Below are 72089 nucleotides of genomic sequence, written 5' to 3' on the forward strand. Positions count from 1 at the left end.
ATATTTTAGTTCTTGGTCTTTGCATGTTCAGATTCCAGGAACTATACTAGCACCCCTCCAAACACACATCCTGTTCTTAAGACTTCAGACTCAGGCTGGGAGTCACACCATGGGTTCCCCTGGATGTCAGGCCATCAGACTTGGGCTGAATGACATCACTAGATTTCCTTGTCCTCCAGCTTACAGACAGCATGTCATGGGTCATCATCTTCATAAATGGATGAACTGATTTATGTAATTAATCTTCTCAAATATATTAACTATGTTTTTTTTCTACAGAACCCTATCAAACCCACATAAAATCATGTCTTCTACACAAACCCTTTCTCTTTTACATTGTTACGTTTTTCTTTATAGTTCTCGTCACTATCTAGCAGATTTTAGGTTGTCTTTTTTATTGCCATTCTTTAGCACAACATAAGCTCCATGAGGACAAGGATCTAATCTGAATTTTCCTTCTATATTTACAGCACCTAGAAGTAGGTGCTGAAAAATATTTAATATAGTACCCAGGAAAGGTATTGTATTCATATCTTACTTGAAGTAATCATAAAATATTTAATACTTAAGGAAAAACCAAAGTGTAATTATGAACTCTTAAAATTGATCCTAAAAATATTATGATTTGCATGTTCCCAGAGGAGGCATTCAGTCAGTGTCAGTATTATTGGACTAAGTGTACAGCTGCTCAAGAACATTCTATTGATTGGAAATAGGAAAGAGTAATGTACAAATGAATGTTTAGAATTACTCAGACACCGGGCAATTTTCTTTCTTTAGCATTTTGATCGAATTTAAAGAATCTCAGTGGTTAATAATCATTTAGATGTATGAATACTTATGCATTCATTATAAAATATCTTTTCTGTTTATATAGAAACACATGTATATTAATAAGATACTGAAATATTATCCTGACAACAGTCCAATTCTGATATATGGGTAAGTTACTCTCTAAGCCCAAGTTAACCACTTATTCAAGTAGGTTGGGAAGTGCATACTTAATTCATCTTAAATAGAATTTAAAAAATGATCTAGAATAATCAGTATGTTTCTGAGAACCTTACTGATGTGCAGAAAGAATATCTTCATAAGAAACAAATATGGCATATATTAAAGAAAAAATCATTCTGGTACTTGTTAAAAGGATATGGAAGATTTTAATCAGCACTATTACCATAGGTATCAAGACCATTGCAGTAGGGGAGAGAGATGACCTCTGAGTACAAAACAGACCTTTAAGGATTTATAGCCAAAGAGCAGAGTGAGGGAATCAGTGGATAGAAAATTACTGGCTGGGCACAGTGGCTCACGCCCGTAATCCCAGCACTTTGGGAGCCAAAGCGGGCAGATCGCTTGAGACCAGGAGTTCAAGACACCTGGCCAACGTTGCAAAACCCCGTCTCTACTAAAAATACAAAAATTAGCTGGGTGTGGTTGTGTATACCTGTAATCCCAGCTACTCAGGAGGCTGGGAATCATTTGAATTCAGGAAGCTCAGGTTGCAGTGAACCGAGATCACACTGCTGCACTCCAGCCTGGGTAAGAGAGTGAAAATCTGTCTCAAAAAAAAAGAAAAAGAAAGAAAAGAAAATTACTAGGAGGTGATAGTTAGCATCCAAGTTAGTGGGATTCTTGCTAAAATGACTTAAGATTCTTGCCGAACATAGTCTAAGTACATATGCACCAAAGGCTGAGGATGAGAAATTTGATGAGTTATCGAGTGTGATCAGATATCAAGGGTGGGGAGATTCTTACTAAAGTGACTTAGCAGGATTCTAGCTAAAACTGCACTGAGCAGGCCTAAGATAAAACCTAAGAATGAGGCCTAGTCTGAAAGAAGGCTCAGAGGAGCCTGGCTAAGCTCTAGTCAAGGAGATAATCTTTGTTACATAAAAGGTCATATCAAGAGCCCATCTGAAGTTCATTTGTCTCCAAATATCATAAATAAGACTCGGCCATTATTTAATTCAACATTATGCATCCAATGACCTTGCTGTAGGCACTGTGCTCAATATAGAAGAAATAAATTCAAATATAATACAATTTTGACCTGGGAACTCCCACTCTAGTGGAGAGACCAAAGGCTAAATTAATCATCACAGTGTAATACAGAACGTGCTTTAATAGAGGGTGAAGAACATATTGTGAAACACAGGGAGGAAAAGGAATTGACATTGAACAGAGGGAAAAGAACAGGGGTCATACAAGTCTTCACAGCAGTTGATCCTTTTGGTTTGGGTCTTGATGGAAGGGTAGGAGTTTACTGATCAGAAAAATAAAATTGAGGAGTATCTTTCAAGGAAAAAGCAACAGCACTTACATAGGTTCAGAAATACAAATGTGATAGCTCATTGAGAGATGCCAGAAGAAAGTGGACCCAGTGCGGGGGGCCTGAAGAGGAATGAAAATGAGTTAGGCAGGTAGTCACCTGGAGCCAGATGGTGACAGACACTGCACTCTAATTGCATCCCTGGGCTTGACCTATAGGAGAAGCAGAGGAGTGGAAGTCAGATTTATAGTTTAGAAGGATTTCTCTGACACAAGTGGAAGAAGAAGTAGAAACAGACCGGATATAAAAGATCACTTTGGTAGTTTCTAGAGTCTAAGAGAAAAAAATAATGAGGGATCCAAGGAAGGCTAATGAAGTTGGAAAGGAAACAGTAAATTTAGAGGGGACAGATTTTCATTAGAAAGCCAATGTTAATTACCAGGGAACAGCAGAACTCCCAGACTTCTGAGTGCTTATGAAGACAGTGGTAGTATTAATACATATAAAGAGTATAGAAAAATGAAATGAAATAAAAACACGTTGCCTGTGGGATATAGAGAGAGATTTGTTTTGAATATGTTGAATTTAAGGTGCTCAAGTGACCTCCAAGTCTAGATGTCTGGAATGCTGATCTGTGTGTGGGTTTGTGATGCAGGTGGAGGTAGAAGTTGAGACAGAAACTTGCAAATCACTGTAATAGAAACAGGAGTTTGAAACACTGGAGATGGAAAACATACACAGGAAGAACACTGTGAGGAGACAATAAAAAATGGAACCCAGGTGCACTCATGCTGAAGAAAAATCATTGTGTGTTCAATTAAAAAGAAAAGGCTTATGACAGATAACCCCAACTGTTCCTAAGGAGGATGAATTATGTTAATGAGAAAAGCCTTGTTTTGAGAACACATTGATAGGTTTAGATAAGCAAATATGAGATATGCAAATCTGCTAAATTACTTCACAAATGAGAACAAGAGAATTGAAGTTCCTTAGAGAAAAATAGAGACAAAAGAACGGAAAAGGAAGGCTAGATGCTGAGGGAAATCAGAGAGCGAGACTCTGGCAGGAACTTTGGGAAAAAAAAACTTCAAAAAAAGATTTGGAGTTCTATGTTGTGATTTAAACTCTTTCCAGATGAAAACTTCAGTAAGTCCACAGTTCACTGATATCTTTACACCTGGGGATTCATTGGCCTGGGATTGTGTGGAGGGGTCAGTTCGCCAAGAGTTATTGATTTCCACTTTTGACTACTTAATGCAATTAAAAGACAATGTTTATAAGATAAGATAGAGGAGGCCATGAGAGACTAGGTAGCAACAATTGACATACAAAAAAGAAATTGTGAGGAGGACTTTCTTCTTCCCCCAGGGGCAAGAAGGTCCCTATTGACCTATGTGCTACATGGTACAGATATACATAAACGATGCATACCAGTAAAATACATATAATAAATTTAGCTAGCTAGCTAGCTATGTGATTTTAGGCAAGCTTCCAGTATTTACCCATATATTGACTCACTTACATATGCCTCTGTATTCTTGTATCAAATTCAAACTCAAAATGATAGCCTCATTGACAAGCACAGCATGCACCATCATATTTGTCTATATATTTAAGCTCCTTCCTATTAATACATTCCCTACCATGTGTATATGCAAAGTGTTTCTTCACTGTACATTCCCAAAAATACAGGAATGGTTTATGTACTTTTTTTTTTAAGCTACATATTGGCTGGGTGCAGTGGTTCACATCTGTAATCCCAGCACTTTGGGAGACCAAGGCAGGTGAATTACCTGAGGTCAGGAGTTCAAGACCAGCCTGACCAACATGGTGAAACTGCGTATCTACTAAAAATACAAAAATTACCCGGGCATGTGACACACACCAGTAATCCCAGCTACTTGGGAGGTGGAGGCAGGAGAATTGCTTGAGCCCAGGAGACAGAGGTTGCAGTGAGCCGAGATTGTGCCACGGCACTCCAGCCTGTCAGACAGAGCAGGACTCTGTCAAAAATAAATAAATAAATAAATAAGCCACATACTAACTTCTGATTTTAAAAAAAGATAATTTTTAATTTTATGAGTTTTTTGTGATAGGCAAATCATGCAAAGCAGATATAAGAAGCTTAAAAATATTTCCATAATGCAAAATCATAAATCAGAAGGCCTTTTTATAAAAATCAATACAGCCAAGCAAACCTTATGTGCATTCTGCAGGCAGCTGCTGTCAAGTTTCCATGTTGCCCTACAGGTCTCAGAGGACGACCTTATTCTTGCTGCAGATACTGCAGAGATGTGGGTGTGGTTTCCAATACAGAAGCTGACTGTCTATGAATATTCATAGACACACTGTAGCTAAAACCTAACGGTTTTCTGGGAACAGTTAAAATAGCAACAGTAAATTTTGATCTAATCAGATAAAATAGATAAGGAAGGATGCTGAGTTATTTGAAAATGAATATATACAGCACACCACTCCCAAAGCCTTCAGCACAGAGCCAGATTCCTTCAACTCAGCCCCCTCTGAGTTATAGGGCATGTTACTTGAAATGAATTGGTAAGGAACAAGAAGCACAATTCACAGAAGCTACAAAACAATAGGATCCAATGATTTCTTAAGACAGTGTCTATAATTTGATATTTCTGAATCCCCAGGAAAAGTTCCAAAACTCAGATAGCCTCAAACTTTCCTTATACAGCATTGATTTTTTGCAAAAGTACGCACTTAAACATCATCATTTTCCCAATCATGAGCTGATCTTTGCACAAAATGTGAAAAATACAAAGTAGTGTAAAGAAAGCCAAAATACATTTAATTCCTCATCCAAAAATTATAAATGCTATAGAGACAACTAAAATCTCTTTACGCAAATTTATCTATGTATCCATCTATCTACCATCCATCTAGCCTATCTATACATATATACACATACATATCTATCACATAAATTTCTTTATGCAAATTTATCTATATATGCATCTATCTACTACCCATCTAACCTATCTATACACATATACACATACATCCAATATTTTTAAATGAGTATTTTATGTATTTAAAGACATTAGTAGTTTATCTATATACTGTCTGATATCTCTCTTTGCAGGTTATATCAAAGTCACTTTGCTAAATTTTTGCAAAAGATCTAAAATCCCACATTATAAATATGCTATCATGCATATAAATAAACTTTAATTGTTAGATATTTAGAAGTTTTTATTTTTTGCTATCATAAATAAGAATATAATAAATATTATTGTACATAAGTCTTTATGGGCATTTCTGATGATTTTCTATGAATAAATTTCTTGATTAGAATTAGCCAGGCAAACTTCCACAGAATTTTTGAAAATGTATACAAATTTTTGCTTAAAAATGAACATTTCTTACTTCCCCCTGTAGTCTTCACAACTAAGACAGTAACTATAATCACAATAGCAAAAATCTTACTCTGCATTATTTGATTACTAACAAAGTGGAACATTCCTATATGATTATTTATTTCTTTTTCTTTTCTATTATTTGGTAATGGTCACATTATATTCTTGATTATAGTCTTTAATAGCGTGAAAGTTAGCTTATATGGTATTTAGTTATTTCCCTCTTTGTTTCTATCATTATCAAATATAGTTTTAGCAAAATGTAAATTTTTATTAAATGAATTGAAAGGCTTTTGATCTTAGTATCTTTTAACCTGGCATAATTTGTTACGGACAGTAAATATTGGAAATACTAAATAAAAATAGACCTGGAATTACCAGTTGGGGCAACAGTATTTTTTAGATGTCATTTTTTGAGCAAAAAAAAAAAAAAAAAAAAAAAAAAAAAAAAATCCCATTTTTGCATACCCATGGTCAATTCCTATCTTCTGTTTCTTCTTAAATCAAATGAAGTCATGACATTTTCTGAGAAATTACTCTGTCAAGGTTTCAAATTAAATAAAATTTATTGTCATAAAATTCGACATGCTATTTATTGAAAAAATATTTTTATTAGTCATATATCCTTTTTATTTATAAGGTTGTGGAGTTTTTTTCTCTATCTTTTCTTAAAATAGATAATATAAGTTCAGTTAATTAGTACTTTATTTTCTAAGGAGTTATCATTTTAAATTATAAGTCATCTTTGTATTCCCACTTAATGTGTTTGCTCTGGAACCCTCTAGCTATAATTAATGTTATGTATACTTTGATTTAGTATTTTATAAATTTTTGGTCCAAAATACTCTCTCCAACAAATTACTGATAACAATTCCATTTCACCTTATTTTGGAAGAGTATTATTGAACAAGAGAATTGTTCTTTACTTTTTGTCCAGTCTGTAATCAGGCTATTTGTCTTGGTTAAATGTTTTATAATAACTCATGTTTGGGCTTTCATTCCATTTTGTTATACCTGTTTTTCTATCTTGTTCTTTGAGCTAAGATTTCTTATTGGATTTTGCTTTTCTCCAATAATTTGGAGAACTTACAACCATTTTGCATTTTGTGTAGGGTTAACCCAAACTTTCAAAACTACATTGGAAATTTATATTTCTAATAATTAGTGTTGGAAATGGGAAAATATTAACTGACTTCTATTTTGAAACATAAGCTTTTTTAAAACATCCTATACTGCTATGCTTTGGGTGCTGTTCTCCCAGATACACTATGATTTTTTTTAAATTAGTTGCTTGTTTGACTTTCTCTTTGTCACTAGGTTTTAGTTTCCTGAACTTACCTGATTATAGAAATCACACTGGGCTTTGGCTGCAATTATGAATTTTTTGGTTCCATCCAAACCCACTCTCTAAAAGTGGGACTGGGAATTAGTATTTTCCGCATGTACTTGAGGTGTGCCTTTGAGCTTGTTTCTTTTTAAGGGGTGTAAGTTTACATTCAACCTTTTTGGAGTTTTCATTCAACTTTTTTTAACCAGGGGATCTCTTTGATCCGCAAACTAGAGTATCATTCAAGAGTCTTTTCTATGTTATCTCTGTATGTATTACTGTTCCATTTGCGGTGTTTTTTTTTTCTTTTAAGAATGCCAATTGTGTGTAGATTATCTCCAGTTTTTATATGAAAACTTTCACTTCTTAGCCATTTAAATGTTTTTACTTTTAATGATGAGAGTTTTTGTCTATCATGGTCCCATTTAGTAATTTGGATTTCTGTCATTATATATTCTTCTGAATATGATGCAGATTTTAATTCTTAGCTCCTTCTGTTCTTGGTTTATTTACAACTTTTTAAAAGAATTTTATGTCAATTTTACTGAGAAATATTTTTATTTTATTTTGCTTCATTATATGTCCTGTTTACTATGGTTATTCAATCTCCAAAATGTGTTCTTTTCTTAAAGGCACAGAATTATTGCGGAATCATTCAACTCTGAGGTTTTGTTTGTTTTGATTTGACTGGGCTTTGTTTGTTTACTCCCAAGTGAGAGTAAGTAAAAGTCTATCCAAATGTTTTTCTCTACAACAAGGTGGGTGAGAACTCCTGGATTTTTCTCTTAGTATGCCTGAGTGCTGATTAACTCTTTTTATTTTTAATTTAGAGCTTCCTAATGCAGTGTTTCTCTTACTAACATGCTTATAAATCACTAGGAATCTTCTGAAAAAGGTGGATTCTGACTGAGTGGCAGTGAGTGGAGCCTGAGGTTCTTCATTTCCAATCAGCTCTCAGATATTGCTGACGCTGTAGCCCTAAGACGCACACTTCCAGTTATAAGGTTCTAGTAAACTATCTCTTAGTGCTTTGAACTATAGATGTGAAATGGAATCAACCGATATGGTTTCAGTCTGCTATAAAGCCTTCCACTAACTGTAACACTTGCTTCTTCAAATCTGGGGGAAGGTAAGGGATACAGCTTGTGTCCAAGAGTTTTTTTAATTTTTAATTTCCATAGGTTTTGGGGGAAAAGGTGGTGTTTGGTTACATGAGTGAGTTCTTTAGTGATTATTTGTGAGATTTTAGTGCACCCATCACCCAAGCAGTGCACACTGAACCCAGTTTGTAGTCTTTTATCTCTCATCCCCTTCCCACCCTTTCCTCCCGAATCCTGAAAATCCATAGTATCCTTCTACTGCTTTTGCATCCTCACAGCTTAGCTCCCACTTAGGAGTAAGAATATATGCTGTTTGTTTTCCATTCCTGAGTTACTTCACTTAGAAAAATAGTCTTAAATTTCATCCAGGTTGCTGTGAATGCCACTAATTTATTCCTTTTTACAGCTGAGTAGTATTCCACTGTATATATATATATATATATATATACACACACCACAATTTCTTTATCCATTCATTGATTGATGGGCATTTGGGCTGGTTCCATATTTTTGAAATAGTAAATTTTGCTGCAATAAATATGTGTGTGCAAGTATCTTTTTCACATAATGACTACTTTTCCTCTCTGCCACCCTCCTCCCCACTTGTAGATGCTACATAAGCACGGTGGCGTCAAGGTGACTTTGAGCCTACAAGTGTGTACACTGTCAAGTTTATGATCCGCCTCAGCCAAAGCCTTTTATTGCTCCAAATAAGTACTGAGAGTGAAGTCTATGATGCTCTCCTCTGTATATTTCCTTCAAGAGAATACTTTCAAGAGTGAATAGTGCAAGTTAGCCCTGTCTTCCTTTAAACCCGAGCCCTTTTGTACTCTATCCTACAGATTTCTTAAGTTTTCTGGACTATGGATGACTCCTATCACTGATCAAAGCATTGATGATGATTTTGCCTCATTATATTTTTTGATCATTTCATTAAGATACTGTAAAGAGGGTGGAAAAAATGGGGAGAGAGCCATTTAGAGAAATAGATGAAGTTTTCTGCTTGTGTTACCATCTCATTCAGAAGTCTTACACACTCCTGTTTTGTTTGTGTTTTGTTTTCCACATAAAAATAACCCTATTTACTTTGTGGTTATATAAGTAATACTCCTGGATTGTATGTTTTTCAGACAGTACAAAAATTCATCACAATAAAAAGGAACTAAAGTTGTCCTTGCTTTGGTCTATATCTGTGTGGCCCCAAAACTCATATTGAAACCATCTCCAAGACAACAGTATTAAGAGATGGGACCTTCAGGAGCAATTAGTTAATGAGAGAGAAGCTCTCATAGATGGGGACTAGGCCCTCGTAAAAAGCCTTGAGGGAATGGGTTTCCCTTTTCCACTTTTCTGCCATGTGAAGACCCATGCATCCTGTTTCGCACTTCCACCTTCAGCCTGCATGTGGAACACTCAGCTAAATATATTTATATGCCTTATTTCATTTTAACTTCACCATAGCCCTATGTGGTACGAACTTCATTATTCCAGCTTTGCAAAGGAGGGAACTGAGGTGCAAAAAGCACAGTGGATTGGTCAAGGTCATTGAGTGTGGTAACTGGGCAAAGCCAAGGAATGAAAAGCCATATATTCAAAGTCAGACGAAATTTCCTCTTGAAAGCCATAAGGAGATGCAGAAGGATTTTAACCAAGACAGTGACATGATCTAATCTGAATTTTATAAAGCTAGACCTGGAACTGGGGACAGGGGAAGAAACGTGGAACAATGGGCAGAGGAAAGCAGAACAGATTCATTTAGAAAGCTTTAGCTGAGATCTAAGGGTGAATAATGAATCAGAACATATGCATCTGGTGAGAAGGGAATTAATTTGAGAGTGAAAAGCAAACTATAGTGGACCATCAAAGGGCAATTCAAGGGTTAAAGTACTGAACCAAAACAGATATTAAAGATGCTTTATTATTATATATTCAACCTTAAGGATGATGGATCTGCACAATTGCAAAGAATTTACATTATGATAAATATTGACTTGGCAATGTGGAAAATCTGATTAGTGATTAATAGCCCAAGTTGTTTTAAACTCATGGATCATTGTCATTAAGAAAGGAGAAAATTGCCTCTCTTACTGCCTTACACTTTAATTCCAACTAGGAAGAATCATTTAGCAGCCTTTGTTATGCAGATTACAAACATCTTTTGAAAAATGGGACAGCATCAACACAATATCATTCTGACACTGCATGACACTGCATTCAGCTCCTACCAAATAGGACAGACAGAGTCCTACGGTCCCAAACCAGGACCCAGAGTTTCCAGCAATGAAGGCCCAGTTCCTGTCCTCACTTCTTGGCTCATGCCTTCAAGGGGGGGTGGGTTGAAGAAAAAAAGGTTATAAATAAAAATCACTTGGTTATCAGCTCCAGAATAGATTTCCCTCAATTTCTTTCTCATATGTCCACAAAAACTGGTCAAGGACAATTCACTAACATCATGGTTTTCCTCCTAAAAGGACAATAAAACAGTAGCTACATTTAGGTTTCCAGGGAAAATAGGACCAGAGAAGGGTGAGAAAAATAGCTCAGTTTGCCTGCATCTAGTGTGCTTATCCCAACACACACAAAAGGAGCAACACTGCACGGGTTCAGGAACATGAAATAGAATGATTCAGTATTTTGCACAAAGGCCACCTGGAAATTGAGTTTCTGCTAAGTCCTGTTCTTTTTAATTATAACCTGTAAAAAAAAATTATTGCATGTGTTAAATTTTTATAAATCATGTCGAAGATAAGGCTTCATGTGTGGGAGCCTGGTTAACATTTTAAGAAATACAAAATAAGGCTATTCCTAGGTAGGAAAAGTGATCAGAATTGATATTGATTGCCTTGGCACATTTCCTAAGTCTAAAAAAAAAAGCAAGAAGTTATGAATTTATAATATATATAAAAAGGATATCCTGTAGAGTTTTTAATTTTATATATTTTATCCGTTTTTAGAGTTGGGATCTCACTATGTTGCCCAGGCTGGCCTTATCCTGGGCTCCACTGATACTCCCATCACAACCTCTCAAGTACCTGGGACTACAGATGTGCACTACTTCACTCAGCTCGCGTGTTTTTCTTTCTTTTTTACACAGCACACACACCTAAATGTGCACAGATTGTAAGTGGACAAGTAATGCATTTTTAGTGTTCACATCCATGTAACCAATGACCAGTTTCAAGAGTCAGAACTTGGCTAACAGAATAGAAGCTTGCATTTACCCACTTCCAGTCAATAATTTTCTATTAAAAATGGCATTAGGAACTAAACAATTTTCTCCTTCCCTCAAATTTAGATGTTGAAACCCCAACCCACAATTTGGTGGTATTTGGATACAAGATGAGGCCCTTATAATGGAATTAGTACTCTTATAAGATGAAACAAAGGAGTACTTGGTGTCTCTCCCTGCACACACAGAGCAAGAACAGGTTATGAGAGTACACAGCAAGATGGCAGCCACCTGCAAGCAAAGAGGCCTCAGAATGAAATCTGCCTTGCTGGCACCTCACTTGGACTTCTCAGCCTCCAGAACTGTGAAAAATAAAGTACTGCTGCTGAAGCCACTCACCCTGGATAGCTCAATCCAACAAAGACCAATGGTAACTACTTCTCTGACTTCTAACACTACAGATTGCTTTTTCCTTGGTTTAGAATTTTATATAAGTTGACTTATGCTGTATGCATTCATTAGGTTTGATTTATCTAAACATAATGAAAAATTCATTCATATTTACCAGAATAAGGAAACGCTTTTTCTTTTTCCTTGTTCCTTGAGAATTTATTTTCCTTCTTTGTTGTTGTTATTGTTGTCTCTTTGGCTTATGGTTGTTGTTGTTTTACTGTGAATAGTATTAACATTACTCAAATGTTTATCTCCAGATGGAGAAATATAATTCGATTGCCACTCCCCACTACCATTTTTCTGCTAATATGAAGGATAACACTGGTTGAGTTTCAAACGTTAGCTTACTCCTACATTCCTGGAATAAGACTAATTTATTCAAGATGTATTCTTTTTTAAAATATATTTTGCTGGATTCACTGAGCTAAAATTTTATTAGAATTACTGCATCTATGTACCTGAGAAATATTGGTTTATAATGTCCTTATCAAGCTTGGGGCTGAAGGTTATATTGGTCTCATAAAAAAAGTCAAGGAGTATTTCCTATGTTTCTATATTTTGAAAGAAGTTTTTAACATTGGTGTTATTTTTTTCCTTAAGTATTAAAAGAATGCTGGCAAAGTTATATGAGTATGTTTTGGTTTATGTTGTTATTTTGTGTGTATGGAAGGTATTTAGCAACAGATTCAATTTCCTTACTAAATATTAGGCTAGAGATTTTTTTCCTATTCCTTTCAGTTTATGTAAGTTTTTTCTTAAGCAATTTATCTATTTCATCCAAATTGTCAAATTTATTGGCAAAAAGTTGTTTCTAATATCCTGTTACCACTTGAAATGTATATAGGAGATGTGGTAATACTCATTCTTGCTGTTGTTAACTCGCAATTCCTCTCTCTTCTTTCTTTTTTCTTTTCTTCCTTCCATATTTTCTTCCATTTTTCCTTTCTACCCTTTCTTCCCTTTTGTTAATCACCCTTTTTAGGTATTTATCAATGTTATATTTTAAAAGAGCCAATTTGTATCTTTATTGCCTTTTACTGTTGTGCTCTATTTAATCTTATTTATTTATGCTTTTAACTTTATTATTTTTCTTCTACTTTATTTAGTTTAGCTTTGCAAGCACTTTGCTTTCTTTCCTTACTAATATAGATACGTAAAGCTAAAAATTTGCCTCTGAGCCTTAGTTGAGTTCCACAATTTGCTTTTTAAAAAAGGCTATATCTTTACTGGACTTCAATTCAAAATAAACTTTTTTTTAATTCAAAATATTCTATAATTTTGGTTGTAAGTTTTTGATCTGCAACTTACTTAGAAATGCACTGTTAAATTTCTAAGTTTGGAGATTTTATTATATTTATTTTTCTTTTTTTGGACAGTTTCCCTCTATTGCACAAGCTGGAGTACAATGGCACAATCTTGGCTCACTGAAACCTCTGCCTCCTGGGCTCAAGAAATTCTCACACTTCAGCCTCCTGAGTAGCTGGGATTACAAATATTCACTGCCATGCCCAGCTAATTTTTGTATTTTTCATATAGATGGGGTTTCACCATGTTGGCCATGCTGGTCTCAAACCCCTGGCCTCAGGCAATCCACCCACCTCAACCTTCTAAAGTGCTGGGATTACAGGTATGAGCCACTGCGCCTGGCCCAATTGGTATTTTATTTTTTAGATACACCCTGTCTCTAGGCTGGAATGTAGTGGTATAGTCATGGCTCACTGCAGCTTCAATCTCCTGTGCTCAAGCGATCCTCCCACCTCAGCCTCACAATGTTAAAGGATTTTAACTTATTTTTAATTTTTTATTTCTAGCTTGATTACCCTGGAGATCAGACATCATACTGTGAATATTAATCCTTTGATATTTGTTAAAGCTTTCTTTATGGTTCAGCACATTATGTTTTTAGTGAATGTTTTATGTGTACTTGAAAGTAATATGAATTTTGAATCAGTAGCATTTCTATACACCAGTAACACCCAAGCTGAGAGTAAAACCAAGAACAGAACCCATTCATAATAGCCACAAAGTGAATAAAATACCTAGGAACACAGCTAACCAGAAAGGTGAAATATCTCCACAATGAGAATTACCAAACATTGCTGAAATAAATCAGAGGTGACACAAACAAACCGGAAAAGCTTTTCACACTCATGGATAGGAAGAATCAATATTGTTTTAATACCTATACTATTCAAAGCAACTTAAAGACCCAGTGCTGTTCCTATCAAACTACCATTATTTTCTACAGAATGAGAAAAAAATATTCTAAAATATATATAGAACCAAATAAAGAACCTGAATAGCCAAAGCAATCCTAAGCAAAAAGAACAAACCTGGTGTCATTACACTATCCGACTTCAATGAGGTTGTAGTTGCCAAAACAGCATAATACAGGTACAAAAACAGACACATAGACCAATTGATACAGACAGAGAACTCAGAAATAAAGCGCTACACCTACAACCATCTGATCTTCAACAAAGCCGACAATGAGGAAAAGACCCCTATTCAATACATGGTGCTGTGACAGCTGGCTAGCCATATGCAGAAGATTGAAAATGAGCCCCTTCTTTCATCATATTAAAAAAAATCAACTCAAGATGTATTAATGATTTAAATGTAAGACCTAAAACTATAAAAACACTAGAAGAAAACCTGGGTCATACCATTCTGGACATAGGCCTTGGCAGATAGTTCATGAAGTCTCCAAACACAACAGAACAAAAATAGACAATCACGTAGCAATAAAACAAAACAAAAGTTATCACAATAACAAAATTAGAAAGGTGGGACCTAGGTAAACTAAGAGCTTCTGCACAGCAAAAGAAACTGTCAAAAGAGTAAACAAACAGCATACAGAGAGGGAGAAGATATTTGCAAAGTATGCATCTAACAAAGGTCTAATATCCAGAATTCATAAGGAACTTAAACAAATTAAACAAGAAAAAGCAAATAACCCTTTTAAAAATTGGAAAAAGCATAAATGATGCTTTACAAAAGAAGACATATGCATGGCCAACAAGCATATGAAAAAATGCTCAACGTCGCTAATCATTAGAGAAATGCAAATCAAAGTTACAATGAGACACCATCTCACACCAGTCAGAATGGCTATCATTAAAAAGTTAGAAAACAAGATGTTGACAAAGTTATGGAGAAAAGGAAACATTTACATATTGCTAATGCAATGTGAATTGTGAATGCAAATTAGTTCAGCCACTGTGGAAAGCAGTTTGGAAATTTCTCAAAGAACTTAAAATAGAGCTACCATTTGACCCAGCAATCCTATTACTGGGTATATACTCAAAGAAATAATGTCATTCTACTAAAAATATACATGCATGCATATGTTCATCACAGCACTATTCATAGTAGCAAATACATGGAATCAATCTAGATGTTTACCTACAGTGGATTGGGTAAAAAAATGTAGTGCGTATACACAACAGAATACTATGCGGCCACAGAAAAGAATGAAATCATGCCCTTTGCAGCAACATGGATGCAGCTGGAGGTTATTATCCAATTGAATTAATGAAGGAAAAAAAAATACCACATGTTTTCACTTGTAAGTGAGAGCTAAACATTGAGTATACACATATACAAAGAGGTAAACAGTAGATACCAGGGCCTACTTGAGGGTCGAGGGTAGAAGGAGGGTAAGGGTTGAAAAACTGCCTATTGGGTACTATGCTTACTACCTGGATGACAAAATCATTTGTAAGCTAAACCCTAGTGACATGTAATTTACTCATGTAACAAACCTGCATAGGTACCTCTGAACCTAAAATAAAATTGGAAAAAGAAAAACGAAAAGAAAAGAATGTGAATTCTACTGTGAGTTTTTTGTTGTTGTTTTTTTTTTTTCAAGACGGAGTCTTGCTCTTTCGCCCAGGCTAGAGTTCAGTGTCTACTGTGATTTTTATGGAGTGTTCATCGTGTTAAATGCCTAGTGTTCCATTATTGGAATGCAAAGCATGTGGAAGTTATTCATATCTTAATGCTCAAGGTCATTGCCAAGGTCTAATTGCAAAAATTTAAAAAAATTGCAACGTCAGGCATAAATGGGTTAATCAGAGCAAATTTATTGAATGTGTTGTTCATTTCTTCTATATTTTCATTGGGTTTTGTCAACTTGTTCTATAAGCTATAGAGAGATGTTTGTCGAAATCTGTCTATCAGTTTGGTTTGTCTATTTCTCCTTTAAATTATGTTAATTTTTTGCTTTACAAATCATAAAGATGCACCATTGGAGGCATACAAATTTAAAATATTGATATTGTTTTGACAGATTTACCCAGTTATTATTATGAAATATATCCCTTTATTTTTAGCAAGATTTCTTACCTTAAAGTTTATTTTGTTTAATACTAGCAAAGTTACTACAGCTTTCTTTTATTGCATATTTGCATGTAATATAGTTGCTTGTTTTAATACATTTATCTTTATGTTTAATATGTTTAAATATAAGTACTTAACCCATTAATACTTAATTATTTATTTCTGCTTCTAGCTACCACTTTACTACTTGGTCTCTATTTGACCCAGTTGCTTTATTTTTACTTTTCTCATTTTATATTTTATATTATTTAAATGTTATTTTCATTATTCCATTTTGCTCTTATTAACTTCTTAGTTATTTTCTGTTTCATTCTTTTTTAGTCATTGCTACATATACCATAGCAGGCACTGTAGCTACTACATATATTATAGCAGGCATTTTTGAGTGAGTATAATTTAGTATAAATATTACTTTTACCATCTGCTAATAATTCTGGAACTTACAATACTTTAACTTAAATTACTGTTTACACATTTCATGTTATATTTGCCACACATTTTAATTCTATATACTTTTTAAAATTCACAGACATTAGGAGTATTCTTTTCCACAATTTCCTCAAGTTTATTCACATATACACTCTTCCAGCCTTCTCATTCTTTCCTGCTTTTCCCTATTTCCACTGAAATCATTAATTCTCCTTATCTTGTATTTTGTTTAATGTAGGTCTGCTGGTGACAAATTTACTTGGTTTTATTCTGAATATGTCTTTACTTTCACATTCATCTCAAAGGATATATTTGCTGGGTGTAAAATTCTAGGTTGGCAGTTATTTGTGTTTCTGCACTTTTAAGATGTCATTGCATTTTTCTTCTTTTATAGAAAAATCAACTGTCAGTTGATCCTTTAAAGTTAATGTGCTGTTTTTTCTATAACTACTTTTAAAATTTTCTCTTTCTCTTTGTTTTTTAACAATTTGACTATCATGTGCCTATTGTTTAATGCATATTTGCCAACCTGGCTTTCCCTGAGTTATCTGAAGCCATAGACTGATGTTTTCATAAATTTTGAAAAATTTTCAACTACTGTCTCCTTAAAAACTGCTTGTTTTTCATTTTCTCTTCTTTCCCACCCAAACAACAAGTACACATTACACTTTTTGAGCATGACTCATATGTCTCTTATACTGTGCTTTATTTTTTCAACTCATATTCCTCTCTTTGGGGTATTTTCTATCCACTGTTCCTCCTGTTCATCATTCTGTCTTCTGGTACATTTCATTTGCTGTTAAAACTTATCCATTCAGAAATTGTATATTTCAGTTTAAAAATATCCACTTGACTTTCTATACAGATTGCAATTCCAAGTTGATACTCTACTCTCTTTCCATTTTTCTTTTTTCCTCTATTTTTTTTGAACATCCTGATGAGTTAAAGAACTAGTCTGCTAACTTTGATACACGGAATCCTTGTTGGATTATTTCTATGGTCAATTTTGTCTTAAAGTTTGGTCCTAAGACCCTATCTCCTCACATATCTAGCCATTTTCTTAATGACACTTAATGGGTTAAAAATTATAGATACTTTAAAGCATCTTATCTTCCACAAGAGAGCATTCCCCTTTCTTTTGTTAAATAGTTAAAAGGAGACTGATTACTTTAAACTAATCACAGAATACTCCTAACACTGTATTGCAGTTTGTTAAGATGCAGCCAACTTCTTTTTTATAGCTGTTGCTAGGGTATAACCCTTCAAGAATTTCAATTGAAATCATTGTGAGTTTTTACCTCTCCAGCAATGGGAAGCTGCAGGAATTTCTGCTCCGATTTTCACAGGGTTTTCAGCTTAGTGCTTTAGTCTCCCATCCCACACATCAGAATTTGACAATGGTCTTGAGAAGGAGACCAGCTGTGTTTAAAGGTCCTCAACTTTCCAATTTTATCACTCAAGTTCTGAGCAAATGTCAAACATCCCTCTGGCTTCTTTGTCTACAGAAATGGTCCGCTTCTAGAGGTCAAGCTTGGATTTTAAGATTGTAGCTATATCCAGATATTCAAGTATCTCTATGAACAAAGAAACTGGAGTTCTGTATCCATGTCACCATCACGGAGGTGGGGTATTTTAGCTCTTATCTCTTGTTTTCAGTGCATATGTGCTGTCCCTACTACGTATTTGTTTGCTGAGTAACAAGACTGAAAAATTCTACTCAGCGTTTCTGAGATCTGGGCTTAATTCTTTAGCCTCCTCTCCTATGCATATTTGGAGTGCAGCAAATGTATTAAAAGGGAAACAATCAATCTGTTTGAGGATTTTCACATCTCTAAATCTCTCACCAAAACCCTTCATGACTGCTAAGATTACCTCTGGTTCACAGCCTGGGCTGCACTTAGATTCTCAGTTTCAAATTCAGGGACAGAATCAGATACTGTCCACAAAGAGCTGAAAGTCCTAATTTCACCTTCTAAAAGTGTTTCTCTCCCTAGAACATTACTCTGTTGTCCTCATAGTTCTGTGGTTCTCTGACATTATTAAATCTATAAAAATTGTATCTGACTTGTCTCAGTGGGAACATTGGTCTGCTATGTTTGTCTCAGTGGGAACATTGGTCTGCTATGAAATTCTCCATCCCATCCATAAGAAGTTCCAACTTGGCTTTTTAGATACATAAAATAAATGTCATTATTCATATTTTTGTTCTACATGGAGTTTGCTTTCAGATTTTCTGAACTCATATCCAATGGCTCTTACTCACAGCCTCTTTGCACATAGATGAAGACTGACAAAATAATCTTATTTCAAAGAAACCATAAACTGTAATTCATGTCATCTTTTTCAAAAGTTTCTGGATGTTTTTAGTCTACAACCAAAAGTGAAAAAAAAAAAACCACCAAAACTAGTTAACTAGTTTTTCTATAAATGTTAGCTTTTAGACAACAGGATATTTATGATTAAATTTATGACTTCTGACTAGGAATTTCTTTACTCAAACACTTTATGAAAATGTTTTCTAATTATCTGTCTAAAGATTGATAAAATCAATCTATACGACTCCTGGCTTCTCTGTCCCTATCACCCTTCACTAACAGTGGTTTCAGGTTGACTTCACTCTTGCCCCACACTGTATCCAAACATCCCTTTCTTCTCCAGTGTTGTTAATAGGGAGTTTGGATAGTTTTGTCTTCTATAATGTAATTTGTTTGGAAACATGTTTGTAGCGGGGTCTGAGGATTTTAAACTATACAGGCATTTGATATCAGCATTTGCATGTTACCATGAGCTCAAGAAGTTTTGACACCTCTCTCCTTCTGCAGAACAATGATATTAATGTTAATATAACATTTTGTGCTTATAAAATGGCTTTATATAATCTCATATTTGCATCCCAATAAGTATATAACAAAACTGTTATTACTGTCTCCATTTGAGAAATGAAAAACTGATCCCTGAGGGATTAATTGATTTCCCCAAAGTAAGATAACTAGAAATGAACTGAACTGGAGCTCAACTCCAGGTCTTCCTATTATGAATTCCATGCTCTTTTCATTTACTTCAATGGTTTAATCTGGATAACTAGCGTATCCGATAGTGTTTTTTCATCAGCTAGCAACACTTGCTTAATTTTTTAATTATTATATAAATCTTCTTCAGAACTTACATACTATCTATTTCTGTCTTGGGTATAATGTTCCCTAGATTATCACAGACAAGTGAGAGCACAAAGAATCATGTGCAAATGCTTCAATGTATTAAACCCATCATGTTTTTTCCCAACTATTCTTGAAAAAGTCATTGCAAATTTTGAAGACATCAAATTTCTCTCTACATGGTTATCATAAATTCTCAGCTAAATTTTGTTATGTCTAATGGGTCAACATTTATAAGATTTTGTTTTATCTGCTTCCATATCCTTCTGTTTTATTTACTAACAGTTTTCTAATCTGAAAAAAAGATACATGAAACAATATAATTAGCATTTTTGTATTAAGGGTTCTATTTCAAATCGGAATAATTCCTTAATCATAACTGTTAAATTTTAATAGAAATGTGTAATTTTCAATGATGAGGCCAATATTATGGTTTATTTTATTCTCATACTTTATGAAAGATCCTGAGGCACAGTCAGACAATGTTGTCTTGCCCTCGGTCATAGTGCAGAACCAGAATTTAACTTAGTTTCTAATCCACTGATTTTCCCATTACCCCATGCTGCCTGATCACTGGTCTCCTCCCTTCCTCTCTCTATTTTTTTCCTCTCACTGACTACATTCCAGAAATCTTATTACTTCTTGTAAATTCTACAACACATAGGCAGGAGTTACCTTCCCTGGAGTTTATGCTGTTGATTAGAATTCCTGAACTCCATAACCAAATGACAAATGACTTAGACTTTAGGGAGCTCTCTCTTTGTGTCAATTACTGAACAACCCCTTTCTGAATCTTAGATTCATTTTTTATCCTTGACACAGAAGTAGGACCTGACCTACTTTCTAAATTTATAATACATTGCATTTTACTCCCACTTCTAATCACCTAGTTTATTTCACTGCTTTGAAGAAAAAATAAAATGACATGAAGATATTTCTGGGTGAATTTTTAAGTTAAGTTCTTAGAAAGCCTATCGGTTCAATATAAGGTATATGGAACTATTGAAGAGATAGAGGGGAAAAAGTAAAATTTATTATAACCTGTCAATTAATTGAAAAGTAAAATCTGTTAAAATAGCCCCTGGGGTAAAGCTCATTCAAGCCAACCCCTCAAAAGCTAGTTTGGGGAATAACTGTGTAGTACATAATCTCCATCTCCCTAGTAAGGGTATTGTAGGAAGGAAATTAGGATTAAAATATAATAAAACTAAAAGTTTATTCCAGGAGAATTTAAAAACGAAGAAAAAGGAGAGGGAAAAAAATCACAAAGACAATAATACAGGAAAATTTCTAGAGTTGAAGAAATAAGTTTCCAGATTCAAAATGTCTGTTGAGTTATAATACTGTATATAAAGAAAATATTGAAAACTTCTAAGAGACAAATATCATATGGTGAATATCTGGGATCTGAATGTTTTTAGATTCCTAGTCAATAATGGTTTCACACAGATAAATGACATCTCTGATTTATAAATTTTAAAAATGACTCTAGATGAAGTGTAAATAATAGATTGGAATGAAAGCAGTGAGACAAATTAGGAAGCTGTTACACCCATCCACCCCAGTGGGATGATGACAGTGGGGATGGAGAGCTGTCCAGATGTGTGAGCTAGTATCAAAAGGGGGTAAAACTGAGAAACCCCAGGGGACAGAGACCTACAGTTCCCCAAATCCCATAGTCTCTGTGACTCTAAGAAGTACACAAATGGTATCTGCAGGTAAGCATAGTCTGAAGATTTGGAATTCTTTCCCAGACACCAAGCAACCTTTACGTTTCTATCCTACATTTCATATATACACACTTTTATCTGATTATATGGAAAATCTCCAAGTGGCTTCAGGCGGCTTTCTACTATTTCCTTTTCTCTCCCCACATTACCTAATAAAACAAAAGAAGAGAAATTACAAATACAGTAATCTAAAAAAAGGTCATAGTTCCTATCCTCAAATAATGTAAATTCTAAGTGACCCAGAAAGGTAACTAATATTATAAGGATATATATGGGTAAATACATTAAGTGGAAAACAGTCATAAGGTCACAATATTCCTTTGGCATTTAGAGGGAGAGGTTTGTTGTTTGAGGGGTCATGGAGGATACTCAGGTAGAACCTAGAAGTTTGGGTGTCTGATGGTGGAGCAGAAATGACAGCCATCACGGAGAACACAGCATAAATAATAAATGAGACTTCCCACCATGTTTGGGAGGTAGAGAGTAGAAGCAGCTGGTTGGAGAGATCTTTATGACCATATACAATGCATAAGAAGAGCATTTTTTTTTTTTTTTTGCCTAATCGTACACTCCACTGACAATTTGAGCACACATTCATATAAGAGCTCAGAGCACTCACCCCTATAGCTAGCCCTGGGCTTGAATACAACAATATGACCAATATACATATAATTTGGTCCCACCCACTTTTGAACATTCATTATATTTTATATTCTCCTTGTGTGGTAGCTGTGGGATTGATGCACTCAGATCTCACTTCAAGAGAATCTGCTATGGAAAGCACAGGTGACTGGTAACCTCCAGCTGCCACACTTTGAGATACATCTTCATATTCACACCGGGGCATACTTCCCCTGTTTCACTTCCAGCTGATAAGTGAGCCTAGCAGAGATATTAGCACTGGGCCAATCCACTGACATGGCTGTTTTCTTTCCTGAACTGGACAGAGATCTGAGCTTCTCTCTATCTAATCCTTCTCTTCCTCTTTCTTTACACAGATATCTGACAAGCACCACAGTTTGAAAGCCTTCCCTTTCTTAGGCATTTCCTGTGAATCTCTTATATAACTAATTCTATCTTGGGGTCTGCTTCTTGGAGCATCAAATTGACACACCTGGACATGCACCCTTAAGAATAAAAATCAATAATTGTTGCTATCAGAGACATTGGAGGGTAGAAATCTTTCTGACACAAATATAACCATTAATTCCTTTCGTTCCATTAGTTTTCACTCTGCGATTAAAAGTAACTTTTAAAGATGATCTAATTCTATTCTACATTTTGACATGTGATTACTGAAGTAGATAAATGTCAAAAATGGCCTGTTTCTTCACCCCTCCCTGTATCCACATCTTTCCAATGTAACCTTGAAGCTTCTCTCATCAAGCGAATACTAATTATTGCCTCACCCTTTGCATTTAGTCTGGCCTTGTGACTTGCTTTGGTCAATAGAAATGGGTAGAACGCCGAACCAAGCTCAGCACTCCAGAGACCTTGCACACTTCCACTGTTTCTCTTGGACCTCTGCCTCTAAGAGAACATGATTAAGATTGCTGGGTGGAGGGTCAGAGACTGCATCAAACAGAGCTGAGTCAGTTCAGTCACCCCAGCCAAGGCACCAGGCCTGTGGAAAAGCCCAGCTGAGATGACCACAGCTGCCCAGGAACCGATCACAGCTATATAAGGGGGGCCCTAGTGAGTCTAGAAAAACTGCCAAGCTGACCTGTAGACTCCTGAGCAATAAAAAACATTTGCTTTCTTAAAGCCAGTGAGTTTGGCAATGGCTTGTCATGTAACATCATTGTGTTAAATATAGCTAATACACATGTTTTCTAAGATTATCTTTTTTACCGAAGCACCCAGATTCTGCTAGGACTACACCGGGGAAGGACATAAATAATTGATCAGAATTTTTTGTCTTTATTTTCTTATCTATGATTAAATAAATGAGATCATGTGGTTATTTCAGTGGACCTCAATAAATACTCAGGGGCAGAGATGTCACTGTGCTGTATCCCTCCTCTCTCCCTCACCATCCATTGTTTTTCAGTTTCTTCCAATTCTGTGACATGCCCAGTTATTAGGACTGATTTTTCCTAATTCTACTATATCTAGTTCACCTATACAGTTAATACAATTGAAGAATCTGAGTCATGAATTTGGGATATAGTTTATGACATGTTTTCCTCAAGATCAGAGACTGTTTTTGAAGGGCGGGGATTTTTTTATTAGAGAATTTGGTTATTTTCATGGAATTCTTTATTGCAACTTTCAAATTGATTATATGTTGTAGCTAAAGCTGGGTAGGGATGGAGATCAATTAGGAAAGCACAGAGCTGCCAACACCTGGAAACCTAACTACCATGACATCAACAAACGAGAGCTTTTTGTTTCTTCTCACCCAGCAGAAAGTCTCAAGTAATTGGAACTGTCCTTGCAGCTTAACAACAGAAGTCACAGGGTCCCTGGCATTCTCACGAATGCAAGATGGCAAATCCCAGCTTCAGGTATTTCATCAAAGCAAAAAGAAGAGAGGAAGAGATAGTGCCAAAGCTATCTGTTCTTCTTACCAGGAATGAGAAGCCCCCAGAAGATTTTGTTTTGTATCATTGCCTAAAATTGTACCACGTGGCCACCACTGCTGCAGGGAAGGTAGCAAACTATGCAGTGAGCTTTCCCGTTCTCAGTGTGAAGGCAGCAAGGGCTAGAAGTACTTGGGATTGGGTATTGGGTTAGGGAACAACAGTACCTGCCACAGTATGTACACTAAAGCAAAGAGTAAAACTGGGGAAACAGGCAGTGCATGTTTAATCAGTACAGAATTTATTTGTAGGCAGACAACATGTATTTGGAATTTCTTAAAATACAGTAAATATTCTGAGACTTTAAACCTTAAATTAATTGTTGTAATTTGGGGAAATTATATTGTGAATGAGTAACTTTATCTAAGAATATTGAGTCAAACCAGAGCACCAGAACTTGTATACTTGAAAAATTCCACACGTCTTTCTGTATATTCAAGAAGAGCTTGCATCCTATCCCCCAACTCTAGTTCATCCAGTCATCCTCTTCCTCACCTCTTATATCTATCAATTCCCAAGTGCAAGCAACTCAGCCTCCCAAATAGGAGTCAATCACTCTTCCTCTGCATTACTGTTGATTATATCAGAGGGCAGCTCATTACCCACCTGCATTACTACAATAGAGGACTTACTGCTTCCTTCTGTTAGCATTTTTCCACACATCACCACCCAACAATCCTGCCAGAGTGATACGACTAAATTCCAACTGAGCTTTTTAACTAGCTAACTTGAAATTTATTTCTCTTGAAATAAAAGCAAGTATGCTTTTGGCAAGACTTAAAATGTCCTTTACTATTTAGTCTTCACCATTCTTTTCTAACTCCTTGTCCTTTCCAAAGGACCCTTTGCCCTGAAATTCCTAGAGCTCCCTTAGATACTGCAGACATACAAAATGACCTCTTCTCCCCACGTTTTTCTCACCTGTTCTTGCACTAGGAATAGCTCGAGGGTCCATTATTCACAAGGGCTGCTCCTTATAGTGCCCTTCAACTCTCATCTCAATGATAACCTGCTCATGTGCCCCTCTTGCGAGCTTCTAAAGGGACTGTGTACTTGTCACACTTCCTTATCATCATCTCACTATTACTTATCACTGCAATTGTGTGTTCATATGTGAAAAAATAAAATCTAAAAGCTGTTGGAACCCCTAAAACACTTTCAGTCTTCAGAGACATGTGACCGTGATCTGAGATATACAGCATGTAGTCGTAACCTCTGCTCCTTATAGATTTACTTGTTCTTAGTGTTCTTGTTTGGTAAGTGACTAGGAGAGATCAAAAGCCACACATCCCTCCCCTTCTAATTACTTACCTTTGTTATAGATTAACTGCTGCCCTTACTGTCCTGTACCTAACTCAGACCAGGTGACACAAAAGACTCTATGACTGTTATGTCTTCAGTGTGGAATGTTAAACATACCTCTCCCAGGAGAAAAATCATACCTCTCACCTTGACCAATCAGATCATTATAACTACACAGTAAATCTATATAGAAAGATGTTGAAATTCTACTAAGATTCCCTAAACCCTGTCTGTACAGACAACCCCATACTTCTACACTTCAGAACAGTGATGCCCAGTCTTTGGAGTCTGTGCTTCCTGAGCAGGTGTCTTCAAGCTTTTTGCATGAATAAACTGTACATTTAATCACGTATTCTGAATCTCCTTATTTAAGGTTGATGTGCGGACATGTGTGTGTGTGTGTGTGTGTGTGTGTGTGTGTGTGTGTGTGTGTGTGTTTTCAGACTTTTAAAATTCATGACCATCTAAGGTATCCAGGCAGAGTACTGAAATGCTACGTGGCACCTACATGCTACCACTACCCTTCCCTTTACCCTGCCACAAAAGTCAAGGGCACAGAAAGAACTACACAATCAAGGCTGTGAGTTCAGGACTCTGTCTTTCTGCCTTTACTTTCTTCACTTTCTTCACTGGCAACACTTAACACTCTTCCTGATACACCGTGGGTGGATTTGTTGAATTGGTGAAAGGAGAAAAGGTGATAAAGGTTAACATCTAACAAAATGTTTCTCTCTCTAGGAAAAAGTAGAAACTACATTCCCTGAGCCTCATTTCAAAAATTACAGCATTGGTTGAACTTCAAAATGGCCATTTCCAAGAGAGAGGCAACTTTTTACATCTCAATATCTTAATGTGGGCTCTGAGTCTCTCAGGAGGACTGATGGGCCAGTGAGTGAGAAAGAGGGGGCTCGTTAGGTTCTGGACAACAAGAAATGACAGCCACTGGCTTCTTTCACTTTTCCCCAGATTTTTCCTAAATCCTTTCAAGTGATTCTCTGCACTTTTTTCTAAATTGAGTTAAATTTTTACCTTCTTTAAGATTATTAAAATAGCAAATCCAATTGTCTTCAATAATGAAAAAGTTAACTTCAGCCTCAACCCACATGATGAAAAACACCACATCAGTGGCCTTTGGATTAATGAAGTTTTACTGAAGTCATATTCCTAATTGTAACTTTGGCATTGCTGACACTGACAGAGTAAATTGAGAAAAGCAATCTGGCCTTGGATTCTCATGCATCAAATTTCTTGAAGTCTAAATATAGATTCCTGGGATCTCCTGCAGTTTGGGAGTAGCACTGTGCCAACCCAGATGAAAAATTTTTCCTCAGGGAGCTCCTGAAAAAGGGTCTAAAGGAATCCAATGCTGTTTCAGAGACCTCTAGTATACATTAAAAACCAAAGCAGCAACACTTAATGTTTATATATAGACCAAGCATTGGTGCTTCAGAAAGTTTTCCAGAAAAGAACAATGTAAATTAGTTTTCTTGCTGAATGAAGTCACAGGAGAGTACTTTACATCAATTACAAAAGCAATAAGTGAACAACAACAAATGTGTATTTGATATCTTTCCTAAAAATGATTTTATATTTTGTTTTAGGGAGACGGAATAATTGTGGCTTGCCTATTAGGCAAAAAAAAAACAAAACAAATAAAACCAAAAACACCACTGTATAAATAGTGTTGTTCATCATTCAAGCATTAGAATGACCTAAATCACTCACAAGTCACTTGGGCCCTGACCTGAGTCATTCCTTAGGACATAGTTGAACTCTCCCAGATGGGGCCTCCCTTCAAATTTCCCAGGTATGTTAGAAACTGAGGCCACATCACTAATACCAGATACTCAATCTAGAGCAATTATTTCAGGATTCTTGAGTTAGAAAATAGTGCCTGTTCATCCTGCTACCTGACTTTAAACTACACAGTAACCAAAACAGCACAGTACCGTACCAAAACATATATATGTATAGACCAACGGAACAAAACAGAGGCCTCAGAAATAACACCACACATTTACAACCATCTGATCTTTGACAAACCTGAAAAAAACAAGCAATGGGCAAAGGATTTGCTATTTAATAAATGATGTTGGGAAAACTGGCTAGCCATATGTAGAAACATGAAACTGGACCCCTTCCTTATACCTTATACAAAAATTAACTCAAAATGGATTAAAGACTTAAATGTAAGACCGAAAACCATAAAAACCCTGTAGGAAAACCTAGGCAATACCATTCAGGACATAGGCATGGGCAAGGACTTCATGACTAAAACACCAAAAGCAATGGCAACAAAAGTTAAAATTGACAAATGGAATCTAATTAAACTAAAGATCTTCTGCAAAGCAAAAGAAACTATCATCAGAGTGAATAGGCAACCTACAAAATGGGAGAAAATTGTTCCAATTTATCCATTTGACAAAGGGCTAATATCCAGAATCTACAAGGAACTTAAATATACAAGAAAAGAAACAACCCCATCAAAAAGTAGGTAAAGGATACAAACAGACACTTTTCAAAAGAAGACATTTACGCAGCCAACCAACATATGAAAAAAAGCTAATCACCACTGGTCATTAGAGAAATGCAAATCAAAACCACAAAGAGATACCATGTCACACCAGTTAGTTAGCTTGGTGATCATTAAAAAGTCAGGAAACAACAGATGCTGGAGAGGATGTGGAGAAATAGAAACACTTTTACACAGTTGGAGGCAGTGTAAATTAGTTCAACCATCATGGAAGACAGTGTGGCGATACCTCAAGGATCTAGAACCAGAAATACCATTTGATGCAGCTTTCTTATTACTGGGTACATACCCAAAGGATTATAAATCATTCTACTATAAAGACACATGCACACGTGCATTTACTGCAGCACTATTCACAATAGCAAAGACTTGGAACCAACCCAAATGCCTATCAGCAATAAACTAGATAAAGAAAATGTGGCACAAATACACCATGGATACTATGCAGCCACAAAAAAGAATGAGTTCATGTCCTTTTCAGGGAAATGGATGAAGCTGGAAAGCACCATTCTCAGCAAACTAACACGGGAACAGAAAACCAAACACTGCATATTTTCACTCATAAATGAGAGTTGAACAGTGAGACTGTACGGACACAGGAAGGGGAGCATCACACACCAGGGCCTGTCAGGGGGTGGGGGGCAAGAGAGGGATAGCATTAGGAGAAATACCTAATGCTATCGATGGGTGCAAAAAAAAACAAATAAAACAAAACAAATAAAACCAAAAACACCACTGTATAAATAGTGTTGTTCATCATTCAAGCATTAGAATGACCTAAATCACTCACAAGTCACTTGGGCCCTGACCCGACTCATTCCTTAGGACATACTTGAACTCTCCCAGATGGGGCCTCCCTTCAAATTTCCCAGGTATGTTAGAAACTGAGGCCACATCACTGGCTACATGCTGGTGGATGGGTGCAAAAAAACCACCATGGCATATGTATACCTATGTAACAAACTTACACATTCTGCACATGTATCACAGAACTTAAAGTGTGTGTGTGTGTGTGTGTGTGTGTATACATATAAAATTGTACCTGTTTTGGTGGCTGAGGAAACAGGAGGTGGTGCTCCATTCAGGCACTGCCACCGGACAAATTTTACAGCCTTGCAAGCATCACTTAACTCATGAGAGCCTCAAATTCCCCATCTGTGAAGTAAGAAATTTGAAATAGAAAACATTACCTTGTATTTGTATAATATGAAATAACTCGCAAAGCACTGCAGCTGTTTTCTCATGTAATCTAAAACAAAATGGGTGAAAGGCCTGGCTGGGTTAAAATCAGTATCTTTATGTTAGTGAATTGTTGAGGATTCCTAAGGGAAACTAACTTTTCTACATTTACATCAAATCACTGGCTTTAGCATATAACAGCAGTCAGACAGATGAAAGAAGAGTGCCAGGAGCTAAGGACATAAACAGCCTATGGAAGCTAGAAAAGTCAACAAAATGGAATCTTTCCTAGAGCTTCCAGAAAAGAAAGCAGCCTGACCAACAGCTGGATTCTTAGTCTCATGGCACTTGTATCAGACTTCTGGCATACAGAACTATAACATAATAAATTTGATTTTGCTTTGGCTACTAATTTTTTTGTACAGGTTGAAAGTCCCTAACATGAAAATCCAACATCCAAAATGCTTCAAAATTTAAAACTTGTTAATTGCCAACATGATACCACAAGTGGAAAATTCCACAACTGAACAACTGACACCTTTGCTTTCTGATGGTCAATATACACAGTTATTTTGTGTACGAAATTAAAAATATTGAAATTATCTTTAGGGCATGTGGATAAGATGTCCATAAAACAACATAAATGTTTTTAGACCTGGGTTCTAACCCCAAGATATCTCAATACCCAAATATTCCAAAATCTAAAAAAAAACCTGTAATCTAAAATACGTCTAGTCTCAAGCATTTTGGACAAGTGATACCCAACCTACACAAATTCTGTAATTTGTTGCTGGCAATAGAAAAATATCATATGATACAATCACTTCGGAAGACACTTTGATGTTTTCTTAGAAAGTTATGTATAACATGATTCTTCCATGCTACTCCATTTATCACATCCCATTAACCCAAGAGAAATGAAAACACATATGTGTATAAAGACTTGTACATTAATGTTTATGGCAAGTTTTTTGTTTATTCGTTTGCTTGTTTTTAGAGACTGAGTCTTACTTTGTCACCCAGGTTGGAGTGCAGTGGTGTGTTTATAGCAATTTGATTTGAAATGGCTAAAAACTGGAAATGACCAAGGTGCCTATCAACAGATGAATAGATAAAAAATATCTAATAACCCATAAAATAAGGTACTAGTTAATAATTTAAAAGAATATGCCACTGATCTATGTAACACTGGGGATGAATCTCAGATTATACTGAGTAAAAAAAAAAAAAAAGCCAGAGAGAAAGAATACACACTCTATGATGTCATTCATACATTTTCTAGAAAATACAAACTCATCTATAGGAACAGATCGGTGGTGGTGACAGGGAAGTGACTGTGAGTCAAGCAGGAGTGAGGAAACATAAGCATGAGGAAAATTCTGCAGGTGACAGATGTTCATTCTATTGATTGTAATAATTGCTTCACTGGTATAGAAATGTCAAAATTTATTATGTGAACACATTAATCTGTGTCAATTACATCTCAAAAAAGTTGTTAAAAATAATGTAAAATATCAGGGTTCCCAGGTTTATATAATATGTTAAAAGCAGAGATAAATAGCACTTTTCACAAATTTCTCATATTCCTAAAGGCTAGTATGACCTAGCTACAAATATCAGCATAGTAACAATCAAAAATAAAATTAGTTTTGTTCAAGGGTCCACGATTCTGGGAAAATACAAAGTTATTTGGCATGATGGATTTCCAGGCTGGAGGCTGTGTTCACTGGCCACTTCTTAACCTCATAAGCAACTAATTATTGGCACAAAGGGATGGATCAATGAAAGGTCTGCAAGTATCTCCTGGAGGCAAGGGGTACATGGAAGACAAAGAACACAGTCTCTGCAGGAACCTTGATGCCAAATGAATACTGGGGACCATTTAAGGTGCCAAAATGGGAAGACAGCCATCATTGGGAAGCCAAGTATGTGGCAAGAAGCCCCCACTCTTCAAGGAAGGTAGCGTGCATGAAGGAAGAGTTGTCACCACTGAGTTGTTATTTAGGGAAAAATACAATCTTTCAGGTTGGGCACCATGGTGTGTGCCTGTAGTCCCAGCTACTCAAGAGGCTGAGGCAGGAGGATAGCTTAAATCCAGGAAGTCAGCCGGGAGCAGCGGTTCACACCTGTAATCCCAGAACTTTGGGAGGCCGAGGTGGGCAGATCACCTGAGGTCAGGAGTTCAAGACCAGCCTGGATAACTGGGTGAAACCCAATTTCTACTAAAAATACAAAAAATTAGCTGGGTGCAGTGACACACACCTGTAATCCCAGCTACTTGGGAAGCTGAGGCAGGAGAAATGCTTGAACCCGGGAGGCGGAGGTTGCAGTGAGCAGAGATTGCACCATCAGACTCCAGCTTGGGCAACGAGAACAAAACTCCGTCTCAAAAAAAAAAAAAAAAAAAAAATACACGAGATCAAGGCTGTAGTGAGCTACGTTGGTGCCACTGCATTCCATCCTGGGAGATAGACAGAGACCCTATCACTTAACTAGCCCTTTGACATGCCCCTAGTAAAAACACAGGAAAGAGAGAGTGAGGGGAGAAAGAGAGAGACAGCAGTTCTCACACCTTTCAATTATAAATTGTTTTCTATACACTCAACTAAGGGTGGTGTCCTGGATGGATGATGTCTTCCTCATATATTGAACTCCTAGTCCCCCAGTACTTCAGAACATGACTACATTTAAAGATAATATCTTTAAAAAGGAATTAAGTTAAAACACATTAGGGTGGGCCCTAATCCAATACAACTGGTGTCCTTATGAGAAGAGAAAATGTGGACACAGACATGGACAGAAGAAAGACCATGAGAAGACATAGGGAGAAGACGCTGCTGCAAGCCAAGGACAAAAGCCTCAGAAGGAATCCACCCTGCTGGCCCATTGGTCTCAGATTTCCAGCTTCCATAACTGTAAGCAAACAAATTTTTATTGTAGAAGCCACCCAGGGTGTGATACTTTGTTATGGCTGCCTGAGCAAATTAATATGGTTGGCCTGATCTGAGACAGGTTGATTGCTGACTGACCAGAGCCAATGTGGTTATGTATGATCTTTTGGGGAGATATTAGGGACAGTTCAGGTGGATAAAAACTGTACTTCTCTCTATCATATTCTTACTATTAAGTTATCAGAAAAGTAAACTTCAGATCACTGGAACCCATGAGGTGGCGGTTACAGTGAGCTGAGATCTCACCACTGCACTCCACCCTAGGTGACAAGAGTGAGACTCCGTCTCAAAACAACAACAACAAAAAGAAAATAGCATGAAATAATTTTGTAACCTATTCTAGAATATTTCTGCCCTTTAGGAAATAAGTCCCTCCTGGGTAGAGATGGGTCCTTCAGGAAAGCAATACTCTACAGACAGGATTCAGTTAGCTTATAGTTCACATCAGCAGGCAGAATCCTCTGAACACAGAATATTTTAAAATCAAGCTCCATTCTAAGGAACAATGGTAAAAAGCATCACACAATCTTTTTTGTGTGTGTGCTGCTCAACATATTTTATTATTTTTTTAATTTATTTATTTTACCTTAGGTGCATACTATATCTAGCATTTCTCCCCTTGTTATCCCTCCCCACCCTCCTCTCCCTCCCCACCCCCATTGTCTCTCCCCTACGCCCCCGAACTGTCCCCTGTGTGTGATGCTCCTCTCCCTGAGTCCATGTGTTCTCGTTGTTCAACACCCACCTATGAGTGAGAACATACGGTGCTTGGCTTTCTGTTCTTGGGTCAGTTTGCTGAGAATGATGGTTTCCAGATTCATCCAAGTCCCTACAAAGGACACGAACTAATAGTTTTTTATGGCTGCATAGTATTCCATGGTGTATATGTACCACATTTTCTTTGTCCAGTCTATCATTGATGGGCATTTGGGTTGGTTCCAGGTCTTTGCTATTGTACACAGGGCTGCAATGAACATACGTGTGCATGTGTCTTTATAGTAGAACGATTTATAATTCTTTGGGTATATACCCAATAGTGGGATTGCTGGGTCAAATGGAATTTCTATTTCCAGATCCTTGAGAAATCGCCACACTGTCTTCCACAATGGTTGAACTAATTTACACCCCTACCAACTGTGTAAGAGCGTTCCTATTTCTCCACATCCTCTCCAGAATCTGTCTCCCAATTTTTTGATGATCGCCATTCTAACTGGTGTGAGATGATATCACACAACCTTATACTTTGTTCACTCAAGGCCAGAGAGTATTTCTACAATTTTTAGTCAAGATATTTCATATCTTTAATACTACTAATTTCTCCAATGACCATAAATTTTTAATTAATTTTTAATTTTAGAATTAAAACTATTTTAGAAATAATTACAAATTGTTTTAATGGATCTGAATCTAATACCTTTTCTCTGTCAACATTAGTTCTCCTCTAAAAAAAAATTCTGAGTGGGTATGGTGAGAAGGTCTTACTCAAAGATTGATAGAAAAATTTCTTTCTATAACCACAGATGCATTTCAACAATTGATTTAGAATCTGTAAAGGCAATTGTAAAATGACAGTGACCTCTCTATTTCCCTGTCACCTAAGTATTTTTTAACACATTGATTTTTTATTGGTGTATTTTTATAAGTCATCAATATCAAAAGCATTATACCAAACCTAAATGTATATATTTTCTGACAGAGTTAATTTAATGCCAAATACATAATTGCTAACATAAAATGTGTAAATCACTCCTTTTAGCATCTTTTTGTTTTTTTTCCCCCTTAGCATATTTTCAGAGGAAAGTCTGAAGAAAATAAATCCATGTTGACTTAGATGTTGACTCTTCTTTAAAGCCATCCTACCATTGAATGTGGTTAGCTTTAAGTTTCTTGCCACCCTATGAGAGAGGATACCTCCAAACATTACGTGAATTTTCTTTTTTAAATTTTATTTCTTACTGTTTGTGAAACTTACGTTTTGGCAAATGGCGAAGTTGACCTGTTGTCATCTAATGACTGAAAAAATCAAGGTGATTGTGTAATGCTGCTACCTTTTTGCCTAGATGTACAATCCACCAACACAGCAGATAGGAAAGTAGGTCATACAGACACCCTATTGACACCTGATACCTTTTCTTAAACACAGAAATGTCCTAATAAAAGTGTTTCCAAGACTAGGTGATTATAGATCTAGATACGTGATTTTAATTTTATTAGGAAAACTGAGATTTTCCTACCCACTAATGTGGAAGATAGTATGTTTATTGACTTCAACATTATAATTTGAGACTTGACTCTACTTAGATTTGACTTATATCTCATGGTTTACCCTATGTTAGTCTTGATTCAGGGCACTTCAGAAAAGTATTAGAAAGCCAAATACTTTTTAGGGACTTTCTTATAGAAAATCTACTACCCAAGTGTCGTTAAGCCCTCTAAGAAAACTCGAAATTGCCAGAATGTAAATCTTTCTATAACAATGTAAGTAGAAGTAGAAAATATTAGAGTTTCAAAATACAAATTGAGCCTAGTTATTTCTTGATTGGGATATCTGTCTACCTTTTCAATATGCACCATGCACTTATTGTGTCTATGCAAAGCCAAATCCAGGAAGGCCATTCACTCTCCATGAACGCCCTGGATTCTCTGCCCGGCTCCCCCTAATGGAGTCGACAGCTCAGTTTTCTGAATTTCACAGTATCTTGTCACATCTCAGTTATATACAAAGTATACATACAGAATCTGTCTATTCATTAGTATATTATGTGTCAGTAATGTATATATCTATTATGTATATGTTCATTAGTACCCTATGAATTCCTTGAAGGCAGAAACTGCTTTACAAAAAAGTTTTTTGACCAAAAAGTCAGCATTAAGTGGTTCATGGAAGAGTAACCAGCATGAAATGAACATGAATGTAGCACACAGAAACTTAAATAATAATACTGGTGTTTGAAGAAGAATCTTAGACAAATTAAATTTAACAGTTTGAGCAAAGAATGATTCATGAATCAGGCAGCCTCCTGTGCCATGGTAGGCTCAGAGGGACACCAGCACAACCACATGGTGTAAGAAGATTTATGGACAGCAAAACAAAAAAGATGTACAGAAAATGTGAGTGAGGTTAAAAAAAATAGTCATATTGATTACTGCTCGATCTCTGCCTTATTTGAACAAGACCTGAAAAGCTGGCCCCTTTTGATTGGCTGAAATTCTGTGACTGGCACAAGAGTAGGTTATAGTCTGTTTATAGATCCAGTAAGATTTCAGTTTACTATGTACAGAGAAACCTTTAGGCTGAACTTAAAATGTGCAAGGAGGTAGCTTTAAGCTAAACTTATTAACAGAGGAATAAAAATATTTTATGGACAATGAATGACACCAAAAATACATTCTGTAAGCTCAAAGAGTTAGCTTAGAAAGATCAGGTAAGGGTTCAGGAAGAAATTAGAAATTGAAAAATGACTTGAAATTAGTGTAGCTATGGACGAAGGAAAACAGTTCCATTCTGGGATTATTGGGGTTTTCATGGCAATAAATCACAAATTATTTACCAAATAAAAATATCTTTCCTAGGATGGTAAGTTGGAAATGACAGACTGCACCTGAAATTTAACAAAATTGGTATATTATATCTTAATCATTGGGATAATATGGAACTTTCAAAACCAGGAATTCACCCAAGAGCATTTTGAAAATGACAGCCCTAGGCTCGCAGGCTTTTTAATATAGCTTATAAAAGTATTTCGATTCAGTTTGTCCTTTGAAGAATGGAATAAAAACTTCATTTTTCCCCTTACTGCAATAAGACATCAGTGTGGGGTATTCTCGGGGGAGGGCTTTAGGCACCTATGTTGTCCTCCATACATTGTACGTCAATAGAATAAATGTGAATTGTGTTGGAACTGTACAGCCTGTCAGCTCTGGCCCATGCCTCACCTGGTTCCATGAGATTTGATAAATTATCAAAGACCTTTGCAAATCTTCCACTTTTTTCTTCAAAGCAGGCACATGCTGATTCATAACAGGCACAAACCAATGAGATAATTAAATGTGTTAAGTGTTAAATGTGAAGGAGAAAAAATGATTTGAAAAACAAAGAGAATAGAGTTACATTGGTTAATTTTATGTGTTAGACTGACTGGGCTGAGGGATACTCAGAGAGCAGGTACACATTATTTGTGTGTGTGTTACCACAAGAGATCCAGATCTGAATCTGCAGAGTGAATAAAGAAGGTCACCCTCATCAGTGTGGGTTCATTGCAGAGCATCAATGTTGGCATCACCCTCATCAATGCAGGTGGGCAACATCAATGTTGGCATCACCCTCATTGATCCAGGTAATCTTCATCAACATGGGCATCACCCTCACCAATGTGGCATCATTCAATTTGTTGAGAGACTGGTAGAATAAGATAGAGGAAAGGCAAATTTGATCTCACAGTTTGAGCTGTGCCATCCACTTTCTCCCACCCTTAGACACAGGTGCTCTTAGTTCTTGGGCCTCTGGACTCAAACCAGAACTTACATCACCAGTTTTCCTGGTTCCCAGGCCTTTGTACTCAGATTGAATTACAGCACTGGATTTTCTGGGCCTCCAGCTTGTAGATGTCAAGTTGGGGAACTTCTCAGCCTTCATAATTGCAAGAACCAATCCTTCATAACAAATCTCTCTATATATCTCTATATATCCTATTGGTTCTGTTTCTCTAAAGAAATCTCATAAAACGGGTCACTATAAAACCTGCTTTAATGCTTCAGTGCAATTGTAGATACACTAAAGTAATGAAGAATAAGTGGTTCCTTGAAAGCTTTCATTAATACTTGGATCCAAAGGTCAAGAGGTGATTGATTTCCCCAGTTATACATTGGTATTGATACTAATATTGAAATGGATATTACTCTATGGCAGAAGCCTTTGTTTACCTCAGGGAATTGAAGAAAACTGAAATATGAATGTCCCAAGTCCATCTGAACTAAAAAAAAAAGGTAAATCCTGAAAAGCCAGAAAAAATGTTCATTGTACTAGTCAATATTGCAGCCCAGGTTGGCTGGCAAAGTTATAAAATTGTCAGGCCTTCTAGTGTTTCAATTTGAAGTTTTCCTTTGCCCTATTGGTAGTATTCCTTATCCATCTCAACCAAATCTTTGTGGAAAATCATACTGTGGCTCCAATAATGGTCAATATTTAATAAGTCCTATTATGTGCCTGACTTAAGCATATTTTAACTCTCTGCCATGATAATGCTCATAATTACTCTTATCTTACTGTCTCTTTATGCAGATACAAAATCTGAGGGGCCAATGACAATTAATTAAACGACACAGCAAATCTTAGAACACACAGCAAATAAATCATGAGACCAAAATTCTTAATAAAAGTCCATAGGCTCTTGATCTCTATTTTATACTTGTATTTGGGACCCCAGAAAAAGTCATTGAATAGATACACCTATGATATTAATAGATTGAATTGATATACCTATGTGGTTTATCACATAGTAACAGTAAGGAAACATAATGGTTTAAGAAAGAGAATGAATTAATTCCTTCAGTCTAAGAACATGGTATCTTATTTCATTTATTTATATCTTTTTCAGTTTCTTTTATCAATGTTTGACAGTTTTCAGTGTACTGATCTTTTTACCACCATTAAGTAAATGTATTTGTAAGTATTTTATTGTTTTTGTAGTTATTTTAAAGGGGATTCATTTCTTACTTTCCCTTTCACATAGTTCATTGTTAGTACATAGAAACACAACTGATTTTTGTATGCTGATTTTTGCATCCTGCAACTTTATTGCATTTATTTCTAACAGTTTGTTTGGTGGATTCTTTAGGGATTTCTGTATATAAAATCCTATCATCTGCAAACAGAGGTCATTTTGCTTCTTCAGACTGGGGTATTTTTTCCTTCTATTTCTTATCTAATTCCTCTGGCTAGTACTTACAGTACTATGTTGAATAGAAATGGCAAGATTGGGCATCCTTGTTTTGGTCTTGATCTTGGAGAAAAATCTTTCAGCTTTTCACCATTGAGTGTGTTAGCCATGGGTGTGTCATATATGGCTTTTATTAGATTGAGATATATTACTTCTATACCTGATTTATTGAAAGCTTTTATCATGAAAGGATGTTGATTATGCATCATTGAAATGATCATGTAAGTTTTGTCCTTCATTCTATTAATGTAATGTATTATATTTCCATTGTTTATAAAAGACACATGCTGTGTTTTGTTAGGGCAACACAAATGGACTAAGACAAACCCTTATATAAAAATCATATTTGTTTTAAATTTTTTTCTAGATAATTCTAATGTGTATCATCAATGAATCTGGTTCTAATTATTGTTTTGTCTCTTCAGACAGTGTTTTTCCTTGCCTTTTGGCATTCTTTGTAATTTTTAGTTGACTGCCAGATATATTGTATTGCATAATAGAAACTGAAGCAAATGGGCCTTAAATGTTTGGCTTTTTTTTTTTTTTTTAAGATAGAGTCTTTCTTTGTCACCCAGGCTGGAATGCAGTGGTATGATCTTGGCTCACTGTAACTTCTGCCTCCCAGGTTCAAGCAATTCTCCTGCCTTAGCCTCCTGGGATGACAGGTGCCCCCTACCATGCCTGGCTAATTTTTATATTTTTACTAGAGAAGGGGTTTCACCATGTTGGCTAGGCTGGTCTTGAACACCTGACCTAAGGTCACCCGCCCACCTTGGTCTCCAAAAGTGCTGGGATTATAGACACGAGTGACCGTGCCCAGCCTAATGTTTGGCTTTATGTTAATCTGGCTGGAAGTCACGCTGTGTTTAATGTTATCTGTAGTTTTAGGTGCCACGGGCTTCAAATTTCTCTAGTGACCTTGTGTTTTTCTTCCCTTATACTTTGGAGTTCCTGCTAGTAAATGTTCTTTGGAGAATCTCTGAATCTAGCAGTTCCTTTAGCTGGAATCCACTGTTATTACAGTGGTGACCTATAGGTTTTAATGGAAAGGTTTTGGAAAGGAGTGCTTTATAATGTTATGATTAACTCTGGCTCTCTTAGTAGACTTGTGTCCCTGTCTATGACCTTCACAGGTGTTTTTCTAATTGTGTAAGTTTTTACCCCTTCCCTTTACTTTCTTCCCTGGCTGCAGAGTTCACAAACCATTTCCTTGAAGTCCTGATCTCAATTGAGTATGCTTTCTTGTTTCCCTCTGGGGTAAGATGGGAAGTGGGAGATGACTGGTGTGCTGGAGAAGAATTTCCTTCTCCCTGCTGAGTTTACGTTTCAGAAATAAACCTAAGGTTTCTCTATTGCAGCGTAGGTCTTTGTATGGAGAGTGTTCTAGGAGTATTTCACAATGGTAACTCTTCTGTTAGCCTGTCAGAGTCAAGAGGGTCTTTCTTGAATCCTCATTATGAAAATCTGGTACAGTTCCTGATGAGAAAGGCCAGGAAAGTGTCCTTGTGCTCAGTTACAAGAGGGCCTTGGAAACACATGGGATAATTTAGATATAATGTAGGGGTTAAAACACAAACATGCTACTAGAGACTTTTAAGTAAGAATGGTATAATATTTTCACTGCCTCAGCAACAATTTTTGAGTCTGGGTGTATGGCAGGTTCTACTGATGCCCTTGCTCACAGGTCACGCAGCATTAAGGAGGCCCTGACTTTGAAATCAGGCATTAAAGAAATTAAATTTTGGTTCTAGTACCTATTAGCTGAGCCACTTGGCAAATTTCTTTGCAAGCCATTTTATAAATTAATTCCCTGGCCCATATTTTCACCTGTAAAATGAGGATAATATCTATTCAAGGAGTTTTGAAGACTACATTAGATAATGCATGCAGTATACAGAGATAGAGGAAATGTACAAGAAATAATTATACTTTGAAATATAATAGTTAATATATAATTAAATAATAGCATTTAGTTATACTATTAAGTTTTTGAGGTTTATTTTAGTAAGTTAATGGCAGCGAATGGGTAACAAGGGTATCTCTCCAGTCACATAAGCTTAACAAAGTGAATTCTACTCTCTTTAAATGAGCCGAAAATAGGCCATAAACTTATGTGTGGGGAATGGAGAAATGGCAGAAACCAGAGGACTCTTCACATCAAGGAGAAACTAGGGAATGGGAGAGACAGTGAGCTCTTGAATAGCTGGAGAACTGTAGCAGTGAGCTCAGCCCAGGAGCTTTAGAACTCTGGGGTGGGAACACAAAACTCCCCAAAGGTTTAGAACCATCTTTAGAGGTGTACATCCTGGAGTTAGGAAAACAAACAAATTAGACTTCCCATGAGAGGACAGACAAAGGGGAGGACATGGACAAGAATTATGAATCAAACTGAACACAGCAATTTATGATGTACTCTAAATTTTCTATTTCTTTAAACTCTAAGTCATAATTTCATGGAGCTTTGTCCTTGAATGTTAGGGTCACAATCAAGCCAGGCAGGAAACCATCTGAGACCGCGTGGAGTAGAGAAGACTATAGTTTGCAATCAGACCAGCTTGGATTCAATGTCTATATTTTGCTAATGATAGAGACTTAGTGTCCTCTTGCCATTGGCCATCTCCTTAAATTTCTCAAACTACATTTTTGTGGCACCAGGGTGTGTCATCAGGCCTTAGACCTCAGGAAACAGCTGGAAGGAGATGCCAATCATGCTTTCTTACATTCTTCCCTAAAGTTTCATGTTGAGCTGTGTATGGGGTGGGGTGATGAGGATAGGGATGCCTTTTCCCTAAACAATGATAAAGGAAGAAACATAAGGCACTGATGTTTACCAAATTCTTGCTAATTTCCAAGACATCCTTTTGGATTCCTGCATTTTTTAATGCCATGTTTTGGGTTTCATATTGTGAAAAGGTAGTAGGAGAAAACAAGAATTCAAGCCTTCAAGTAAGCAACCCTAAGACAACAGGGTAATCATAGAAGCTAAGAGAACATAAAAGCTGCACTAGAGACCTAATATGTCAGTGTTTCTCAGTCAACCTGCTTCAGTTTTGCAAAGATAATGAATTATTATTATTATTTACTTTTATTATTTTTATTGCATTTTAGGTTTTGGGGTACATATGAAGAACATGCAAGATTGTTGCGTAGGTGCATATGTGGCAGTGTGATTTGCTGCCTTCCTCCCCTTCACCTATATCTGGCATTTCTCCCAATAAAACCTGCCAGTCATCAGATACCTTGAGTCCTCCTTAGAGGAAAACACAGGATAAAGAGAATGTGATTATTTTCTACTATGTTCTCTTTTCCTACTTAGTGGTCACCCAAATCAACTCACACTTACTGAAGACCCAAGGAGAGAAAAATGTCACACAGAGGAGACACAATGCAGTAAGACACAAAAAATCTGTCCACTGATACCAACAATCTGTAATTTGAGACAAGTCACTTAATCTTTAATGCCTGTGGTTCCCACATCTATAAAATGATAGGTTGAATGAAATGACCTCTAAGGTCCCTACTGCTTTTATAAAGTGATAGGAGAATGGGATGCCGTCTAAAACAGAGATAAGAGTGGATGACAGAAGGCCTCCATGTTACAATTCACCTACCAACACATGTTTTTTGGAAGGTAAGCTGAATGTCTGCACTGCCAAAGCAATATGATAGTTTGTAAATAAAACAGTGCTCCACCACATGAATTAAGTACAAGTAACCTGGAAATCGCAAGGTAATTTCTCTGTATTGAACTCATTTCACACACTGAAAGTAAATATTTACAAAGTTGATCCTAAAAGCAAGCCAGTCATGATTTCACTAATTTGGACATTAGCACTGTCCAAAGGTGCAAGTAACCATGCCGTTTGTTAGTTAATAACTTCAGGCCATGATCTTCACCACACTGGTGTCAACCCATTAGTGAGCAGAGCCTCTCAATAATAATATTTCAAATAGAAGAGAATAAAAGAGAAAATAAAATATAAATAGGAAATAGAAATGAATAGAAAAGAAAGTACGTGACATACAGTAAGAGGTATTATTTTGTAAAACAATTTTCATGTATATCACATGTGCATCTATGGCATGCATTTAACTATGCATACACATGTTTATATGTGCACATACAAAAGGCATATACATGCTTATATATGCATATATAGCAAATATATCATGTTTATATGTGTGTATATGAGAATATTGGGTCACGTTGTAAAATTTAACTTTTTACTCTGCATCAAGGTCAAACAACTATGAAAGCCACAGCTCCACGGCAGCTCAAGTCTTCCCCAGACTCACCTCTATCTATACTGAAGGGTGAGAAGACCTCTGATGTTGTGCAGCTTTTTGCATGGAAATAGATCATGAGATAGGAATGAAATGATGTTGTGCAGCTTTTTGCATGGAAATAGATCATGAGATAGGAGTGAACCATTTGCATCATAAAATATTCTTCCTTTAAATTCTACCTTTTGACTCTTGGACTTGTGCTCTTTCCTGGAAGGTCTGTTGAAATTTTTATTTTTTTGGGAGGTGGGGGTGGGGAATATAACACATTTAACTCTTCTTCTGTGTAGTTGATCCAAAAAGACTAGCCATGACCTCTTTTAAGTGAAGGTGCTGTCCTCTGCCTCTTAGAGTCAGGAGTGAAGTGGGAAGCAGTCGGGAGACCAATGGCTGATAAAAACTTGCGCAAAGGAGGGAGACAGAGCAGTGAGAGATGGTAAAAGCTGGAGACAGATCGGGAAGTGCCCTGAACACCATGCTAAGGATTTGAGACATGATGCTTTGGGAAAAGGGAACACGGGGGTGATGGGGAAGGGGGTCACAAACAGACCACTGGAAGTTCTGAGTCAGAAAATGCAGAAACATATTTGCATGTAAGGAGGTACTCTGAAGACAAGGTGGAGTCCAACAGACAACTGAGAAGATCACTACCTTAGCCCAAGCAAGAGAACAAGAATAATGAAAGTGTGAACTAGGGTACCAGCAGGGAGGGCGGAGGCATATTCAAGACTTTAAGAGATAACAGACTTGCTCCCATAGGGCTAATATTTTTTTTTTAATTTTACCACATAATTAAAATCATCTAATACTAAAACTCATCTTTCCAGAAAAAAAAAAAAAGCTTTATCCCTTCCAACTTATCACTAATACAAGCATCACCTGGTCACTCAGAGGAAAAAAAATTATAACCTTCTTCAGTTCACAGTGTCCTTTGTCCTTTATCTTTTATTAGTTGCCAAGAAACTGGAATCTTCAAATCCATATTTTTCTTGGTTTTCCTTTTTCTTTTTTTTTTGGTTGTGTTTGCAAACATCTTCTTTTGCTCAATCCGTTATAAACCAGTGGAGTTTACTGAGATAATTTTTCAACTGGTTTTGTTACCCTTCCTTTTTCTCTCCCTCTTAATTCCCTACCTTCAAATTAATCTTTCCATGATGATACTTTTTTTCCTAATATCTCCCTAGTTATAGACTAACAATAGGTTCCAGTAGCCACAAGGATAAAGTTAAAATGCTCTGGTTCCCCACTTTATCTCTCATATTTTTCAAACTTTCTTTAACAAATGCCTCACTTTTTATTCATTCAACAAAGAATATCTGAAAATCCACTATATCCCATACTATTTAAATTGTAGATAGGAGCAATAGTCAAAATAATTAAATTTGTTTCAAAGTAGGAAGTCATCAGAGGGGCTCTTTTGTTTTTCAGACTTGTTTAATTGTGTTTTTAAACAGAGACGGACATGATCTGGTTTGGCTTTGAGTCTTTAGGGGCTCACTCTGGAGGGTGGGTGGAGAATGGATTATTGGGAAGCAAGATAGATGCAGGGTGACTATTAGAGTATCTGGGAAAGATTATTGCAGCCTAAACTAAGATGATAACAGTAGAGATGGAGAGAAGTCAGTAGATTCTGGATATCTTAACAGTAGACTTTATAAGACCTGGATTATGGATTCAACATAGGGAACATGGTAAGAAATAATCCAATAAAAACTTTGGAGTCAGACATAATTATCTGAGTCTAAACAAATTTTTCAACTTTTCTGAAACTAAGTTTATTTATTTACTTAAAAAGGATAATAACATTGTTTTTACACACATAATTGCCCATACTGACTGTTAGTAACCTACGAAAGTCATGAACTTATATGGTTCAATCTAATATTGAACTCATAGCATTACTGGAAGGATTAAATGGGATGAAAAATGCAAAGACACCAACTTAATACCCTATTTCGTAGCTGCTAGTTTATTTCTCCTCCTATTCTTTCTTCCTTCCATTTCAGGATCTGAATACAAATCTTCACAGCAGTCTCCTTGAATTAGCTAGCACATATTGATCTCTTTATCCTCAGGACTCTAATTTCTACACCAGATTGCTCTAGTTTAACAAGTCTCCACGTCTGCCCTTTTTTTTTTTAAGAGTTCAGACAAGCCAAAGACTTTCATTATGCTACATTGTAAGTCAATGACAGACTCAGGCCAAAACATAATTTTCTGAACTCTGAGATTTACCACATAGATACTGCTTTGCTGCGTATTTATCAACCTGTACATTTTATCTCTTCAAATACATTATAAGCTCCATTATAAGCAAGTATACAGTTGTTTGGAACTCAACATTGTCTTGCATCTAGTGTATATTCTGTAAATACTTCAAACTAGATATAATCTATAATATATACGAATAAAAAAATAAGAACACATGGAAAAGAACATAGGTTTATTATCAAATCCATGCAAACAAATTACTCTAGAAGAGGAGAAATAAAGGAATAATCAGAATAAATTTTGGTTAATTAGGGAAAATCTCCTAAAGAGAAAGACCAGTTCTACTAATTGTAGCCATTTTATTAAGGTCTTAGGGCAATTTGTTATGTATTAAAAATGCTCCAAATGCAGTGAGTAGGACACAATGAGTCAGAAGCAACTGTTAGCAGTGGTTTTTCCAATTCTTAGTAGGCATCTGTTAAAGCAGCTGGAATCTGAAAGTACCTGTCCAATTACTTACTGCATAGCCTCCATCAACATCACGAAACTGAAGAGGTCTCATATTAGTTATACTTGATTTGTTTGAATGTAACAGTAATTTTTAAATCAAAACTGCCTGCAATTTTACACATAACCAGTTCAACCAAACTGACTAATCAAATCAGATAAAATACCCATGAAACTGACTTGAATTAATGGGTCAGTATTATTTTAAAAACCAGGCAACCTTAAATAGACAGTCAGGTAACTAGCATGCAAATATGATGAAATAACTTTTCTTTAGCATTTCTAATGAAAAAGAAGAGAAGGATCATGAGTAAGTCAGCAGGTAACAACTGCCCTTGAACTTTACAGTCTATTAAACACTTCAGGTTTCACGTTTCACTTGACCTTCACCAGCCTTATGATAGCTATTATGCCTTTCAGTTTTCAGATTAGAAATTAAAATTTAGAGAAAGTAGATGTATTAGTCTATTCTCACACTGCTATTAAGAACTACCTGAGACTGGGTAATTTATGAAGAATAGAGGTTACATTTCCTCATATTTCCTCAGGCTTAACAGGAACCATGACTGGAGGGCCTCAGGAAACTTACAATCATGGCAGAAAGTGAAGGGGAAGCAAGCATGTCTTATGGCAAAGCAGGAGGCAGGCGGAAACCAACAGATCTGATGAGAACTCACTCATTATCATGAGAACCGTATGAAGAAAACCTGCCCTCATGATCCAATCACCTCCTACCAGGTTCCTCCCCTGACGTGGGGATTACAATCCCACATGAGATTTGGGGGGTGGGGAGGTGGGGTGTGGGGTGGGGGACAGAGCCAAATCATATCAGTAGGTGGTTTTCTCAAAATCACATTTCTAGTACATTAGGAAGCATGGATTCAACACTGAGTTTTTTCCCTACAAATATTATTCCATTTATATTGGTGGTGGCTTACAAACATCGCTGGATATTGGAATCACCTTAAATTTTGTTAAATGCAGGCACCTGGAATAAGACAAAGCACACCCTGGTTGATGTTGTGGCAGGTGATATGAGTATCATACTTTCAGAAACACTAAAAGGAAAGTGGATTAGAGGGAGTTGGACAGGTACCAAGTTTAAAGTGTGTATCTTTTAAGACAAAGTACAAGGAATATTGCATTTGCTTGTAGGAGTTTCAGTTACTACAAAGGCACTCATATGAATATTAATCTACTTAGAGAAGATAACTGAGTGTAAACAAGAATATGACACCAGATGTAAGCTAGCCACATCACTATTAATATGCCATATGCCCTCCTAACTCACAAAAACGAGCAGTGATTAACTCATTACTTTAATGATACTGGAAATCCTATTCATCTCATATGCATCAAAATTAACCAAGGCTAAAATCATTGCAAATACCTGGATTAGGGGAAAACCAAGGTACCATCAATAGGGGGCCAGTTTTCAGGACTATGCAACACTTTATCAGATTTTACTGAATGGTTTAATAGAATAAATGACAATAGTGACTACAGTTGATGAAAAAATCAAACTCATCTTATTAAAATTGAATTATTTTTGACACATACATATTAAATACATATATGGAACATAGATTGATTTTCAACTCCTTCAAAAAAAAAATTAGTGTGACAAGAATAGGGTGATCAGCTCTGTTCCTTTGCCCAGGACTGAAAATGTTCCATTTTAAAGCAAGGACAGTCCTGGACAAACTGGAACAAGTTTGCCCCAGTGTGAGATTTTAACTGAAATTGGAGACTTTAAATCAATGAGGGATATAAGTCCAGGGTAAAATCAAGGTAGTTGTGGGTGGCTAGGTGGAGTGGCCAGTGTGGAATAAATCAAAAGTTTATAATAATTAAGGACTATTCATGTAGTAGAATAACAACAGGGCATAGGAAGGAGACTAGGAGGTTATCATCTGTAACAATGTTCAGTGAATAAGAAGTATTCAGGAAGTCAGTGACAGTGAGGAGTAAGCATGCAAGCTAGAACAGCCAGCTTGAATAAGGCTCAGAAGCTCTGCTAACATTCAGTTACAATGGAATGGAATAAAGTTTCACTGCAGAAGACATAAGGAACAGTTTGTGGAGAAAGAAGAGGACTGTGACTTGGGCTTCGGAAAAAGAATAAACACAGCAATGCATGAGAAATACGTGAGATGAAGGTGAAAGGTACAACAGATCAATGGATCCTTCTCTGCGCAGTGACCAAGAACTACTGAAACACAAAGCTTCCAAAAGAAGTATTCTCAGGAATTATACTTGGATGAACTGTGCTACTGAGGGAAAGTTTTCCTAGGATTAACCCACTATGTAGGAGGTTGCAATGTTTTGAATGCTTGCAGTCAGACCTTGGTGATAACCTTGAGCGGTAGGATATAAATAACTCCCACATGCTTAGCTTTCCAATAATGGAACACTAGGCATAAATATGTTTACTGACAGTTGACATTCTTTCTCATCTATTTTTCTTTCATGACTGTATCTCAGGGACTGGAAGTCTAAAAACTCTATTCCTTTGAGCTTGGGCTTTGAATGAGATCTAAGTTTCAATGATGAAAATGCACTTGAGGAAGTTTATGAAACAGAAGGAAGCCAGAGACCATAAACCTGCATCCGTGGCAGGGAACTAGCCAACTCCCCTAGATATGGATGTTTGTAAATACTGGATCTCACATTCTCCTGCCCAGTCACATTCTACTGACAGTGGAAAGGGAGGTGGCAGTAGCATAAACAAGTTTGCTTATATTTGTATCTAAGCATTCAGTTACAACCCCTTATAACTCTACTTCTCCACTCTCTCTAATGAGTTTTCAAGTATTCTACTCCCTTTATCAAACCCTATTTGTTTGAAAGACCTAGAATGATTTCAGTTTTCTACACCTGTAGCCAAGACAGAAGGCCAATAAGAACAGCCATCTCTCAGGATTGTCATTGTGTGTTAAAAATTGAAGAGGTTTTTATAAATGGGAAGGCTACAGTTTCCTTGTAAAGAGTCCATTTAATTTTAATGGAATTTTGTTCTAAATGATCTCCTGGCCCAACTAAAGTAATTTGATAGTTCCTAAGCATTTTACACAAGTTGGAAACAGCAGCAACTTCTAATGGATGGGAACATAAAGGCATGAGAGAGGACCCAAGGTACAGAAGTAATCACACTCTTCTCATGAAATCCTTGACTCAGAATACAGAATTAATTCATTTCCAGGACTCTTTTATTTTTCACTTTAAATTGGTTCAATAGTTTTAATTTTTTATTTTGAAATAATTATATATTCAGAGGAGCTTGCAAAATGTACAGGAAATCCCCATATGCTCTGCACCCAGCCAAAGTGAAATTCTTACACAACAGTATAACATCAAAATCAGGAAGTTGACAGTGGTACAATCAATAGAGCTTATAAACTTACTGAGATTTCACCAGTTATATATGCATTCCACATGAGCATGTATTTTTACAACATTACCATGTGTACTTTCCTAACCACCCAAACCAGATTCTTCACTGTACCATCACCGCGAGACTTCCTTGTGTTCCCCTTTATAGCCACGCCAACCCCTCCCTATCCCTAACCTTGCCAACCATTTTATTTTCTCCATCTTTAAAATTACGTTCTCTCCAAAAATGTTACACATATGGGGTGGTGTAAAATATATCTTTGGAAAATCTTTTGTTAATAAAAAAAGTAGTCTTCTGCCACCCCAAAAGTTTTTCACATTTTAAATAGTGAAATATTTTGTAAAGAGGATATTCAGACAAACTTTAGTTTCTAGATAAAAAAACACTGAATATAACGTATTTGCTCTTTTTAGCTACAGCTTTATATAAAGTTGAGGAATGACTTTCAAATAATTAACAATACTCTAAAAACAATCAAAATAATTTTCAAAAGTAGAGTAATTATTGTGGGATGCTGCTTTATTTCCTACCGTAAATAAATGTACAAATCCAATTATAGAGACTTACAAATATGCTATCTCATGTTTCCAATATTCACACTGTAGGGCAAATGAGGTTCTAGTTACTAACACAACCTTAACACTTATGAACCTTGACAATACTTCTTTTGGAATACAATATATTCCACCCACCTTGCTTTAAAAAAATGAGGTAAACTCAACAGAATTCAGCAAACTTTCTATTCATGTGGGCAAAATTGAAATTAAAATAGAAACCTTGAGGAGGAAGCCTATAACACTGTCTGATTTAGTTCTAAAGAAGAATTCAGAGGAGTACTGCAGTGAATCAAATTATTAGCAGGGGCATATAAAGTTCAGAGCCTTCTCTTAAAAACTGTTTCTCTTTTTCTCTTCTGTTGGCTCTCCATCTCTTGGGACAGATCTCAAAGCCACTCACCACTACAACCTAGGAGCCTGGCAATCCTCTTGGAAACTTAGTGCTTATTTCTTTATTTGAGCATTATTTTCTCCAAGCAAACAAATGACCCTATGTTATGACAAAGGAGTTCTAGGCCACTTTCAGCTAGGTAGGACAATTTAGAGTGTGTATTTTAGTTAATGAAATATTAAAATCTTCAAGGATTTTTATGGTTTATAATGAAAATAATTTCATAACTATTATATGAGATTTAGGATGAATATCTAGACAAATATGGAAGTCTAAGATCAAGGTTTTGGCAGTGTCGGTTCCTTCTGAGGGTGGTGAGGGAAGGCTCCATCTCCGACCTTCTCCTTGGCTTGCAGATGACTGTCTTCAGGTCTACATAGTGTTCTTCCTCCCTGTATTTATGCCTGTGTCCAAATTTTCTCCTTTTATAAGACCAATCATTCTGCATTAGGACCCACTCCACTCCAGTAGGACTTCGTCTTACCTGACTGACTACACCTGCATTGACCCTATTTCCAAAGTAGATTGCATTTCAAGGTACTGGGGGTTAGAACTTCAACTTTTCAGGGACCAGGTGAAAGAGCACCTCCTCCTGTCTGAGACATCTCTTGTCCTGTGGCAGAAAACAAGTGAATCCACAGCAGGATTCACATTATTTTATTAAGAAAATATTTCTTTCTCCTTTCTCCAGACTTTTTTTCCACATGGATTCCTACCTGCAGAGGACATCCTGATTGGGCAGAACTATAATAAGCTGCAGGTCACTTTCCTTTAGGGTTGGAAACAAGTCATCTTGGACCAGAATTTTTTTTAAAGAACAGAGTCATTTCTGTAGCTATTTCTAGTTATAGAAGTGTGAGATAAGCAGACACTCATAACCTTGAGGACAAAATGCAACTGATCCTTCACTGATTACTGTGACTAAAGCGACTCCTTTCAATAACCTTCACTGAACCTTGCTTTCAGGGACAAGACTGACAAATGTGCACCATGGGGTATCCTGTAAGAACAGTGACTGGGGATTCAGCTCCTTTGTTTTGTGGAGTCTGATGGACTAAGAATACCAAATGAGGTTCATTATCATTGAAGACACCAAGAGCATCCCAGGAGAACATTCAATGAGGGTAGGAGCTCTCTGAACGAGACATCCAGTTTAACAAAATAGAAAGTTACATGAGAAGGATTTGTTCAGCCATAATATGAATCTATCTCAGACCCAGGTGTCCTATGGCAGAAGGAATGTCAACGCATATGAGTGTAAATTCAAAAACAGAAGTATTGGGAGGCCAAGAGTGGAAAGACTATCGACATGCATTATGTCAATGAAATTGTCCCCCCTGGAAAATCACTGAGGGCTGCACAGGGAGGTAGACAAGCAAGACAATTATTACAGCAGTGGATAAAAACTTCTCGAATGGTGCAACAATGACAGAAACAACGAAAGATAAAATTCAGGACACACTATCGACTTTTCACTCTGTCTGCAAGAAGGAGTGGTCCCTTCAGCAGTATTCAACCTCCTGCATTGTTAGGCAAATCAGGGAGAAATGTCTATGGTTGCAGAGTGTGCTGACTATCTTGAAACATAATCCTGCAAATTTAAATTCAGGTAAGTTAAGTGAATAGTGTTGAATTTTTAAATCTGTGATTTTACTTACATGGTAAAACATACATATGTAAATATACACAAAGAATAACATCTATTCACACTCTATTTCAAGAATGTGAATACATGTTATTATTATTCCAAATACTTCTCTGTGGGAGGATTATACTTCCCCACCACTTTGATATCAAGGTTGGTCATACAGTTTACTTTGGCCAGTAAAATATGAGCAGAAGTAATGAAAGCCACTTTTGAGTTGAAGCTTCAAGAGTTATCTTCTGGTTCTGCTTTCCATCCCCTACCCCCTTGTTTTCTGCCACAGGACAAGAGATGTCTCAGACAGGAGGTGCTCTTTCAACCTGGTCCCAGAATAAAGACAGTGCAAGGCTATCCCAGGGCCAACCTTGGTGGTCAAAATGTGAGCAGGGAATACATCATTGTACAAATCCAACACCATTTGCGAGGAGTGCTTATTACAGCTTAATTTGCCATGATCAAAATAGGAAGTCTTAAGGTTAAGATAACTTTTCAGGCAACTATTGATTTATAAACTGAAAAGTCCAAAATAAGTCGTATTCTGGAAGTCCACGGATGTCTTCAGGACTTTGTAGCTTTCACTCTACTACCTGGCTCTGATTTTTTCTTCATTGTCCCCTTCTTCACCCATTCTTCCCTCCTATCAGCAAGATGGCCCTTACATCCTATCTTTTTCGCAAGAAAATTCTCTCTAGTTCTAACTAGTAAGATGCTCAAAACATCCACTGAGTATTGAATTTTAATTTGTTTATTTTTATGTTTCTTTTTCCTTCCAAGTTCATACAGAATTCACTGGTTCCAAATGGTTAGTGTGTGGCTTGGAGGTGAGGAAAAGCTTCACTATGCAAGTAAATATGAATTAAAATTCCAACCTGAGTGTGCCACAACCCAGGGTTTCTGATTTCTTGCAGGAAATTCATTTTTGCCCCATTTACTTTACAGATAGCACTCTAAACAGTACATAGATGACTCAATATCAGCTCCCCATGTGCACGAAGCCTGCATCCTGGAGACCGCCTTCTGGGTAGATGTCAGAACCTCAGACCCCATGCATGAAGGCTTAGATCAAGTTCATATATCCCCATGGGCTCTTCAGCCTTAGTTCTTGATTACTGCTTGCAGAGTTCATCCATCATAGCTAGCTCCTGGAATTTTTCTCTTTTTTAAATGGCTATGTATCAAAAATTACTGTGTTCTATCTAGTAATATTTGCTTGGCTCAGAAGACATGCTTTCACATTAGCTTAATGTACCAGGTTTTTGGTCACCTCTGTAATTTCTTTGCAATGCTCATTAATCTTTGGTCCATGCAAGATCAGGTACTGTACCTACTGTGTTCACTCCAGAACTTAATGCAAAGTTGAGCTAATAGTAGGTACTTAATACATGTTTCTCAAGTGGTAAGAGGCAGCAGAACACAGCAGTTAAAAATTTTGCCTGAAATCAGATTGCCTGAGTTTAAACCCTAATCTGTTGCTTACTACCTATGTGAACTTGGGCATGACTCTTAACCTCTCTGCACTTCAGCTGCTCATGGGTAAATAGAATAATAATGGCATACCTGCCTCATAAGGTTGTTGTAGGGATTCAATGAGTTAATATACATAAAGCCTCTAGATCAATGACTGTAATGTGTGTAATCAGCACTATGAGAGTGTTAGCACGTATTATTTTTTTCTTCATCATTAATAATAAATTGTATTTGGAAACAGGTAAGCCTTTTAATAGGACACATAGTATAAACAGTTATCTCTTCTGCCTATCTATAGGGCTGGCCCTGGGATTACATCTTGTTGAAGAATGCTGATGAATGAAATAGCTTAAAAACTCAGGAGACAACAAATGCTGGAGAGGATGTGGAGAAATAGGAACAGTTTTACACTTTGGTAGGAGTGTAAATTAAGTTCAACCAAGTGGAAGACAATGTGGCGATTCCTCAAGGACCTAGAAATAGAAATTCCATTTGACCCAGCAATCCCATTACTGGATATATATCAAAAGGATTATAAATCATTCTGTTATAAAGACACATGCAAATGTATGTTCATTGCAGCACTGTTTACAATAGCAAAGACCTGGACCAACCCAAATGCCCACTGATAATAGACTGGACAAGGAAAATGGGGCACATTTATGCCATGGAATACTATGCAGCCATGAAAAACAATGAGTTCATATCCTTTGTAGGGACATGGATGAATCTGGAAACCATCATTCTCAGTAAACGGACACAAGAACAGAAAATCAAACACCACATGTTCTCACTCATAGGTGAGTGTTGAACAATGAGAACACATGGACACAGGGAGGGGAGCATCACACACTTCAGTCTGCTGGGGGGGACTAGGGGAGGGAAAGCAGAGGGTAGGGAGTTGGGGAGGGATAACATGGGGAGAAATGCCAGATATAGGTAACAGGTATGGAGGCAGAAAATCTTACTGCCATGTATGTACTTATGCAACAATCCTGCATGTTCTGCACAGGTACCCCAGAACCTAAAGTGCAATAAAATATATTTTTTAAAAAGAAATAGCTTAGAACAGAGACCTGGTATTTGAAAATCAAGTAAGATAAATTGCAGTGGGCACAGCAAGTTATTGTAGGGCCCAGGGCCACGTTTTTTCATCCCAGCCATCAAGTGGCTCACTGAGGGGTGTGGTGAGAAGGGAAGAAGAAACTGTAGCTAATAAAAGGCAAAAAGAACATGCTAGTATCTTGGAATCAACACAGAAAATTTTTTTTTCCCATTAGGCATTGAATTCACTCTGCAGAAGTAGTCTATTTGTATCAGGATCAAACATTTCAAAATCTCTCAGTGAATATGTGGGTATAATAATCTTTCTAGGTTACAAAAGTAGACATATAAATAGAAACCTTGCTTTGGAAAAGGTGCTTCAGTCATAAAGACTGCCAAATCTTTGTTTGATAAACTGAATAATTACCTACTTACAGCTTTAAAATATTAATTGTCTTATAATATATAACTTGCAGTGTGGAGAGTTCTACTGCAGAATCCTGCTGATTTAGATGTACCAATGTCTGAACGCTATCTCGAAATAGAGAAAAAAAGGCAAGGTACAACTTATATACCAAAGGTGGTGATGCTACTCCATTGAACAGCAACTGTGTAAAATGTTGATATTGCATACAGACGTTTTCACCTTGTTGTTTTCAAATTCTTTCTAGCTGATAAATTTAGCAAAATAAATGTTATCTTCTCTAGATTATGACAAGGCACCCAATACTAAACTACTCTCTCTGATGATTAAAGAGTCTGAGAAAATAGCATGCTAGTCTTTATTTCTTCTTTCAGCAGACAGGGCAATCAAACAGAAAAAAATTTAAAATTTTTTAAAGATATACGCAAAGATATACTTAGTTTGCGTCTTTGTTAGTTTCAGAAAACAAACAGCAGAATGGAGGTGCCCTAACTAAAGTTACTGAGGTGTTATATTTCTTTAAAAAAAAAAAAAGCATACAATGGTAGCAAAATCAGTGAGTAAGGAAATTAATATATACATTCTAATCTTTAATGGATTCAGACGTAGCTTCATTTAGGCAAACATTAACATAATAATTGCTTGTGCTTGCTGAATATGATTCTGTAGATTGTCTACTTCTCTGTAAGTCATTAATGGAGAAAAACTATCCACCTAATTATTAACTGGAATATATTTAATTACTCACCCAATTTAAACATGTTAACACACCTCTAAATGTTATCTGAAAAGATGATATAATGGATGGTGAAGAGTCAGAATAGCTTGTCACCAATGAATTATTATTAACCATAGAGAAATTTATTAGTATATTGATGAATCAAGGCCTAAGTTATGAATATGTTTTAAACAAATACTAAACAAATATTTTGAAAAATAATCAAAGATTATGTTTTATTGGCAGCATGGCACAATCTGAGAAATTAAAATTCCTAGAAATAAATTTAAACATCTTGGCCTACAAATTGTATTTAAACTTGGCTGGATAGTGTGATGAAGCTATTGTACTTTACTAAAAGCAGAATGGATTGATGAACAACTTTAGGTGTTATTTTATGAACACATTTATGTACATCTCTTTTTCTAGACATTCTACTCTACTCCACCGGCCTAATATCTATTTGTGCCAATCCCACTCTGCCTTACTTAAGGTAGTTTTATAGTAAGTCTTGAATTTTTAATGCAATCCTGCCCAGGTGTTATTTTTCAAACTTGCTTTGCTTATTCTTGTTTATTGAATGCTCGAATAAATTTTAAAACCATCTTAATATCACTATTGAGATTTTAATTTGGATTACATGTATTTTATACATCAATTTTGGGAGAGCAAATATCTTTGTGAGATTTACAATATTCTAATCCATGGAAATAGTTATTGCCACTAGTTTTTAGCTTTGCAACGTAAAAAAAATCAATAACATTTTAGAGTTCCCAAATGTATAGATATTTCAGTTTTCATTAGACTTACTTGTAGATATCTGATAGTTTTGAAACCATTATAAACTATAAGTTTTTATGTCATTTTAACTTCTTTGTTATATGTAATTTTTTAAATCTTATTTTGGCTTGTATCTTGCAAACATAATTCACTTATGAGTTCTAACGTTTTACTTGTAGATTCTTTCTACATCCAGTCATATCACCAGTAAATAGAGTTTTATATTTTACTGTTTAACTTTTATAACTTTTGCTTTTTTTCCCTTACTTTATGACAAGAAGTAGGATCTCTATACAATGTTAAATAGAAGTAGAACTACATGTCTTTACTCATTCCCAAATACAGGAAGAATTTTTAAATAATTCACACTAATTGTGAATTCAGAATTTATTCATTACAGAAATTTGTGTGGTGGTTACTTTGGTTTTACAGATGCTCTATTAGTTTAGGCAAGTTTATTTTCATTTCTAGTTTGCCAAAATTATGAGTATATAGTGAACTGAATCACAAAATTTCTTGACATCTATCGAGATAACTGATATTTTTCTCTGCTTTCCATTAACGTAGAAAAGTACATTGATAGACTTCATTATATATTAAACCTTTTATATACTGCTAGAACTAATCTTATTTTTATGAGAGAGATCAGCCCTATAATTTTCCAAAGTGCAAAAAAAAAAAAAAAAAAAAAAAAAAAAAAGGCCAAGATAGCTCATTAAAAAGACTAAAAAAAATTGAAAATCATTAGCAAGACTGATTAGGAAGAAAGAGAGAAGATGCAAGTTACCAGTATCAGGTTTGAGAAGGGAACGTTGCTACAAATACATTCTCAAGAAATTAAAACCTTAATTAAATAACTTTGTCAATAATTTAAAATATTTGTCGAAAGAGGCAAATTCCTATAAAACATAACAAAACTAAAACAAGAGTAAAAAAAAGATCTGAGTAATCATATATCTAGCAAAGAAATTGTAATTAAAATCCTCTCCACACAAAAATCTCCAAGCCCACATTTAAGGAAAAAGTATTTTAAAAAGAAGACTATAATGCCAATCTTTAAAAATGCTTTTAGAGATTAGACAAAAAAGATTGCTTCCTCACTTATTTCAGGATTCCATCATAACTTCAGAACCAAAATCTGAGAGAAGCACTAGAAAAGAAATACATAGAAATTACAAGATGAGCTCTGTAAACTTGCTTATCACCACCCTGCCTACAACCACCAGCCCTTTTTAACACAAGGGTAGTTTTAAAGAAAACAGAAAAGTTTTGAAATGACTGGCACTGAGGAAGAAGGCAAATGTTTCCAGGAAATACTGGATCACTTTCCATAGTATTAGAGTTTCAGCACAGGGTAGAAATTTGAACCTGTAGTGAAATCGGTTTGCATCTGGGAGGATTTGTTTTTTGTTTTGTTCTACTTTCCTCACCGCATTTGGCAACCTAGGTGAAAATGTGAAGTCATACTTTTGAGTTGATCCAGGTTTGAGATACTGTCATGTAACTATGAAAAGAAGGAGGACAAGGAGGAGGAGGAAAAGGAAGAGGGGGAAGAGGAAGAGAAAAAAGAGAAAGGGGAAATGGAAGAAAGAGAAGGGGAAAGAAAGAGAAAAAAGGAATGGAAGGGGAGAGGAGGGGAGGGAAGAGAAGACAAGGGAAGGTCCAGAAGATCCAGGAGACAAAGGAAAAACAAGAAGTATATACTCCAGACACTGAGCATTATGAGAAAAAAAAATGACATAGCAATGAAACAACTAGTGATGGAATGAGAGATTGCCATCCTCCATAGATTGTGATGTTTAAAAGATCAGAAATGGAAGAATTAATTTCAGTTGATCTGTGGCTATGTGTATGGGTAGATCAGTTAGGTGAAGTTATTAGAACTGAGGAAGTCATGGAAGTTAAAGGCTAGTATGCAGGCTAGGTCATCCACATAGCTGCTGTTTACCTGATGGTGGACTGGACCAAGGGGAACCAACTCATCCATCAACCCACTGTCTATGGGAGCAGTGGAAATATAAGCATTCACTTGGGAAGGACAGGGTCAATGTTTTCCTTTGGGAAAATTCATGTTTCCATTATGGAAAGATGTAGAATAGGATTCCATGTAGAAAATGAGAAATTCTATGTGATTCTAGACAGTTGAATTAAATAAAAAGAATGGTGGAGTTTGGGAAAAATAATATTCTTGGACTCACCTAGACATTCCATATCAGAATATCCAGGGAAAGAATCTAGGAAGATATCTTCTTAGTAAATGCCTCAGGTTATTAGGTTATTATTATTATTATTATTATTATTATTATTATTATTATGAGACTGTATCTGCTCTGTCATCAGTCTTCAGTGCAGTGGCATGATCTCGGTTCACTGCAGCCTCTGCCTCCTGGGTCCCAGCGATTCTTCCGCCTCAGCCTCCGAGTAGCTGGGACTACAGGCATGTGCCACCACACCCAGTCAACTTTTGTATTTTTAGTAGAGACAGGATTTCACCATGTTGGCCAGGATCCTCTGGATCTCTTGACCTTGTGATCCGCCCACCTCGACCTCCCAAAGTGCTGGGATTACAGGCGTGAGCCACAACACCCGGCCAATGCCTCAGGTTATTTTATTTTATTTTTGAGTCAGGGTCTCACTCTGTCACCCAGGCTGGCATACAGTGGCACGATCTCAGCTCACTGCAACCTCTGCCTACTGGGTTCAAGTGATTCTCCTGTCTCAGCCTCCTGAGTAGCTGGGACTACAGGCATATACCATCATGCCTGGCTATTTTTTTCTTTTTTTCTTTTTTTTTTTTTTAGTAGAGATGGGGTTTCACCACGTTGTTCAGGCTGATCTCGAACTCCTGACCTCATGATCCGCCCTCCTCGGCCTCCCAAAGTGCTGGGATTACAGGCGTGAGCCACCGTGCCCAGCAGGTTATTCTTTTGCTAAGGCTTGTCAGAAATTTGGGGAGAAAATGTGTAATACAGGACGAATTTTTGTTTTGTTTGCTCTGATAGGAATACAAGATTTCTAAGGGCCTGGGCTGATCCAAGCAGGGGTGATTTCCCCATTGCTGACCCTGGGACATTCACTCTTCAGACAGTTGTAGCACTTGTGCTGTGTCCCAGGCTCTGCACGTAGGGTTTTATTCCTGCTCTGGAAGGGCCAACACCCTCATGGAGCAGACAAGTAATAGCAGAATAAAATAAGGTGTGCTAAGATCATGATATTTGTTATAAAAATCTTACGGGAGCACAGAAGAAAGACCAACTAACTCTGTCTTGAAAGTCAAGAAGAAATTTCTCCTAAGAAAGACATTTAATTTGAGTTTTGTAAAAGTCAGTAGGAATCTGCTAGGCAAGGATGAGAGGGAGAGTACTGCAGGTAGAAAGAATCCGTGTACAGATGCAATGAGGGTAGGAATAACTGTTCAGTCTCTCTGCCTAGGTTTTATGTTGCTATGACTTGAATTGTGCCCCACCAAAAAAAAAAAAAAAAAAAAAGATATGTTAGGGTCACTACCACTCACACTGCAGAATGTGACCTTATTGAGAGATCAAATGTCTTTGCAGAGGCAATCAGGTTAAAATAAGCTCATTAGTATGGTCCCTCATCTATAATAATATGACTGGTGTCCCTATACAAAGGGGAAATTTAGACACAAAGACAGACATGCACGATGTGAAGATACAGGGAAAACTGGTCATTTTCAGGCCCAAGAGAGAAGCTTGGAACAGATTGTTCCTCATGGACCTTGGAAGGAACCAACGTTTCCAACATCTTGATCTTAGACTTTCAGCCTCTGGAACCATAAGACAATAAATTTCTACTGTTTAAGCTGCCCAGTTTGTGACGCTTTGTTATCGCAGCCCTAGCAAACAAATACACAATTCTGTTTAAAAGCAAAATAAAACGATATGTGCAATGGACTGGATAGTGGGCTTCTACTTAATTGGTCTGTCAACCACAGTTTCCAGAATATTGTGCGGTCTGTGAATTAGCACTATACTGTTACATTTCCTTAGCAATATTGAGAGTTCATATGAGTTACTTTAATTTGGAATAAATACATGGTAACTATTTATACATGATATAAATTACATGGTATCTACATGGTAACTATTAGGCCCACATTGTAACATGATTTACAGAAACTCATAGTATATAAACATTTACCAAGATATGTATGCATAACAGACCACAATTCTATATTCATCTGCATTGATTGTGCAATGCTATAACTAACATTTCCTGATAGACCACTCTTGATGTTCATGACAAAGTCGTCCTCTCAAGACTCTAAAAAAAAATCCTGATTCTCAGAAACAAAAGGTTGACTTTAAATAAATGTATTCTTGGCCAGCTGTAGTGAAAGCCCACTGTTTCACATAAATCTGTCTTTGTCTAACAATAGTAAAACATTTCCATTATCTACAAATGCTTAAGTATCAAGATCTAAACTACAGACATAATCAACTCCATTTCTGGGCATTTATCTATTTGCTCTGGATGCTTCAGCTAAGTCCTGCTATTCCTGAATTTAAGAAGATTCACCACTGCATCCTTCCAATATGTGCTCTGCAAAAGTGCTTGCCTCAGCTGCCTTCTAATGCACAGGCAGCTTCTGATTGCTGGTGCTGCAGTGGGTGGCCTTTACAGCCAGTCTTGGTCTCTGGCAGGAATTCAGCAGAGTGTGCTGTGATCACTCAAAAATTCCCTTTAAACAAGTGAACAAACAAGAGCAACAACAAAGAAACAAAAATCCCTCCGTGTTTTCTATGTTCTACTATCAACTATATTCTCTTCACCCACCCCTAACAAGGAATAACATCTTAGTGTTATTTACTGTTTCATAGTCACTTAAGCATAGACTTCAAAATATGTAAAAGAGTGTGCTATAGTCAGGTGATATGAGGCAACAAAGAAAAGTTGTGTTTAGACTGTAAAGAATATTGTTTAATCCCAGCACTTTGAGAGGCCAAGGTAGGCAGATCACTTGAGGTTAAGAGTTCGAAACCAGTCTGGCCAACATGGTGAAACCCCCATCTTCACTGAAAATATAAAAAAATAGCCAGATGTGGTGGCATGTGCCTGTAGTCCCAGGTACTCAGAAGGATGAGGCAGGATAATTGCTTGAACCTGGGAGGTAGAGGTTGCAGTGGGCAGAAATTGTGCCACTGCACACTCCAGCTTGGACGAGACTTCATCTAAAAAAAAAAAAGAATATTGTTGCACTATGCTAAGACCTTTGGACTGTATTATTTTATGATATATGCAATAGGCTTGGATTGAAGAATTTTTAGCAAAGGAATAACTTGACCAGATTTACATTTTTTGTATTTGTAAAGATCATTCCAATGAAAGGGTAATCTGTGGATATATATGGCTTTAGGTGACTTGAATGACAGCTGCCTGATATCAATCAAAACAAGATGTCAATGACATAAGTCTGTTCTAACACAATTTGTGGCAAAATGTAATTAGTCTTTTATCTCCAAAGGACAGCCAACATTTTTCAATGCCTGTGGTATTCTGGGATTTGGGATGTCTGCTTACTCTCTTTTAAACAATGGCTATAGTAAAGGAGAGAAGTGAATGGACAAAGAGATATTAAGAAAGTAGAAGTAATGATATTTAGTCATTGATTAGGATCTGAGAAAAGGATGTATACTACATTACTCTACTGCAATCAGTATAAAGTCAGATCAGGATTGAAATACTGGTTTTCCTGTTTAATACCTGTGTGACTCACCTGGAACTAATAACACCTACTGGATGAGGTTGTTATAAAGACAAAGTAACACATGCAGAGCATGTAGTATTGTGGGAAGTACAGAATTAAAAGTCCATTTATTTAGCATCAAATAAAATGAATAAAATCTCAAAAATAACTGAAATTTCTCACTGGGCCTTCTATCAGGGGTATCATAGAGGAGATTAACACACTGAGTGTGATGGGAATTCATGATTCAATGGTTAGAAGCAAATATAGTTTCTATGAAAGATTTTTTAAAATTACAAAGCAGTTTTTCTTTTAATTGCTTTTAGTATCAGTTAACTGCAGCAGAATCTCTGGTTGCTGATCTCACTGTGGGTGATCTGTCTTGCTTCCTTTGATGAATCAATCCCTGTGGAACTCTAGGGGAAGGCATTTGCTTCTGCAGCCTGATAGGCAATCCCTTGTTTCAATAGCAGCTGATCACTGTAGCCTCCATTTCCATTCTCAGGTCATGCCCTTGTTAGAGCATCCTGGCAGCACCACAGCAGGAGGCACCTGGTTCTCCATTAAATGCATCCTGAAACCTCTACTAACCATGGTAATAATCATCAGAAGACACAGCCCCAAACCTATACTGACCTTTTGACCATCCGTGGTGAAAACCACAATTCCTTCCTGTTTGAATGTTTTAAATTAGATACTCATGAGATTTTATTCAGTCAAGGGAAAATATCACGTGCCCATGACGACAGCTTCCTGATATCAATCAAAACGAAGTATCAATGATAAAATGCTGTTCTAACACAATTTGGCACATAATGCAATCAGGCCTTTATCTCCAAAGGACAGCCAACATTTTTCAATGCCTGAGATACTCTGGGATTTGGGATGTCTGCTTACTCTTTTTAAAAAAATAATTTCATGAAGGAAATATTTGTAGTGTTTCTCTAGAAATATAAGAAATATTAAAAACTAATGAGTGACATAATTACGACTAAAATCAATGGATTTTATAGTTCTTCTGTCTAAATTTAAAAAGAAGAAAACTGAAGCACCAAAAACGGAGGAGGAGTACTTACCCCAAACAGCAAATCTTTAAGGGATTATACTGTGGCTTATAGAATGGTGGTCACCGTGGATTTGGGTTGGCATGGCAGGGGCAGTGGGGAGTGCTGTTTTGGGAAGATGTTGGTCAAATCATTCAAAATATCAGTTAGATAGGAGGAATAAGCTGAAGAGATCGATTGTACAATATAGTGACTATAGTTAATAACAACATACTATATACTGAAAAATGCCAAGAGAATAGACTTTGAGTTTCCCATCACAAAGAATAACAGGTATGTGAAGTAATCCATATATTAACTAGCTCAATTTAGCAATTCCACAATATATGCATGTTTTAAAACATCATGTTTCACACTGGATGCACAATTTTGTCAATTAAAACAACCGAAAATAATTACATCATTTAATATGTATACTGCATTCATCGATTCATTCATGTACCACCTTCAAAACAGCATTCCACATGTGGTTGTCTATGCTTCTTTAAAGGGGATGCTCATCCTCACACGTGACACTGTGTGAGATGGTGCTTGAGCCATGGATAAATATACCTCATTTCCATAGACAGTCAATTTTATTAAAATAGATACACGGGTCCATCAAACAACTAACCCAAAAATAATATGGATTGCAAGTAAAATTCACATGAAAGAGAAAAACAGAAAATTCAAAACAATTGTCTACATTTGGCAGCCCTGGTTAGTCTTCTATACAAAGACCTCCAAGGTTATATATCTCCCCTTGTCTCACAAATTTGAAAAGAAAATTGGAGAAACTCTATGCCAAGAATAAAGCCAGCATATAGGCCAGGAGCGATGGCTCATGACGGTAACCCCAGCAATTAGGGAGGCTGAGGCAGGTGTATCACCTGAGGTCCAGAGGTCAAGACAGCCTGACCAACATGGTGAAACCCTGTCTGTACTAAAAATACAAAAATTAGCCGGGCATGATGGCACATGCATGTAATACCAGCTACTTGGGAGGCTGAGGCAGAAGAATCGCTTGAACCTGGGAGGCGGAGGTTGCAATGAGCTGAGATCACACCACTGCACTCCAGCCTGGGTGACAGAGTAAGACTCTGTCTCAAAAAAAAAAAAGCACAGCATATACAATATAATCTCTGATTTGATTACAATATGAATTTTACATAACACACATAAAGAGATAGAGGGTATAACTATATAAAAAGACCTGACAGCAAAAATAAATAAATAAATAATAAGACTCTGTTGCAAGTTGAAATAAACCCAAACTGTTTACAGTAGTCCTTTTTGTTGTATAATTCAAGTGTTTGTTTTCTTCTTGATGTTTTTCTGCATATATAATTTTTCTTAAGTATATATATGGCATTTTTAAAGTAAATCTTAAAATGTTTACTATTTTTGAATGAAGAAAATGTATATAAACCCACTTATATTATTAATCACTATAGAAAGGCTAATTTCAAATTTTAAAAAGTAGTAATTTGGTTATACTAAATAATAAATTAGCATTATATTAGATGAGATTTCTTGGGTTTATTAACAGTCTTCCTCTGGAAAACTTTATTTAACTTTCTAAAACTGGTAGAAGTTTAAGAAATGAAAAAAATTACAATTTTTTTATTCGTTGTATGGATATATTAAATCCTACAACTGAAAACTCCATCTTTTCACCATGTGGAAAATATCTAAGAAATAATTCTTCAGTTTCCCTTTATTCAAATGGTGATATTAAATGTCCCACAGATTTATTCATTATTAACTACAAAAATACTTTAACATGTGATTTGCACCCTCCTTTTGAAAAGTAGCTTTAGTTTTATTTGCAGGCCATACTCATCAGTCTTAAAACAGAAATAATGTTTCAGTAGATACCAAGTAACGATATCATCAGTCTCCAATATGCTAGCAGAGCACTTTAGAACGTTATCAAAACTAGGGCTCTTTTGAGCCTCTGGTTCTGCATCTGTGGTCCAGCAAGACTGTGCAGGATTTAAATTATCCTCTGTGCATTGCATGATACCTCTGGAGATGAATGATCTGGCAATGTATGGAGTCCAGCAAACAATCACTGTGATGCGTGAACTGCAATGAACGCTTGTGACATATCAAAATATCTTTTTCACAAAACCTCTCTGATCCAGCCTAAAAATTGGAGGTGCTCTTTCAATGCTATCTCTTCAAATATAAAAATTATGTAAATCATGCATATAAAGTGTCTTACAATATGTTTTGAATATGGTGGAGATAAAACACTTTAAGGCTGACAATCAAGCGGCTTGGATCCTGAGCTCCAGTTTGCCACATTACATGAACTTGAAAAAAGTTATTTGACCTCTGGATATCTCATTTGCATCATCAATAATATTAAGCTAATAACACTGCTTTTGCTATCTCACAAGGCTGCTGAAATATTCAAATGACTGGAAATACAGCTTTAAAATTATAAGAGAACAATAAAAATACAAGGTCATGTGACTTTTTAATCTTCAAATATCAAATTCCTTATAGACTTTTTCCATGTTTGAAATAAGAAAGTGCTTTTTTTTTAAAAAAGGTGATTTTTAAAAAATCTATGTTTATCTCTTAAATAGTACAAAACAATAAATTTTTTATGTTGGACAACTAAGGTTTTTGGCTTTTGTTTCTGTTTACTGTCAGCTCTGTCAAGCGAAATAGTTTAACTATATGAGAAACTTCAAACTAGAAGTTAAATATGTGCATTTTGTTTTCTATATGCACATAGGACTGGAAGGTGACTGAACACTTCCTGGTCTAGGTAGTCATCTGTCCCCAGACCCCAGGAAGAAAGATACCACTGAAAAGTCCTAAGGATGGAATTCAAAACAAGCAGACTTGGTTCAATTTGGCCTTATGAGGCTGGCCATTTTCATACCAACACCTTCCTCCTCATTTCCTCCTAAACCTGCTCCCCCACAGAACTGTAGATCCCTCAGGAGCAGAGAAAATATCTTATTAATCTTTTGACCCCTCCCTGTTTTATAATACATAACTTTGCAAATTGTAGATATAAATAGTTTGCAAAGAGAATGCATAATTACCATTTCTCTGCTGGTAGCTGTATTGAGAACTAGCATTTGCTGAGCATGTGTTCAGAGCTTTGTCATTATGCTACTTACCTTACAGACAAGTTTCCCTGAATCTCTAGGGAGATGTTACTAGTAGAACTTAGGATCTAGTAAGCGGGAAGTAAATGTTAACTGTAATTAAGATAATGATCATTATTATTACTACTCCCCTTTAACAGATGAACAAACTAGTTTCTGAGATGCAAAGCTGGCCAAGGTCAGAGCCAGTTAACAGTGAAGCAAAGTGATGACTTAAAAGCTGACCTGTGTGGTGTCAGAATTTGTATTTAGCCATTTGACCCTACTGCCTGCCCACAGGAGATGAGGTTATGAGTGGAATTTTGCTCAAGGACAGAGGTACCACCTTTGTCTGTTTTGACAAAATTGCCCATTCCTCTCTATGGCTTGGCAGACTTTCCAAAGGGTCTATGAATCGTGGGGAGGTTTTACTAACTGTGTGCCTACTTCATGTGACCCAGTTTGGGATTGCTGTCTTCTCATTCTGCTGCTCTCACTTACTGGCCTTCACAATATGTGCTCTGGGATTTCTCACTGCAAGCAGATTGAATTTCTGTGTAAGTAGCTGGTGATGCTTACCATATATGTGCTATGATATTTCTTTGTTTCATTGAAGAGAGTCTCTTTCTTATTTCAGGAAATATTGTTTAATTGCATTATTTATAAAGTGAATACTATATTTACTTTAGAGAACTTATTAAGACAGAAAAGCAACAAGGAGAATCAATACTCATCCATAACCACACTATTAACTGCTGTCTACAAGTTAGTAGATGTCCTTATCTATGTATAATATGATGTTTGTATATGTGTATAAATGTGTAAGTTTTGTGTATATACAAACCATACACACAATGGTGTCATATCTCAAAATACATACATGTCAGGTAATTCTTTTTTTATTTTTTTGAAATGGAATCTCACTCTGTCACCCGGGCTGGAGTGCAGTGGTGCGATCTCAGCTCACTGCAACCTCTGCCTCTCAGGTTCAAACAATTCTCTGCCTTAGCCTCCCAAGTATCTGGAATTACAGGTGCCTGCCACCACACCCAGCTAATTTTTGCATTTTTAGTGGAAACAGGGTTTCACCATCTTGGCCAGGCTGGTCTTGAACTCCTGACCTCATGATTCACCCACCTTGTCCTCCCAAAGTGCTGGGATTACTGCACAGGCTGTAATGCTTTTTTCTTTTTTAAGCTCAATAATACATTTTGAGCCTCTTTTCATTACATAAAATATTATTAAAAATTATCATGTAAAATTATCATGTAAATTATTTAAATAAGAATGCTTCATTTAAACATGTAGTTTTTTTAAGCCAGCCTCTCATTAAATTTATTTTTTAATTATAAATAAAATGCTGCAAGGAATATCTTTGTAGCCAAATATTTATCCACATCATTAATGAATTCCTTAAAATGACCTCTAGATTTTGTCTTCTCCAATTTCATAGTTTTACACAGAGCAAAAACTATAAAATACATTTTACGTTTGTTTTAATCTGTAGCTGAGTACACATAGCTGAGTACACATGCTAAGACATGTAGTGGCTTGGATTTTAACTACCAATCTGTGTGACTTAAAGTCCCTACACTTCCCACTATACCATATGGTACACTTCCCAGAATACTGGTCAAAAAACTATGTACGATTTACATGTCCACATTGTAAGAGGGAATTTTTAAAGGAGAACTAGGAATACTTAAGTCAGAGAAATTGTCATTTTGATGATGTGGTTATATTTTGGAATCATACTTGCACTTAAATTTTTAATTTTCAAAATGCTAGAGGGAGCTTGACACACAGTCTCTAAGCTGCAGAGGTCTAACCATGAAGTATATTGGACTTTCTAATGGGCACGGCAAATTTAAGGAGAAGAAAAATGCATCTATTGATTTGGCTCAGCTGTCTCAATTTGGGAGCTGTCCCAGTAATCTCATTACTAGGGTATGTATGCTTTTATTCCCTCAGCAACAGAATTAAGTCTATATATAGAGCCAGCAGCTGCATTCTCAGCAAGACCTCAAGGTATCGAATGCTCTCTGGAGCTCTTCACTACTCATTTTCATTAACACAAGGCACTGATGACAAATATCTTTTTCTTGATCCACACGTTATTTTCACACCAAAGATCTATTTTTCTCCCTTGCATATCTTTGTCCAAACTAGCACAGATTTTTAAAAAATCATTTCCAGATTCAGGCCTTATATGCTTAGATTTTGGCAGAGATTTAAAAATATTCAAGCAAATTTTTCTTTTTACCTGACTCATGAAACCACCAGATTGGCCCTCAGAAGATTTTGTGAATCAAATACAAAGAAAATACTAAAGAATAAATGAATAAATAAATTATATATATGTATAATACATTTAATGTCTTCTATCACATAAATTAATTTTAAAATGAGTATAAAAATGATTTTGCTCATCAGGAACCTCTTTTTTTAACGCTATTCCTTTATATTTTTCTCTTTTCTGCATGAAAAAATATGCTTATGTGCAGAAAGTCTGGCTTGCTCAAGTCTCCATTTCACCCTCACTTGCCATATGCAATGCATAAATTTATAATGTGTTAAGCTTTGAGAACAGCTGACTACAAATTTCAGCTTTCCGACCTAGGTTTAATTCCACCTAGACTCTCTGTCCCCTTACATCAGCTCTGTGTGTTGTGAAATGCTTTTATGAAGAATCAAATATCTTCTGCTACAAAGATTTCAAGGGCTTTTACGGAAAATGAAAACCTTTACTAATAAGGTCTGAGAAGTGCTAATGAATTGTGTTTGTCTCCTTGCCACTTTTTTCCCCGTCTCATCCTTGAAAGGTCATGGGCTTTCAGAGTGCAGGTTTCCTTCAGAACCAAATTCTATGACATTTACATGAAATGTTGGTTTATAAAATGTCTGTTTAAACAGTGAGATTAGTCCTCGCACTATCGTCTTTTGCTTTCTAGTGTCCCAAGCAGAAACAGTGTTTAATTTATTTCCATGTGCTCAAGGCAAAATCTTTTGAGTAGCAAGAGATTTATATTTAATCTCTTGCTACTAAAAATTAGGCACTTTTAAAGGAGGAAGAGATTATCTGATTCAATGTCATTGTATTAAAAAAAAAAAAAAAAAACACAAAATGAAGTTAATGCCACACAACCAGATCATAACAGAGCTTGGGCTAAAGTCTAGGGATTTTAAGTAACTTCCTCAATAATACTTAGGATATCTTTGATCTTTCTTAAATACTGAAGTATAAATAGATTTGCCTATTTAAATTATCTTGGCATCTTTTTTGTGAAAAAAGCAGACTGAGAAAGTCATGATTAATAGCCCAACAAAAAAAGTGTTCTGCTTATTTGGTTGAAATTTCTTTACTTCTAACTATATGACACTCTGAAAAAGGAAAAAACATAGAGATAATAAAAAGATGAGTAGTTGCCAGGGACTGGCAGAAACAGAAAGGGATGAATAGACATAGCACAGAAGATTTTGAGGGCACTGAATCTGCTCTCTATGATACTGTAATGGTGAGTGTATGTCATTATGCATTTGTCTAAATCCACAGAATGTACAATACCCAGAGTAAACCCTAATACAGGCTATGGTCTTTGCGTGACAATGATGTGTCAGTTTAGGTTCATCAATTGTCGCAAATGCACCACTCTGGTGGAGGATGTTGATATTGAGGAGGCTGTGCCTATGTGAGAGGGGGCAGGCGTAGATGGAAACTCTCTGTACCTTCAGCTCAATTTTTCTGTGAACCTAAAACTACTCTTTAAAAAGTCTTTTAAAAGTATCTTACAAACTAAGATGTCAAATCAAATTAAAATTAGGTACCTGTAAATCCAAATAAAAAGAAAAATTTAAGGTGATTCTAAACAATATACCACCATCGATTTGAGAGTTTGAAATAATGACAGAGATGGTAGACAGTTCATTAAGATACCTAAACAAAGTTCTAAAACAGGGAGTTAAGGGGACTTCCTAAAATGATGGCATCTGGAATACAAACATCTCAGCCTCTCAAAGATATACTGAAATGACTAGAGTATATAAAATATTGGGAGAAAATATGTGTCAGCACTGGAAACTGAAAAATTCTGTCCACATACTCTAAAATGTAAAGATGTGTTCTGCTGAATTCAGTGTAAACAGGATTATGCTGAGTAAAGACACACCAAGGGCCAATTTACAGTTGCTCTCCTTAGGAAAACATTATAATTCCAAATGTATTTACAAGAGACATACTAGCAAAACACTCCCCAAAAATCCCAATTTGTAAGGACCAAGGTAAGATATTAATATGTAGCAAAATATTCTGACCCAACTGTACTAGGAGACCCCAGGGAGAGGTTTACTCCAGCAAACTGTGAAAATGGACCCTTATTTCTACAAGAAGATTGTTGTACCATGGTAGCATACAAAAATTCATTCCTGCTATTTCCACTCCATGTAACCTGAAGCTAGGTAAGTATTCTTTTTCTGCCTTTCATTTTCTCAAAATTAGAAGTCATAATAATGGTTCTGATTTCACAGGTTTGTGGAAAGGAATAAATGAAACCATATATGCAAAGTTTTAACCTGGGTGTACAGTTTTAAATCAACACACAATATCTAGTAGCCACTATTATCATTGTCATCATCATGATTGTATTCATGGTGTTTACCACCTTCAGAGGCATGGACCTTGCATTTTGACAGTAGTGAAAGGAAAAAGCTGGAGGAGCTATTCTATGCAGACACAGCACAGAACAGAAAATTAGCTTTGTAAAGCTTGCCCCTAGTGATAGATTTCTGCAACAACGTGCTAATGGAAACTAAGTCCCTTGTGCTTTAACTGCATTTAGGTGCCTCATCGCTATTCTCAGCATTAGGGGATTAAAGAAACAATAGCATAAATACATATCAATCAGTCCTTCAATTTGAGGTCTGAGAAAGTATTTGAAAAAGGCTTAAAAAGGGGCTCTCCCTTAAAACACAATACCAAACTAGAATTCTCCTCATCCTATCTAAATATCAAAGAACACAAGTACAAAACCAACACAAAGCCTGTAATAAGCTGAATAATGTCCCTCCAAAGATGTGTACATCCCAATTCTCAGAACCATTAAATATGTTGCTGTCTTACATGGTAAAAGATAACAATGGGTGTGATTAAGTTACAGGATCTTGAGATGGGAAGATTATCACGGATTATTCAGGTGGACCCAATGGAATCAGGAGGTATCCTTATATGAGAAAGGCAGGAGGATTAGCACTATCAGCAAGAGATGTGACAACAGAATCAAGAAGTTGGAAGTGGTCACTAGTCAAGGAACACAAGTTGGTGTCTAGAAATGGTAAATAAATGGATTATTTCCTCAGATTTTATCCCAAGGAAGCCCTTTAAAGATGGTTCTTTGAAAAGATAAATTAAATGGATAGACCATTAGCAAGATTAACCAAGCAAAGAAGAGAGAAAATCCAAATAAACTCAATTGGAATGAAATGGGAGATATTGCAACTGACATCACAGAAATACAAAAGATCATTCAAAGCTATGGTGAACATCTTTACGTGCATAAACTGGAAAACCTAGAGGAGGTGGATAAATTCCTGGAAAGATACAACCCTCCTAGCTTAAATCAGGAAGAATTAGAAACAATGAACAGACCAATAAAAGGCAGCAAGACTGAAATGGTAATTAAAAAATTACCAAGAAAAAAAAAGTCCAGGACCAGACAGATTCAAAAGCTGAATTCCACCAGACATCCAAAGAAGAATTGGTACCAATCCTAATGACACTATTCCACAAGACAGAGAAAGAGGGAATTCTCCCTAAATCATTCTACGAAGCCGGTATCACCCTAATACCAAAACCAAGAATGGACATAATAACAAAAGAAAACTTCAGACCAATATCCCTGGTGAACACAGATGCAAAAATCCTTAACAAAACACTAGCTAACCGAATCCAACAACGTATCAAAAGGTAATCCACCACAAACAAGTGGATTTCATTCCAGGAAAGCAGGGATGGTTCAACGTATGCAAGCCAATAAATGTGATACCCCATTGTAAACCAAATTAAAAACAAAAATCACATGATCATCTCAAACAATACAGAAAAAGCATTTGACAAAATCTAGCATCCCTTCATGATCAAAACCCTCAGCAAAATTGGCATATAAAGGACATACTTCAATGTAATAAAAGTCATCTATGACAAACTCACAGCCAACATAATACTGAATGGGGAAAAGTTAAAAGCATTCTCTCTGAAGACTGGAACAAAACAAGGATGCCCACTCTCACCACTTCTATTCAACATAGTACTGGAAGTCCTAGCCAGAGAAATCAACCAAGAGCAAGAAATAAAGGGCAACCAAATCAGTAAAGAGGAAGGCAAACTGTCACTGTTTGCTGATGATATGACTGTATACCTAGAAAGTCCTAAAGACTCCTCCCAAAAGCTCCTAGAACTGATAAATGAATTCAGCACAATTTCAGGATACAAAATTAATGTACATAAATAAGTAGATCTGCTATACACCAACAGCAACCAAGCTGAGAATCAAATAAAAAATTCAACCTTTTTTACAATAGCTCCAAAAATATTTTAATACTTTAATTTAAATTAATTAAAATTAATTTAATTAATTAAAATTAATTTAAATTTATTTAAAAATTTAATACAATAGCTACAAAATAAATTTAATACTTACAAAAAAAATGTAATACTTTAAATACCAAGGAGGTGAAAGACCTCTCCAGGAAAAACTACAAAACACTCCTGAAAGAAACCATAGATGACACAAACAAATGGAAACACATTCCATGCTCATGGATGGGTACAACCAATATTGTGAAAATTATCATAATGCCAAAAGCAATCTACAAATTCAATGAAATTTCCATAAAAACAGCACCATTTTTCACATAACTAGAAAAAACAATCCAAAAATTCACATGAAACCAAAAAAGAGCCTGCATAGCCA

Source organism: Aotus nancymaae, unplaced genomic scaffold (assembly GCF_030222135.1).
Source record: "Aotus nancymaae isolate 86718 unplaced genomic scaffold, 86718_ANA_hifiasm-v0.15.2.pri h1tg000079l, whole genome shotgun sequence".
In the NCBI taxonomy this organism is placed as follows: domain Eukaryota; kingdom Metazoa; phylum Chordata; class Mammalia; order Primates; family Aotidae; genus Aotus; species Aotus nancymaae.